General features: G+C 39.0%; 1 protein-coding gene and 3 pseudogenes across 1 annotated transcript; 2 read left to right on the top strand and 2 right to left on the bottom strand.

Annotated features, from left to right (window-relative positions):
• Positions 1-4,297: 4,297 nt before the first annotated feature.
• LOC124460993 lies at positions 4,298-6,889 on the bottom strand (annotated as a pseudogene).
• A 2,254-nt stretch (positions 6,890-9,143) lies between these two features.
• Positions 9,144-14,111, bottom strand: LOC6652723 (annotated as a pseudogene).
• Positions 14,112-42,224: 28,113 nt separating this feature from the next.
• Positions 42,225-43,250, top strand: LOC124460992. The gene has a single exon (XM_047012583.1). The coding sequence runs from the start codon at positions 42,225-42,227 to the stop codon at positions 43,248-43,250; it is 1,026 nt and encodes a 341-aa protein (XP_046868539.1).
• Positions 43,251-44,301: 1,051 nt separating this feature from the next.
• On the top strand, positions 44,302-63,812 carry LOC6652683 (annotated as a pseudogene).
• Positions 63,813-72,089: the final 8,277 nt, after the last annotated feature.

Below are 72,089 nucleotides of genomic sequence, written 5' to 3'. Positions count from 1 at the left end.
GTCTAAAGTGTTTTACTGCATTAACTACCGCGAGTGTTTCTAACTCATAAGACAAGTATTTCGATTCACACACACTAGTAGTTTTACTGAAATATTCAACCACATACGGTTTATTTTCCATTCGATGTAAAATTATGGCTCCATAGCCAATGGCAGTTGCATCTGTTCTATTTGGTATTTAGGATCAAATATTACCAAGACTGGTTTGCTTGTAAGGATATCAATAATCTGTTTGAGAACCTTCTCATGTTCATACGTCCAATCAAAATTAATTTTAATAGATGTAAGAGAGTAAAGATGTTTCAATAGCTGGGAGAATCCTGGTGAAAATTGGCGAAAATACGAAGCCAATCCTATAAATTGCCTCAAAGTTGTAATTGACCTGGGTGGTGGCAATTAATGCTTCAATTTTACGCAACTTTGGACGAATCTCACCCCTAAATAATGAACAGAATCCCTCAAAAATGAGTATTTTTGTACATTAAACGAAAAGCTTGCCTTAGTCAAAATATTCAAGACGATCTCTAATATTTCAATAGCTTCTTCCTTATTTGACGCCACGATCTTCATATCATCCATATAGACGATAACGTACGAAAATGCCAAATCGCCCATTGCTTTCATCACTGCTCTTTGAAAAACTGACGGTGCGTTCTTTAGACCAAACGGCATCGCTAAAAACTCAAATTGTCCGTCGGGAGTGACGAATGCAGTGTACTCAATGGAGTTCTCGTGTAATGGGACCTGATAATACCCGCAAGCCATGTCCATCTAGCTATCTGATCTGAAATTAATGTTACAGGAAACTTATCTGCAATGGTATTTCTATTTAATTCGCTATAATCGACACAGAGTCTTACAGATCCGTTTTTCTTTTTTACTAAAAGTGCTGGACTAGCATAAGGTGAACTGCTTGGCCTTATTACATTATAATCTATTAGCTCTTGAACTTTTGACCGGAGTAAATCTCTTTCACTGGGACTGAATCTGTAAGGGCGTCTTTGCACAGTCTTCGTGGGTTCTACTATTCGTATTGACATTACACCAGTAGTTACGTGAGTTAAACGAGTTCCGCGAATGAATGAATCTTAACAATTGATTTTTATCTTCTCCTTATGCTGCAGTTGCTAAATTATTAAAATAATTTTCGTAACTTTTTGCAGAACAAACGTTAACTGTTTTGTCTTTAATTATTTCCACACCTTCTGTTGATACTATAGCAGAGTATTCTTGTGCTAAAATTTCGCGGCCAATCACAATATTATTTTTCATATTATTATCTTGGACTACATGAAATACTACTTCGATACAATTTCCATTTATCATTACATTACTTGTGATTTGAATTGACGAAACTACACTAACATTACCAATTCCACTTAATGATATTACGTTATTTGTTCTTTTCACAGACAGTTTGTTTGCTATGGGCTCTTTGACTATCGAGCATTCTGCGCCTGAATCAAATGTAATCGGAATTGCTGTGATTGTTTTTGGTTCATCAACGACACATAGTTCAACCCTCTTATGCACACGTGATCTTGCGCCGCCATTCGAACTCTTGGGGCATTGAGTAGAGATGTGTCCCGGCTCGTGACATACATAGCATGACACGACTTTAGCACGCACTGACGAAGCTCGATGATCTTCTCCAGATGTCGAAGGTTTCTGCACTCTGCATTCCGACTTCCTGTGCCCAAGCTTCCCACACGAGTAACATTTGATTGGCAATGTTTTAGCACGCTCTGCAATCGAATAATCGTCTGAAGAGCTGGACCGCTTATTGTCAAAAAGACTTGTAACTCGGACTGTAATCTCGTCTGCTACGATTAGTCCGTTGTAATCTGCTGTACGCAGTTCGTTGTAATCTGCGGTCATAGTTTGCTTAATGACCAAGAACAACCGATGCAGAAATTTGCTCGTGGTTTATGCCACGCCATTTTGTTAAAAGTGACGTCATTTTTTTTTTTTTTTTAGCTGACGTTGACGAAACTATGCGCAGTACGTTCAAGTGGCCCAAGCAGATAGCTGCCCACCTCGCACCCGACCGACCGAGGGGTGCAGCCGTATAACGCACAGCACGAATCGCGTGGACAAATACACAATAGAAAAAACAGACAAAGAATTAATACTATAGCTATCTATTAACTAAATGGGATGGGATAATTGTTTTAAGCATATTAATGTAGAAAGGCTGAGCCCACTGGACCAGAATAAAATATACTCTTCACACCACTTTGCTTTTATGTATGTATCTTAGCTTATCATTTTTATTTAATTATTAACAAAAGAAAAAGAAACCATCTTATTGAACACTTTTTAATTTAACGAGACCAACACAACCTCTTCCTCCAGCAACTCAAGCATCTCTCTCCCTCTCCGATTGACCATCTATCGATATCTATCAAACTAAATCGTTATCGGTATTCTGATACCATTAGGGGTTCTCATGCAATCCTACATTAATAGAAAACTCTGAGCAACCGTGGTGGAAATATGAGTTGTCGCTCTCTCTCAGCCGATAGTTTGCCTTTAACAACCGCTGTCTTAAATTCAAACGCATCTCGCTCAAAAGTAATTCATTGGATGTTTTATTCTATAAAGATTAATATTAAGAGTATATGTGTAAGTATAATTAGGACCTATTCTTACCGCAGTGTGTCCTTCTCGGCTTACACAACAAGAGAGAAAGAGCACGCGGAAGCTAAACTTGAACTCCATATTTTCACAGTATGGCCCTATTCGTTAAGCGCCAAGTAACTTAAATATAAAATACTAGATACTAACGGCTATAGCTAGACGGTGACTGTCACTCCCGCTGCTAATTATTCAGTGATCAATTCCCGTCCCGCGGCCTCCCCGCCCCCGTGAAGTGACTGCATCACATCTAAGACCGCTAGCCTGGAGACGGGACGTTCTAATCAGTGAACCCTATTTCCATCAGCGACTCTTACAGCTGCTCGCTGAGGTATCTCATCTGCTCCGGTGTATACCTCCTCGACTATACCCTTGCTCCATTCTCGTCGTGGCGTTGCAGGGTCACAGATGTGGACGACATCATCTTTGCTGATCGGCTGGGTGCGCGCGCTCCTTTTCTCGCAACGCACGAGGGTCGGTAGGTATTCATGAACCAACCATTTCCAGAACCGATCCCTCAGTAGTCGTGCCATACGCCATTGTTTCCTGGTTTCACACGGTTTAGGCAACTCTTGACACTCCGTGGGCGTATCAGGAATGTTGGACGCCCCCTTCAGTAGGTAGTTGGGCGTCAAAGGTGCCTCTTGATCAATTGAAATTGGCATATGGGTCAGCGGCCTTGAGTTCACAATGTTCTCGGCCTCAATGAGCAAGCTTTGCATTACGTGTTCCTTCGGGGCCACCTCCTTTACTGTATGAGCCAAGACCCTTTTTACGCATTGGACCATCCTCTCCCAGACTCCTCGCTCCGCGGGGTGAGAGGGCAGTTAAAAATCCACTCCACACAACGGGTAGCAAGCTCATCCTGGATGTTGTCTGCTTCAAAAACGTCGGTAAACCGTTTGGCTTCTCTATCTGCGCCAATGAAGTTCTTCTCATTGTCACTACGTAGTTCAGTTACTGGTCCTCGTCGGCACATAAAATTCCTCATCGCAAGTATGCAGGAGTCTGTTGACAGGTCGTGGGCTAGATCCAGATGAATTGCTCTAGTTCTTAAACAAGTGACTAGAGCCACCCACCTCTTCTCTTGGCGTCGACCCACCGTCACAAGTAATGGTCCGAAATAGTCTAAACCAGTGCGATCTTCAGACAGCGGACCGATTAAAGGTGGAGTAGGGGTGGCACGCTGGAGTTTGCACACACCACAGTTCCAGATAACCCGGTGCAATACCCGGAGTGGTTTCGTTAGGGCCGCATCGATTCTCCCAGATGCACCTAGGATCACTAAGTCGTCAAGATAGGGTAGCAGTCCCTTCACTTCATTCGTCGGCTGGACTGGTCTGTTTGCAGCTAGGCGATGCAACTCGACTGGGAACGCTTCCCTTTGAGCAACACGAACCAAGACGAGTTCGGCTTCCGCACATTCGGCTGCAGTCAATCCATATTTTCCATGTTCACGCTGCTGACGACGGCATCGACACACGAATATGAGGACCCAAGTCATAGTCCTCAACAGTCGGTTGTACTCGGAGAATCTCTGAAATTGTATAAATTTGTCGTTAGCAACAACCAAGGCAAACTCAAACGGTGACTCTTCGACATCGGCCGCAACCTCGATGACTGTCAGATCGGTAGTTAATTGGGGCCACAAATCTTGTGGTTACTGTAAGAATTTAGGCCCGCACATCCATCGCGATTTCTGGCTAAAATCAGCTTGCCCTTGTGGTCTCGTCGCCTCATCCGCCACGTTGTCCGCGGTGGGGACCCATCTCTACTGGGAAGCATCTGTGGATTCTAAGATTTCTGTGACTCTGTTACCGACGAACTGCTTATAACGTCAATGAGTGCTGCATACCCAACGCAGCACCGTCTTGGCATCTGTCCATAAAATGACATCTTCCGCCTCCATGCAGTGTCCACTCTTCACAGCGTTCATTAAGCGCGTACCCAGCACCGCTGCCTGCAGCTCCAGTCCTGGAATTGACATGGTTCTCATCGGAGCGCATTTCGTTTTACCACTAACGAAGCTCACTCGTACATCCCCATTTTGGTAGATGGCCCTCCAGTACAGCCGCGTACGCCGACTCACTGGCGTAGTGTCGCGGGCATCGGAACAAACCCACTTATTCTAACTGATGGCGCCATTTCTGGAAGGCGCTGTTGAGTTCCTTTGGTAATGGTTCATCCCATAAAACATTCCTTCGCCAAATCTCGCGTAATAATAACATGATTAAACTGAGGAATTGCCTCTTGGTAGGAACATCCTCCTTGATCCTCTGGTACTTCACATTAAACCTAAATTCATCGGTCGCTGGCTGCCAATACAATCCAAGAATTTTCTCCTCTGCTTCAGCCCACCCAACTGTGTTGGTGGTTCCTTCATGACCTAAGGACTCCACAACCCTAGGTGAGTTGGATTGGAATCGGCGTAGCTCAAGTCCTCCAGTCTTGTGTATGTCTCTGACCCTGGTAGAGACTGCTATAGCTTCGCCCTCAGTGGCAAAACTGTCCACATAATCGTCCACATAGTGATAATCTATAATAGCTTTGACCGCACGTGGGTCCATTTGTTGATGACGCAGCGCATTAAGCGTCATGACATGATGTGCGGCACTTGAAGAATAGGCAGCTCCAAAGGTCATCAACTGCATCTCGTACACATCAGCTTCTCGTTGTCTATCTCCATCCCGCCACAGGAACCGTTGAGCACGTCGGTCCTGGGGCTGTACATAGACCTGGTGAAACATTTCTTTGATGTCTCCGGTGACCGCAACAGCTCCTTCTCTGAAATGGAATAGAACAGAAAGAAGCGGCCTATAGAGCTGTGGTCCCTTTAAAAGCTCTGAATTCAGTGACACGTTGCCCATTTTGGCAGCCGCGTCAAAGACTAGCCGAACTTTCCCTGGCTTATTCGGGTTCGTCACTGCGAAATGTGGCAAATACCATAGTTTGCTGCTGCCGACTGCAGTGTCTTCTTCTCGCTCTACACGTCGGGCGTATCCTTTACTTATGCTTATCCTTATCCTTTAGACTCTTGGGCAAACTGTTTGTCTCTTACTATTTTTCTTTCAACAGTTTCCAACCTATTTAATGCCATTTTATAACTGGAAGGTAGATTCACGTTGTCGCGTTTCCAGATTAATCCCGTCTGGTACCGCCCGCGTAATTCTACCGTCGTCTCGTTCAAAATCCTTTGTGCCCGTATGTCGTCTTCTGAAGGGGCTGGTGGAGTTGGCTTCACCCCCAGGTTCTCCAGTTCAAAGTATTCGCTGACCATCTTATGAACTTCATCGGTGTCCGTTGTGGTAAATAGACATGGCTTTGGTGCAGATCTATGTTGATGTTTGTGGAACGTCCCAGAAACATCCCATCCTAACCTAGTAACGGCCACGTACGGTCCTCGATTGGAGGTTTCCCAGGTGCTAGATGGCACGACAAGGTACTTGTGATCCAGGACTATTAGGATCCTAGGCACGGCGTTAGTATATGCCTCAACTGGGAAATGTGCTTGTGAATTGATTATTTGGAGGTAGTCCTGATTAAAGGTGTGTCCTAAGGCAGCTAGCGCATCCCTTATATCGGCTGGATCAGTTGAGTGGTGCAATCCCTTGATGACGATGCGGTATGCACGCTCGTCCTTTGGCTGAAATGTTTGAAAGAGCTTCGACTTTTCAATTAATAAGTTTTTGAGCTTAGTGAAGCTCTCTTTGTCAGGTGTATTAATCCTCACACATCCGTCTCTGCCCGACTTGTAGGTAAAGTTCTGCTTTCCAATGACCGCAGATACGTCCGATAGCATGTCCTTTATGTTAACAACACCCGGAACAAAGATTGGGGGGGGCTTTATTATCCGCACAGGTACTCTGGGGGCCTGCTCTTGGATTGCTTCTCCTCCTTCCATTTTATCGTCGTTGTCCTCCTCTTCCTCATCACTTGAGAGAATTTGGAACCTGTTGCTGCTACTTGAGGCCTCCTTGTTGCCAATATTCGGAGCATTGGTGATACCGGATTGTCGCTTTGTGTGCAATGGGGTTTTTCTTTTCATTTCCCCAGGCTCGGTGCTTGAGGAGCTATTGTCGCTTTCGCTCATATGGATGACTCTCTTGGCTTTGGGTTTGGTTTGTGAAACCTTAGCCTGTTTTGGCATTGATGCACCTCTTGCATGATTGGTCTGCACTGGCTTTGGCTTTGGGCTATACTGCCACGATGGTGATATTGGTATTGGTGCGTTGGTTGTGGATGGCGAGTCCATTATGCCTATTAAGGCCACCTCCGCCTACAAGTCTGTGATGATTATAAAATAATCTCTATGCCCGAAAGTATGCAACACTTTTCTGTCACCCTCTGATTCGCTAGCCAATCAGGTAATATGAGCTTAAGGCACCGTTACTTGGTGCAGTCTTTGCAAGTTTGTCAGAGAGAGAGAGAGAGAGTACGATTCCGATTTTTAATTGTCCGCGAACACGTCCGTCTGCTTCAACTGTCGACACAAGACTAATATTACATATGACTGACCATGCTCGACATCACACCACCTAAGTAGGTTTTTTGCCACATACTCTCTAAATCGACCATTTATGTTTGAAAGTACCACTCAATAATAAATTTACATTTTTTCCCCATACAAAAATGGGCGTTTTTAAGAAATCACCAAAGTATAAAACATTCGTATGTGATATGCATATTCCCATATGATATGGATGTTCCCATACGATAAATGGGCGATATTAATATTTTTACTTTTTAGTACATTTTTTCCATATATATGGTCGATATTAAATAAATCGCATACGTTATGATATATTTTCATATGATATGAGAAATTTTGAATGTTGAGTAAATTTTTTTTTTTTTCATATATATGGGCGATATTAAATAAATCCCATACGTTATGATATATTTTCATATGATATGAAAAATTTTAATGTTGAGTAAATTTTTTTTTTTTGGCAGATCTAACCCATCCACTGCATGCACATTCTTCAATTCCTACTTCTTGTTCTTATCATGTCCACTGATCTGTAAATATACCCTCTTTGTTGGCTTTTGGGTTGTCATATTTTTGAACCATTTGACTGCAAGTTGACTACGTTCTCCATTGAGGCCCAAATCCTTGAATACATTTGGTTATATCTTGCTTTATGCGCATCTCCTCTTCAAAATTCGTGTACAGTACTCGTCGTTTGCCTTCCCTGTAATCGGAGTCCACAATTGTGCATATCACGTTAGCTAGTTCATCTAACCAGACGCTAAAGTCGACGACAGTCGGGTAAGGCTTTATAGATGCGGCGCGTCTAGCCCAGTCCATTCTCTTGCGGCAATTTCGAGGTTAGTTCATCTAACAGGGTTGGATTAGCCAGGTGTTGGCTCTCGTTGATGAATTGTAAAAACGCAGCCAGGTTACTCACGCGCGTAGCAATTGGAATGATCTTTGCTAAATTGTGCTCTTGTATCGGCTGAACTTCACGTACGCTTTGTAGCTGACTGAGTACAAGCTGCTCCGGGCGCCCATAACGAAATCTTAGTTGGTTTATGACGGCTTTCGCATTTTTGGGGTGGATTAGCAGTGATTTAACAGTTTCACGTGCATCGCCCTTAAGAGCTTTAACCAAACGCTGATTGTTCTCAAAGTCCGTACATCCATATACACTATAATTCCGTCGCCGGGTGCGACGCTCAATAGTCCATCAAATAGGACTGCACATATAACCCACTGTGGTTATTCTTGGTGCCTTAGCTTTGACACCCACTGTGATGACACGCAGCTCCGTCGCCAGTTGCGACGTTCAATAGTCCATCCAATAGGACTGTACATATATCACCCACTGTGGTGATTCTTAGTTTTGTCGCCAGTTGCGACGCTCAATAGTCCATCCAACAGGACTGCACACATAACGCACTGTGGTTATTCTTAGTGCCTTCGCTTTGACACCCACTGTGGTGACAGGCAGCTCCGTCGCCAGTTGCAACGTTCTAAAGACCATTAAATAGGACTGCGAATAAAAAACGTCGCTCTCTCTCAGCCGATAGTTTGCCTTTAACAACCGCTGTCTTAAGTTCAAACGCATCTCGTTCAAAAGTAATTCATTGGATGTTTTATTCTATAAAGATTAATATTAAGAGTATATGTGTAAGTATAATTAGGACCTATTCTTACCGCAGTGTGCCCTTCTCGGCTTACACAACAAGAGACGCAAAGAGGCGCCAAATAACTTAAATACAAAATACTAGATACTAACGGCTATAGCTAGACGGTGACTATCACTCCCGCTGCTAATTATTCGGTGATCAATTCCCGTCCCGCGAAATGGGTGTTAAAATTTAAATGGTCCATAAGTACGCCCAAATCATTCATATTATTTAGACGTTCTAAAGGACTATTGTTTAGAAAATAAGTGACCAGTTGATTAATGTGAAAAGCAGAGGGCCAAGATGACTACCTTGAGGTACACCAGAAGTCACAGGAATGGAAACGGAAAAAGAAGACTTTTTTTTTTTTTTTTTTGTTATGCGAACAAGGATGGTGTTTTATTCGCCCAATATGCGAAAATCTCGTTCTCGCCATTGTTTTACAATACAAAATTTATCTTTAACTTATGATTAGGCCACGATTCTAATAATATTTCCAGGAGTCAATGGATTCTTGATTTTTTTGTTTGCTCTTACGCTCAATTAGACCGGCCAAATGCTCCGAACGCATGGACAGCGAGTTTTTCCACCAATTGTTGATAGGGACTCAAGGGTTGAGTGCCCATCACTACATGACCAAGTTTTGAATCAATTTTGGCATTGAGCCGGGCATTTCGAATCAAGTTGACTATCCAGCATTCGGCTTCGTTGGGCTTCATGTTCAGCTTATGCTAATGGTGATGCACTGGTGGATACGGCAGAAAGTTTCAAAAATCATTAGACGCGCGTCCTCGACGAACTCATTAAGGCAGGCCACAATGAAGAAATCGTTAAGAATGACTGTCTGGCATTCGTGCAACTTAAGACGAGCACCCTCAAAATCAAAATTCACATACAGGCACTCGAGGAATTCGGTAATGGGATCGCGGTATGTATACGACTCCTGTTGTATAACCTGCAATGCCGAAACCATTTGTGGGAGTGCCACCTAAAAAACACATTTTTGTTTCGAGACTTCTCCCTGATGCTACATCGGATGATGTCATGGCCCATATTCGGGCTAAACTGAATGTCTCCAATATATCAATAGAAAAGTTCAAATTTTCATATTCTAGAGAAATTTCATCTTTTAAAATCAGTGTTCCAATTGAGTTCTTTGACTGTATCTGCAGTTCTAGCTTCTGGCCGAAAAGCTTAATTGTGAAGGAGTTTACATCCAGAAAAAAGAAGACACGGGGCCAAACAAGGATTCCTTCACCATCTATTTCTCTTTCTTCCTCATCTATTCCCACTCCTTCCTTATCTATTCCTTCTTCTACTCTATCAAAAAACTAACAACTTCCTTCTCTGTCGGCTATCAGAATGTCAGAGGCCTTAATAGTAAACTTACTAAACTCTTTGTAGATGGTCTGTCTTTTGATTTTGACCTAATTGTCTTTACTGAGACTTGGTTAAAACCTGACGTTTTTGACGCCACAGTTCTACCCTCTAATTTCAATATTTTTAGACGTGATCGTACTAATCGTAGGGGTGGTGGAGTTCTTATTGCTGTAGATTCCGCCCTATCATAGGGTCTGATAACAATACCTGTCTCAAGTACTATCGAATTTATATGCGTTAAGGTATCTTTTACTCGTTTTTCCATTTTTGTTACCTGTTCTTACATTCCGCCCCAATCGGAATGGCCAACCTATTTACTACACTTAGATTCTATTAAATTTATAGTTGAACTACTTTCTGACAGAGACTTATTAATTGTCCTAGGGGACTTTAACCTGCCCACTATGACTTGGTCAACAGTTAATGGTAGCAAAACGTTGCTGCCCTCTGGGTGTCATGATTTTATTGATGGTCTGCTTGAGCTTTCGTTGGCCCAGCTGAATTCGATTTCTAATACGTCTGGCAGATTTCTGGATCTGATTTTTACTTCTGATCCTAGCTTTTGTGAAGTATCTAGAACTAGTCCAATGGTGTTACCAGAGGATAGTTATCATCCAACTTTAGAGTTATCTATTGAGTTTTCCAGCCGCGAGCCCATCTCGCAGTGTGATCCTACGGTAAGCACCCGATGTTTTCGGAAGACTGACTTTGTCGCACTAAACAATGCCTTTCTTAATACCGATTGGACTAATTTATACACTTGTACGGATATGAATTCCGCCATTTCTGTATTTTATACCACTGTTGACTCGATCTTTAATGACTGTGTACCCCTAGTGTCTTCTGTGGTGACGCAAAAATCACCTTGGTTTACGCGGGGGCTGTCAAAACTGAAGAATCTTAAGTCTAGGTATTACAAAAAATATAAAGTCACGGGTTTATCATCGGATCTGTCTCGTTACTTGGTTGCTAAATCGAATTTTATTGTTTCTAATTCTAAATGCTATAATAATTACTTACAACGTTGCTAGTTGCAATTCTCCGAAAATCCTAAAGAGTTCTATAGTTTCGTTAACTCAAAGCGAAATTCTAACTCCCTTCCATCGTTCGCAGTTTTTAATAATGATCCGGCCTCTTCTGATCAATCTATTTCTAATTTATTTGCTAACTTCTTCTCGACTACGTACATATCTACTAAGTACAACTCTAGCCAGATATATCCATATCCTATAACGAAATCCAATTGTATTCTTAATCCTATTATAACGCAAAGTTCGGTAGCTAAGGAACTAATGACGATTAAGCCGGTATACTCACCGGGCCCAGACGGTATTCCCGCTTGTGTCCTGAGGTTTTGTGCAGAGTCATTGTGCTCGCCTTTACTTAAGCTTTTTGAGTTGTCCGTTACACTGTCCGAGTTTCCAACTATATGGAAGGATTCGTTCATTTTACCTCTTCACAAATGTGGCAATAAATCCGACGTCACTAATTACAGAGGAATTTCTAAATTGTCAGCGATACCTAAACTGTTTGAGAAAATTATGACGTCTCAAATACAGCATTTATGTAAATCTATTTTTTCGCCATACCAGCATGGGTTTGTCAAGAATAGGTCTACCACAACTAACCTTTTACAGTTTACATCTTTTGTAATCCAAGGTTTTAAGAAACAAAAGCAAACTGATGTTATATATACGGATTTCAGTAAGGCTTTCGATTCGGTAAACCATGCCTTATTATTACATAAGCTGAATTTAGTTGGCTTTCCGGATGCTCTGCTTGCTTGGATTTCACAATATCTAAGCAATAGGAGGCAGAGGGTTCTTTTTAGGTCCTCTCTTTCTAAGATCATTTGTGTTGAATCGGGAGTCCCACAGGGCAGTCACCTTGGCCCATTATTATTTACCATTTTTATTAATGATCTCCCCACCGTTCTTTTAAATTCCAAAGTTCTTATGTATGCCGATGATGTAAAAATCGCTAATCGCATCGTAGACTCTCTCTCATGTCATACCTTGCAAGTTGACCTGAATGCTTTTCAGGGGTGGTGTAGGACTAACTTGTTATCTCTAAACTGTTCTAAGTGCAAAGTTATGTCTTTCTATAGAGGTTCTCCCCAATTAACGAGTTACTTTTTAAATAATTTCCCGTTAGAAAAAATTAATAATACTTCCTTGGTTGTAAAAGATTTGGGGATCTTAATCGACAACAAAATTAGTTTTAATCAGCATATATCGACTACTGTTAGTAGGGCTAAGAGTGTTCTTGGCTTTATAAAGCGCTGGTCGAAGGAGTTCAAGGATCCATATATTACCAAAATACTTTTTACTTCTTTAGTCCGGCCCATATTAGAATATGCATCTTGTGTTTGGTTTCCTCAATATGAGTTTTATCAAAACAAATTAGAATCTGTACAAAAACAGTTTTTACTCTTTGCCCTTCGTGATTTGCGCTGGGATCCAACTGTACAACTTCCATCTTATTCTAGTCGACTTCAGTTAATTAACCTTCCTTCTTTAACTAATCGTAGAACAATGCTTGGTGTAACTTTTCTTTACAAACTTTTGAATGGTGAGATTGACTCTTCCGAGCTGTTGAGCCAAATTAACATTTCTGTTCCATCTAGAATGACCCGCAATTTCACACCGCTTATACTTCCCACTTGCACAACTAACTATTCTCTGCATTAACCTTTTCGTATACTATGTAGTGACTACAACAGACTTTGGCACGTTAGCGGTTCCGAAACATCGCTTCCGGGTATAAAAACTGCGATCTTCTCATTCCTCGCTCGTAATTAGTTGTAATCATCTTTATTTAAACATATCCTGTTTTCTTTTTATATGTAACCTATTCTCTCATTACATTTAATATTTTCTATTTCTTTAGTTTAATTTATGTTTATATATGTAATACGCCTATGCCCTTAGGTCGGAGTGGGTAGAGGTTGTAACATTAACTTTACTTAGGGTCATTCGTAACAGGCCCGGGCCTGGTGTCATATGGGCCACTTGTTCGTACTGAGCGTTGTACGACTACGTCTATATATAACCTTTATCAAATCCTTTAGGGCATTGCGACGGGTACGGTTAATGACCACGGCGGTGGCCAAATAGCGCATTATGTGCGGGCATATGGTCTGAATGGCATTCAAATACAATGGCTTATACAGGAACATCTCGATAATCAGATCCCGGCCTTTCGGATGATTGAAGAAAACCAACACCGACCAGTGAATGAGCCAAGTCGGCTGCTGCAGGGCCTGAATGGTTGAAAAATTGGCACTATCAATGTAATCTCGCAGACGTGTCAGATCCTCCAAAGCCGTGTTCCAGTTCAATGTTAGAATTTCAGCCGCCAGTTTACCCCACAAAACATTCAGATAGTTCTTATCATTCGGAGCCATGACAATTAAACAAAAATACAAATATGAGGTGGACTCCCGATAGTTGCCGCACTCGTACAAATACTTGGCCAACTTGTAGGCGCTATATAAATGTTCCATTTTAAAATTGTAATCCTTTTGCAAGGCATTAACAAATGTTTTCGAATCCTTCATGCTCTCGCCGTTTTTCAGAATATCGGTGGCCTTCATGATGGGCGCCACTTCGTTCTGCAACTGCTTGAGCGTAGCCAGCACCTCGGCTTTTCGCTGCACTAGCTCTTCGGGCATCTCCTGGCTAAGATTCAATCGCTTCCATGTGTCCATAGTGTAATCAATCATGTTCGTCTTGTTTACGGTCTCCAGAATGTATTCCAATAGTTCTTGTTGGTTGTAGATCTCCTTGCCGCACAAAAATGCCAGAAGAGGTAATGTTAAATGCCTGTCCAGATATTGACAGTTGATACGTGTTAGATCGAATTGCGCCATAATTGAAGATGTTTTTCCACTATTTTCACAAAAAAATTTATAAATCAACTACAAGAAAAATACGCGTGCAAACCGCGCGCAGTGTGGCCAGAGATGAAAAGAGACTTAACCAGAGGGCCGGGGCTAACTTCGACCGCGTCAAAGTTTGTATACCCTTGCAATTTTTTTGGTAACTCTTTCCTTACCTATAGCCATCAAAGTGGAATAACGTTTAAGCTAAAAAGGCTAATGTTTCCGAAAGAACGGCCTACATAGGAAATAACGAAGATATTGATCAAAGTCACTGTTTTCCACCGATCGTTCCTATGGGAGCTATATGATATATATACCTGATCCTTACCAAATTTGGAACAGTCATTAACAGATATATTAAACTAACAAATGTTTAATTTGAAAGCAATCGCGTCAAAAGTAACGAAGTTATTGAGGAAAGTCACTGTTTTCGAAAGATCGTTCCTATGGGAGCTATATGATATAGTCACCCGATCTTGATCGAATTTGGCATAGTCGTTTATATGTGTAATTAACTCAACAATATTAAATTTCATGATCATAGCTCAGAAAATAACGAAGTTATTAAGAAAAGTCACTGTTCGTGACTTTGCCATTTGTATGGGAGCTATATGATATAGTGATACGATCCGGCTGAGTCCGAGATATACAACGCCTGCAGTATATACAAGCCTACATGCAAAATTTCAGCTCTGTAGCTCCAACGGTCGAGGAGGAGTTTGCGTTGATCCAGACGGACGGACGGACGGACGGACGGACGGACATGGCTATTTGAACTCGTCTCGTCGTGGTGATCAAGAATATATATACTTTATATGCTCGGAAATGCTTCCTTCTATGCGTTGCACACTTTTGACCAAAATTAATATACCCTTTTTGCAAGGGTATAAAAAGTACCTCCTGTTTTCTATTTGTTAAATATTCTCGAACCCAAGTAAAGAAAAGGTGTGGAAACCCAATGTCGTTCAGCTTAGAAAGTAATAGGGTATGATTTACAGAATCAAAGGAATTGCTGAAGTCAGTATATATGACATCAGTTTGTTTAGCATTTTTAAACCAATTGATAATTGGTTATAAAGATAGAGAGGTAAATTCTAAAAGGTTAGTGGTTGTAAATCTACGTTTCACAAACCCATGTTGGGATGGCGAAATAATAGAGCTGCAAAAATGTTGCAATTGCGAGGTTATAATTTTCTGAAAAGCTTTCGGGATAGCGGACAATTTTGAGATACCCCCTATAGTTAGAAGCTTCGGACTTACTGCCATTTTTATGCAGAGGAATGATATACGACTCCTTCCAAATAGATGTAAAAGAGGAAGATTCGACAAACAAGAAAAACAATTTTAAAATGGGTTTACACAATGCGTTAGCACAGAACCTGAGTACACATCCAGGAAGACCATCTGGCCCCGGAGAACACACATTTTTCAAATTGGATAACTCACGAGAGAACTAGGGCGGTTTGTTAAATATCAAAGAGTGAATTCAGAGTATCATAAAAAAAACGAACAGCTGAGTTCATATCTCTACAATTGTATAGATAGGACCAATCGGTAGTAATAATGTTTTCATTAAGGCTGGCAACATCAGTCTTACGAAACCACTTAGAGGTAACTCATTTGAAACAAGTAATGGTGAAAGCAAGGGCAGATCAATTTTTAAATTTAATGTAGGATGAAATTTGTCTTCGGGAAGAACAAATGGTTCGATCCTAGAAACATCACAATAAGAAGAATCCAATACAAAAATAAGATCTAATTATTTTCCATTAGAATTTATTAATTATTTTCCATTACATTCATCTGTTAGTGACCTTGCTAAAGCGGGTAAATTAAAATCACCTACAACTAAGAGCATGTCTTGACTAGAAACTAAAGAGGAGACAAACTGAATTGCCTCTAAATGATTTAAATATACCACCATGTCTTAGAATGGTGGAATATAGGAACAAGTAATAAAAGCATTAAAATCACCTACAACTATAAGCATGTCTTGACTGGTAACTAAAGAGGAGACAAACTGAATTGCCTCTAAATAATTTAAATATACAACTATGTCTGACAATGGTGGAATTTAGGAACAAGTAATAAAAGCATTAAAAGATTTCAATTTTACTTTAACACCGACAAACTCAATCTCCTGAGTACTAGAAAATTGAATCATTTCAGACGATAAAGCAACATCAACAGCTATCAGAACGCCACCGCCTATGCCAGAAATCCAGTCACGTCTGAATATAGAAAAGTTTGTGGAAAAAACCGATGCATCAGCAATATCAGGTCTTAGCCACGTCTCTGTAAAAGCTAGAATGTTATGCTTAAAAGAAAGACTATCTACATAGAGATTAGGAAGTTTAGATTTCAGTACTCTAACGTTCTGGTAACCCAGGTTAAGGGACGAAGCTAGTTTTTTGATACGCCAGCAGATGCCAATATGGCAGGAATAGTATTAGTTGTTGTTGTTGGCAGGCGAATCGGTTGCCGATTTTTCTTCTTTACAGTATACATATTCCTTAACTATTATATGTTTCGGCCATAAATCTTCTCGACATATAATGTCGAAGATATTGGCAGAAACACTTATTTTAAAGGACGAAATGTCCCGAAAATAGGAAAATCTAAACTTTTCCACCGCAATATTCGAGACGTTAACTTTCTTCCGAACATAGGCTATTACATCATCAGATGTGACAACAGGGTCTAGCCTAGAAACAAATATATGTCTCTTTGGTGGTACGCCAACGAGAGGCCGCGGTCCAGAATGTCAGCAGCAGCAGCAACGTTGGACAAGTCACCATCTGCAGCAGTCAACTTGATTACGGGGCCCTCAATACTTTTAGAACTATCGGGAATTTCCATTGGAATGGGTAATTGCCCGGACACATCGGACACTACAATAGGCATCGTTTTTAACAGATCATTCCCAGGTGATACCGGTAATTCCTTACTAATTGCATTCACAACTGGGCTTTTAAACGATATCAATTGCTGTACATTAGGAATGGACGGTGCATAAGACCGGTCGGGGACGATAAGAGACGCTGGCGGATCTACAGATACAGAAACACCCCTAGGACTGGTCATTTTACATCACATCCATATTTTAAGCCACCACCTTTAGCAATAGACTCCTTGATTCTGCCTGTGTAACCTGCACACTTAACGTGAACCGCATTGTCACACAACCAACAAAGAATATAATCATGGGAGACAACCGCACTAGTGGCAACTATGCAATTATTTTTTGAGCAGACAACCATTTTATCAAAAAGTTAAATTTATTTTAAAAATATACAAAAATATAAAAAATAAATTGTAAGGGCAAAAAATCTGTGTATAAGAATATACTGACCAGTTCTGACACAAGGGTTAATGTGCAGAGTAAGCCTTCACAACTAAAGAAATTAATAAGTAAGAATACATAAAAACAAAAACACGTATCACAGAGTCGCGGGTAGGCAGAAGACGAATGCGCAAATCAAACAAGAATAGGAAAGAGCGGGAGAGCGACTCAAATTGAACACATGCAACAACAATTTGTACGCAAGAGCGCGAGAGTTAGTTACAACGGTAAAGATACAAAAGCAAAAGAGATAAGCAAAACAACAACACCGCTAATGCAAGTATTGTTGTAAGTTTTGATTTACTTATATTTAAACGAAAACACAAAAGCGACTACAAGAATTCGTGAAATGAAAATAAAATTCGGATGTTGAAATTATTCTTAAACCGATAATGAATTTAAAAGTAATAGAGAAGTATTTAATCGCGAGAAAGAAATAAAATTTGATAAGCGAGAATTTGGGCGATTGTCCAATAAATTCAAAATAGTTGCGGCAAAATAGTTGCGGTGTCTCTGAGTTTTCGTATCTTTGCTCGAAAACCTGTCTAAATTGTTCCCACGTGAAGCCTGGTTAGCAGGCCGTCGTCAAGGCCAAAATTAACGCCTTGCAATGGTTTTTCTTTTAGAACGACACCACCGTAGCACACCATTGCGTGGCGTTGGCGCCAGCAGCGTCGGAGTTAAATTTCGGTAGAACAATTTCACCATCTTGTCGAGACTCACTAGGCGATGCTTGAAAATTTTTTCTAGCTCCCAGAAGTTTCGATTTTGTTGTTCTAATAAAATGCGAAACTGCTCCTCATTTATTGTTGGTCTTGAGTTAGATCACATTTCTGATATCGGCGAGTTGAGGATTTCAGGGATTCCTGAATCGTTGTTTCCATTATTGGCTACCATTTTTGTCACTTGGTTTGTACAGCGAGTCTCGACGTGCGTTCAGGTTGAATTCCAGAAGGAAAAGAGACTGAATTCCCTCAACCGCACACTGAGCCACACATGATGACAGCCTATACTGCCATCGCACATATCTAGTGTTAAACAGTTCTACATCAGTCATGTTATTCATTGCGCAACAATGTTCAATTCGCCTTAAAAGTAGGCACACAATTCAAATTATTACAAATGTCTAATTCAATCTCCGACATACATATATCATACATAAAATTAAGATTCACCAAATCAAAGTAATATTATCCCTAATTTGGCTTTTGGATGCCCGAAATGATCCAATTATTTAATTTGATAATAATAAGCGGTATATTATAAGAATCAGCGTTTTAGTTTACGCAACTCGGATTATGTCTCCGACTTATTGAAGTATTTTGGTATTCCGTAATGCTCGTGAATAAATATCATTTCTAATGTTTCAGTAAAAGTCGTGGAAGTCTTCCTTCTGGAAGAGCGGTGAGCTAAATTGTGTTGGAATTTTCCAGAATATTGCGACAGGTAAATCATTGGTTGGGAGAGCTTCCCTAGTCGTGTAACACTAATATACTCTTTTTCTGTATCTTTCTAGTTCATCTCTTTTATTTCACTAATTGTGTAATATTCGTGCTCTATGAATTTTGTTTTATTTTATGTACTACGGGTGTATTAAGTACTGCTGGTCCAAAGAAACCCCCAAATACTGTTTGCTAGCCGACAGCCAGAAGTCCCACCCGGACCAAACTTCTCGATACATTAAGCCCGTAGGTGTTGGCTTCGGCTTAATCTGCGGTACTCTTGCCCATCATAACATCTGGTGATTAGGGACTGCGAGAGAGACTACCTATATAGGCTGAACCTGACCTCTTCTTGGATCAAAGAAAATTGTTTGACTACATGATCTGGATTCATTTTGGGTTGTGTACGTTACATCATATAATGATTTTGCTCGCACTCAATCAATGAGCAGTTTTTTTCGATTTAGTTTTATCTGCTCATTCCCTGACCTTTTAACCTGAATGAAAATTCAAAAAGTCTTGTGAACTCTTTGTGAAGTTTCGATAGTTCTATGTGTCGCTGTGTGAATTTGTGGAGAGTAACATTAATTAAATTTGTGGCAAAATGGGACGTGAAACGAATAGAACAGTGCACCAATTTTTTAAGTATGATAATAAAGAAAAAAATCTACTTATAAAGTGAAGTTAGCAGGTCTACCAAACATGGTGAACAATTTAAGGAATGCATGTTCGAAAAGGAAAAAAAAATATCAAAGAAACTAACATCGGCTATGCCGAAGTTTATATACCCTTGCAGTCCTTGGTAATAATAATTTTACATGTTTGTTTTCTGCAACAATATTCATCAATATACAAACAAAACCATTTTACTCTCTATTTTACGATTTGTTCTTCCCTCATTCCCAAAGCAAAGCAACGCACGCATACACATACAGTTTATGTAGCTTTGCGTCTGCGTGTGTATGCATGTACTCTGTTGATGACGAAAGACGTAGTAGACAGCATGCAGCGCTGCCGGCAGAGCTGGAAGCAGAGCCAATTATTACTTTGATTGTAACTTGTGTTATATTGTTATATTTATCCGATCACATTCGAATTTTGGGATCTGGGGTTTTATATCCAATATTATCACATATGTGAATTTCATAGCATACTCCCATTTTTATAAAAATGTTTCTACTAGTTCTTCTAGAGCTATATGATATAGTGGTCTGATCCAGATGGTTTTCATACTTTATTTTTGCCGGGTAATAAAAAACACGAAAAAAAAATATCAGCCCGATAGCTCTTAAAACGGCTGAGTAAAACGCAAACGCACAGACGGACGGACGGACGGACGCACAGACGGACATGGCTATATCGACTCAGCTTCTCATGCTGATCAAGAATGGGGGGGAAACGTCGTTATGGGGTCGGAAACGTCTCCTTCTGTGCGTTACAAACATCTGACCAATTTTATAATACCCTCTGCAAGGGTATAAAAACCAAGAATGCTGCTCAGACTGAAATCGATTGTGTTTGATTTATTTGGTTGTTCTCGTAGGTATAGTTGAGAGAAAAAGCTTTCAACAGTTATTTGAGAGCTATGCCTATTCGATAAAAACACTTAATTATAAATAAAAACAAAACAAAAACTTAATTTCCAACCTGTTATACAAATTTGATCAAGATCGAATGACAGTAAAACAAAAGACTTCGTTACTTTCACGCAATTGCTTTTAGTTTAAATTGAACTTTTGTTAGTTTAATATACCTGTTAATGACTGTGCCAGATTTGATTAATATCGGGTGACTATATCATATAGCTCCCATGTAGTGTGATGGCGCTATCTTCAACAGTTGTATAGACGTTGACGCGTACAATGCGAAGTACGTACAAGTGGCCCATACGACACCACGACATAGCCTGTTTCGCGCGAGCCCAAGCAGAGAGCTACCACTTCCCGGCCGAACGACCGTGGGGCGCAGTCGCAGATAATTACTGTGATAAAATAGAGGTTTTTACTAGAGAAAGAGAGGATTCTGATCTGATTACGGGATAAAGAAGATTGTAATCAGAGCATAGGACTCGAAAAGGTTCATGCAAAGAAAAGTTAGAAATACAGTGGTTTATGGATAGAGGAATAAAATTTCTAGTAGGTCTACGGGGTACAGATAGGTTTAATTGGTTCATTAGCTCAGGAGAGTCTATTTCACCTATTAAAAGTTTGTGAATAAAGATAGCACCAAGCTAATAATTGATTAAAAAAGGAAGATTGATTAATAGAAGCCTACTGGAGTATGATGGCAAATTGATCTTGCGATCCCAATTCCGACCTCGATGAACAAAAAGCAGAAATTTCTTTTGAACAGATTCAATTTTACTTTTGTGCGTCTCACATTGACGTGACCATATGCAAAATCCGTACTCTAAGATAGGACGGATTACTTAAGTATACAGAATTTTAGTTGTGTACGGATCGTCAAACTCTTTTGACCATCGTTTCACAAAAAAAAAAGGTTTATATAAAAGGGTGAATAGCCCAAAAGGATGGTCTTAGAAAATGAAGACTTAATAGTTTATTAGTTGTCGATCTACGTTTCTTAACCCCATGTTCAGATACAGTTAATAAAATAGTACAATCCAGAAGTGGCGAAATTACCGATATCCCACACTTACACGAAACGTTACTAGCAAGAAATAGAATGCTAGTTACAGAAATTTAGGGCCTTATGCTTATTGTCACGCTTGCCAAAGAAGACTTAAAATCTATTTTTACCGAACAGTTTACAACGATCTCAATAGTCAGTTTAATGGGAGTGTCCCACATTAAAGTATTTCAGTCCGATAGCACCATCTACATACCTAGAATTAAACTTTTATATAAAAAGGTCATAATTTTCCCCGTGGCACATGGCTGCACCATACTACAGATACACGATAACGTAGTGGCAGAATACGACGACGGAGGTACTGCGGTCACAGAATGCGTTACCAACAATCACGTAACATTTTCAACAAGGTTCCTGGCATTCCTGCTTCCGCTTTGGTGCATATAACGAATATAGCGAATGAATAAAAGCAACCTAAACGCCATCCGGGAGCAGATATGACGTCCAACGGATCTGCAATACGGCACTTGGCCGTAATCACATTTTATAATCTTTAATATATTGCTGAGGCACAAGGACAGTAATCCAGATACTTAATTGTATCAGCGACTATCTCCAACAGGAACCAGTGGACGGACCCAACATCATAATTTATATAACAAATTTATTGTCTCCAGCTGTTATTGTTTTTAAGGAAATCAGTTTTATGCAATTTATGGGGATATAAAGTGGCGGTCAAAATTTAAGTTAACTCTACAGGAGTATGCGGAAGTTTCATCAATTTGTCATTGATTGCAACTCGTTTTTGGATTCGCCTATAAAGAATATAAGTATTTGTTGCCATATTAATACAATGGTAAAATTTGAGTAGCAGCATCGCTGGTTTTAGTGATGTGACAACGGCCAATAAGTGCATCCATGAGATCAAAGCCGCCCATATGTGCGTTATATATCCGAATAATTTGCGGGCAATCAATATCAAAATTTATAATATATTTTTACGGGGGCAAGGGAAAAAAAGGTCTCGATCAAGAGCTCGCAACTTGTTGGCAGAGGACTAATCACGGAAGAGGGGGAAATATAAAATATATCTCGAGCTATCAACTTATAGACAGCGATAGAGAGAGAGAGAGAGTAAGGCGTGTAAGGAAATCAGGGTTGTTTTTCTTGAGTGCTCGAGATCGCGACGCTTTTTCCCCCTTCCCCCGCGTATTTCGATTGTGGTCGACCTTTTGCATTCAAACCAGCGACGATGGTTTGCTCGACCCAAAAAAAGTCGTTTTGTCATAAAACTCGAGGCAAGTGACCGTTTTCTCTGCCCAGCCTCTGCCGGTAAACACCCACGGTAGCCAAATGAGCCACTAATTGCCTACCCGGATACTACAATAGGCATCGTTTTTAAGAGATCATTCCCAGGTGATACCGGTCATTCCTTACTAAACGCATTCACAACCGGGCTCTTAAACGATATCAATTGCTTTACATTAGGAGTGGACGGTGCATGAGACCAGTCGGGTACGATAAGAGACGCTGGCGGATCTACAGATATAGGAACACCCCAAGGACTGGTCCTTTTACGTTTCGGAGACTCATTCATAAGCGATAAACTTCTGAACTGAGTCTCCACCGCAGTAAACTCCGCTTGGAGTTTATTAAAACCTGACCATATAGTGTCAAAACTATCTCTAGTCCGCCTCATGAATGAGCGCATCTCATTCTCGACCTCTCGGCAAGCATCACATCCATATTTTAAGCCACCACCTTTAGCAATAGACTCCTTGATTCTGCCTGTGTAACCTGCACACTTAACGTGAACCGCATTGTCACACAACCAACAAAGAATATAATCATGGGAGACAACCGCACTAGTGGCAACTATGCAATTATTTTTTGAGCAGACAACCATTTTATCAAAACGTTAAATTTATTTTAAAAAAGGAATAAAAAAATATAAAAAATAAAAATTGTAAGGGCAAAAAATCTGTGTATAAGAATATACTGACCAGTTCTGACACAAGGGTTAATGTGCAGAGTAAGCCTTCACAACTAAAGAAATTAATAAGTAAGAATACATAAAAACAAAAACACGTATCACAGAGTCGCGGGTAGGCAGAAGACGAATGCGCAAATCAAACAAGATTAGGAAAGAGCGGGAGAGCGACTCAAATTGAACACATGCAACAACAATTTGTACGCAAGAGCGCGAGAGTTAGTTACAACGGTAAAGATACAAAAGCAAAAGAGATAAGCAAAACAACAACACCGCTAATGCAAGTATTGTTGTAAGTTTTGATTTACTTATATTTAAACGAAAACACAAAAGCGACTACAAGAATTCGTGAAATGAAAATAAAATTCGGATGTTGAAATTATTCTTAAACCGATAATGAATTTAAAAGTTATAGAGAAGTATTTAATCGCGAGAAAGAAATAAAATTTGATAAGCGAGAATTTGGGCGACTGTCCAGCAAATTCAAAATAGTTGCGGCAAAATAGTTGCGGTGTCTCTGAGTTTTCGTATCTTTGCTCGAAAACCTGTCTAAATTGTTCCCACGTGAAGCCTGGTTAGCAGGCCGTCGTCAAGGCCAAAATTAACGCCTTGCAATGGTTTTTCTTTTAGAACGACACCACCGTAGCACACCATTGCGTGGCGTTGGCGCCAGCAGCGTCGGAGTTAAATTTCGGTAGAACAATTTCACCATCTTGTCGAGACTCACTAGGCGATGCTTGAAAATTTTTTCTAGCTCCCAGAAGTTTCGATTTTGTTGTTCTAATAAAATGCGAAACTGCTCCTCATTTATTGTTGGTCTTGAGTTAGATCACATTTCTGATATCGGCGAGTTGAGGATTTCAGGGATTCCTGAATCGTTGTTTCCATTATTGGCTACCATTTTTGTCACTTGGTTTGTACAGCGAGTCTCGACGTGCGTTCAGGTTGAATTCCAGAAGGAAAAGAGACTGAATTCCCTCAACCGCACACTGAGCCACACATGATGACAGCCTATACTGCCATCGCACATATCTAGTGTTAAACAGTTCTACATCAGTCATGTTATTCATTGCGCAACAATGTTCAATTCGCCTTAAAAGTAGGCACACAATTCAAATTATTACAAATGTCTAATTCAATCTCCGACATACATATATCATACATAAAATTAAGATTCACCAAATCAAAGTAATATTATCCCTAATTTGGCTTTTGGATGCCCGAAATGATCCAATTATTTAATTTGATAATAATAAGCGGTATATTATAAGAATCAGCGTTTTAGTTTATTTGTGGAGAGTAACATTAATTAAATTTGTGGCAAAATGGGACGTGAAACGAATAGAACAGTGCACCAATTTTTTAAGTATGATAATAAAGAAAAAAATCTACTTATAAAGTGAAGTTAGCAGGTCTACCAAACATGGTGAACAATTTAAGGAATGCATGTTCGAAAAGGAAAAAAAAATATCAAAGAAACTAACATCGGCTATGCCGAAGTTTATATACCCTTGCAGTCCTTGGTAATAATAATTTTACATGTTTGTTTTCTGCAACAATATTCATCAATATACAAACAAAACCATTTTACTCTCTATTTTACGATTTGTTCTTCCCTCATTCCCAAAGCAAAGCAACGCACGCATACACATACAGTTTATGTAGCTTTGCGTCTGCGTGTGTATGCATGTACTCTGTTGATGACGAAAGACGTAGTAGACAGCATGCAGCGCTGCCGGCAGAGCTGGAAGCAGAGCCAATTATTACTTTGATTGTAACTTGTGTTATATTGTTATATTTATCCGATCACATTCGAATTTTGGGATCTGGGGTTTTATATCCAATATTATCACATATGTGAATTTTATAGCATACTCCCATTTTTATAAAAATGTTTCTACTAGTTCTTCTAGAGCTATATGATATAGTGGTCTGATCCAGATGGTTTTCATACTTTATTTTTGCCGGGTAATAAAAAACACGAAAAAAAAATTTCAGCCCGATAGCTCTTAAAACGGCTGAGTAAAACGCAAACGCACAGACGGACGGACGGACGGACGGACGGACGGACGGACAGACGGACATGGCTATATCGACTCAGCTTCTCATGCTGATCAAGAATGGGGGGAAACGTCGTTATGGGGTCGGAAACGTCTCCTTCTGTGCGTTACAAACATCTGACCAATTTTATAATACCCTCTGCAAGGGTATAAAAACCAAGAATGCTGCTCAGACTGAAATCGATTGTGTTTGATTTATTTGGTTGTTCTCGTAGGTATAGTTGAGAGAAAAAGCTTTCAACAGTTATTTGAGAGCTATGCCTATTCGATAAAAACACTTAATTATAAATAAAAACAAAACAAAAACTTAATTTCCAACCTGTTATACAAATTTGATCAAGATCGAATGACAGTAAAACAAAAGACTTCGTTACTTTCACGCAATTGCTTTTAGTTTAAATTGAACTTTTGTTAGTTTAATATACCTGTTAATGACTGTGCCAGATTTGATTAATATCGGGTGACTATATCATATAGCTCCCATGTAGTGTGATGGCGCTATCTTCAACAGTTGTATAGACGTTGACGCGTACAATGCGAAGTACGTACAAGTGGCCCATACGACACCACGACATAGCCTGTTTCGCGCGAGCCCAAGCAGAGAGCTACCACCTCCCGGCCGAACGACCGTGGGGCGCAGTCGCAGATAATTACTGTGATAAAATAGAGGTTTTTACTAGAGAAAGAGAGGATTCTGATCTGATTACGGGATAAAGAAGATTGTAATCAGAGCATAGGACTCGAAAAGGTTCATGCAAAGAAAAGTTAGAAATACAGTGGTTTATGGATAGAGGAATAAAATTTCTAGTAGGTCTACGGGGTACAGATAGGTTTAATTGGTTCATTAGCTCAGGAGAGTCTATTTCACCTATTAAAAGTTTGTGAATAAAGATAGCACCAAGCTAATAATTGATTAAAAAAGGAAGATTGATTAATAGAAGCCTACTGGAGTATGATGGCAAATTGATCTTGCGATCCCAATTCCGAACTCGATGAACAAAAAGCAGAAATTTCTTTTGAACAGATTCAATTTTACTTTTGTGCGTCTCACATTGACGTGACCATATGCAAAATCCGTACTCTAAGATAGGACGGATTACTTAAGTATACAGAATTTTAGTTGTGTACGGATCGTCAAACTCTTTTGACCATCGTTTCACAAAAAAAAAAGGTTTATATAAAAGGGTGAATAGCCCAAAAGGATGGTCTTAGAAAATGAAGACTTAATAGTTTATTAGTTGTCGATCTACGTTTCTTAACCCCATGTTCAGATACAGTTAATAAAATAGTACAATCCAGAAGTGGCGAAATTACCGATATCCCACACTTACACGAAACGTTACTAGCAAGAAATAGAATGCTAGTTACAGAAATTTAGGGCCTTATGCTTATTGTCACGCTTGCCAAAGAAGACTTAAAATCTATTTTTACCGAACAGTTTACAACGGTCTCAATAGTCAGTTTAATGGGAGTGTCCCACATTAAAGTATTTCAGTCCGATAGCACCATCTACATACCTAGAATTAAACTTTTATATAAAAAGGTCATAATTTTCCCCGTGGCACATGGCTGCACCATACTACAGATACACGATGACGTAGTGGCAGAATACGACGACGGAGGTACTGCGGTCACAGAATGCGTTACCAACAATCACGTAACATTTTCAACAAGGTTCCTGGCATTCCTGCTTCCGCTTTGGTGCATATAACGAATATAGCGAATGAATAAAAGCAACCTAAACGCCATCCGGGAGCAGATATGACGTCCAACGGATCTGCAATACGGCACTTGGCCGTAATCACATTTTATAATCTTTAATATATTGCTGAGGCACAAGGACAGTAATCCAGATACTTAATTGTATCAGCGGCTATCCCCAACAGGAACCAGTGGACGGACCCAACATCATAATTTATATAACAAATTTATTGTCTCCAGCTGTTATTGTTTTTAAGGAAATCAGTTTTATGCAATTTATGGGGATATAAAGTGGCGGTCAAAATTTAAGTTAACTCTACAGGAGTATGCGGAAGTTTCATCAATTTGTCATTGATTGCAACTCGTTTTTGGATTCGCCTATAAAGAATATAAGTATTTGTTGCCATATTAATACAATGGTAAAAAATTTGAGTAGCAGCATCGCTGGTTTTAGTGATGTGACAACGGCCAATAAGTGCATCCATGAGATCAAAGCCGCCCATATGTGCGTTATATATCCGAATAATTTGCGGGCAATCAATATCAAAATTTATAATATATTTTTACGGGGGCAAGGGAAAAAAAGGTCTCGATCAAGAGCTCGCAACTTGTTGGCAGAGGACTAATCACGGAAGAGGGGGAAATATAAAATATATCTCGAGCTATCAACTTATAGACAGCGATAGAGAGAGAGAGAGAGTAAGGCGTGTAAGGAAATCAGGGTTGTTTTTCTTGAGTGCTCGAGATCGCGACGCTTTTTCCCCCTTCCCCCGCGTATTTCGATTGTGGTCGACCTTTTGCATTCAAACCAGCGACGATGGTTTGCTCGACCCAAAAAAAGTCGTTTTGTCATAAAACTCGAGGCAAGTGACCGTTTTCTCTGCCCAGCCTCTGCCGGTAAACACCCACGGTAGCCAAATGAGCCACTAATTGCCTACCCGGACACTACAATAGGCATCGTTTTTAAGAGATCATTCCCAGGTGATACCGGTCATTCCTTACTAAACGCATTCACAACCGGGCTCTTAAACGATATCAATTGCTTTACATTAGGAGTGGACGGTGCATGAGACCAGTCGGGTACGATAAGAGACGCTGGCGGATCTACAGATATAGGAACACCCCAAGGACTGGTCCTTTTACGTTTCGGAGACTCATTCATAAGCGATAAACTTCTAAACTGAGTCTCCACCGCAGTAAACTCCGCTTGGAGTTTATTAAAACCTGACCATATAGTGTCAAAACTATCTCTAGTCCGCCTCATGAATGAGCGCATCTCATTCTCGACCTCTCGGCAAGCATCACATCCATATTTTAAGCCACCACCTTTAGCAATAGACTCCTTGATTCTGCCTGTGTAACCTGCACACTTAACGTGAACCGCATTGTCACACAACCAACAAAGAATATAATCATGGGAGACAACCGCACTAGTGGCAACTATGTAATTATTTTTTGAGCAGACAACCATTTTATCAAAACGTTAAATTTATTTTAAAAAGGAATAAAAAAATATAAAAAATAAAAATTGTAAGGGCAAAAAATCTGTGTATAAGAATATACTGACCAGTTCTGACACAAGGGTTAATGTGCAGAGTAAGCCTTCACAACTAAAGAAATTAATAAGTAAGAATACATAAAAGCAAAAACACGTATCACAGAGTCGCGGGTAGGCAAAAGACGAATGCGCAAATCAAACAAGAGTAGGAAAGAGCGGGAGAGCGAGTCAAATTAAACACATGCAACAACAATTTGTACGCAAGAGCGCGAGAGTTAGTTACAACGGTAAAGATACAAAAGCAAAAGAGATAAGCAAAACAACAACACCGCTAATGCAAGTATTGTTGTAAGTTTTGATTTATTTATATTTAAACAAAAACACAAAAGCGACTAACTGATCAATTCGCCTTAAAAGTAGGCACACTTATTAGAAATGCCTAATTCAATCTCCGACATACATATATCATTCTTAAAATTAAGATTCACCAAAGCAAAGTAATATTATCCCTAATTTGGCTTTTGGATGCCCGAAAGGATCCAATTATTTAATTTGATAAAAATAAACGGTATATTATAAGAATCAGCGTTTTAACTAAGTTAACTCGGATTATGTCTCCGACAGTTTAAGTTGGTTCTTCGTGGAGTAAAGACGTGTCAATAGTCATCACTGCCTATAGTACCATTACAAAAACAATTAACTATCATGTTTCGGAAGCAAAGAAACAAGTGCACAAGAAAGTCGAAAAAATAATTTCATTTTGTTCCCAAAAAACAAAAACAAAATACATACTCCCTTCCCTTAGACGCGGAGCACAGCGGCCTACGATTTGTCACAGTGGGACAAGCGCACAACTCTCGAGCCGAAATTTATTGTGATCTGCAGAAGCGACAACAACAACTTTGAAAAAGTCTCACCTTTCGTCATAAAGAAAGTAATAGACAACGCTTGTAACGGAGAAGTAGAATCATGCAATAAAACAAGATATGGAAGTTTACTGGTCAAAACGAAGCGCGTAGCCCAGGCGCTGAAACTGTTGAAGCTAACGATGTTTCATGACTTCCCAGTGTGCGCAAGCGAACACAAGTCACTGAACTCCACAAGAGGTGTCATTTACTCTAACGACCTTCGCAATGTCGAAGACAACGAAATTCTAAGTGAGTTAAGTCCACAGAAAGTTACCAAAGTAGACAAGATTAGGAAAATGGTAAACGGAGAATTAAAAGAGACTGGACTTGTCATGTTAACCTTCGCCACGATGTTTCTCCCTGAAACGTTGATGATTGGTTATGAAAGAGTAAAAGTTAGACCCTACATCCCATTACCACTCAAATGCAAGAAATGCTTCAGACTTGGTCCCACAACAAAAAACTGCAACAAGGAAAATCAACACTGCCACAACTGCTCCACGGACCTGCACCTTGAAAATGTACAAAGTGAAAAACCGAAGTTTTGTATTAATTGCAAGTACGACATCAATGAGCAATTTAACCACAGCTCCATAGACAAAAACTGTCCAGCTTTTGTTAAGCAAAAAGAACTTCTCGCCATTAAAATAATAGAAAGAGTAGACCACAAAACTACCTCAAGAATATACCACACTCGTCACACACATCAACCCACGCCGTACTCAAAAATCATACCAACCCAGCAGACTCCCAATCCTGAAACAAAAGAAAAAACCAACAATAGCAACAACAACACAACAGCTTTCGTCAACCAGAGCAAAAGCCAACCTAGAAGACTCTGTCCCAAAACCTGGACCACACCAACACATTCTGGAGAAAGACGATGACGAAATGGAGATAGGCTCGATCTCAACACCGAGCTCTAGCCAGATGAAGAACTTCATACCAGAATCGGACCGGAAACTCAGAAGTCAGACCAAAGCAAGTGGTCTCGCGAAAACTCTGAAAGCAAAAACTGATAAGTCCACAGCCAATCCTAAAAACCTAACCAACAAATTAGTTATTTAGTAAGCTCTACTAATAATGTTTAAGTGAACTCTCTCTTCTTTTTCTTTTCACTGTTATGTTATCTATTATTCAATGGAACTGTAATGGTTATTTCAACAATTACATACAACTCCAATTAATTATTAAATCTGTCAGTACAAAAATATTATGTTTGCAAGAAACCCATCTAGACTCCCACCTCAACATCCCTACTTCTCTTAATTATACACTCTTACACAAAAACTCAGCAAGCAACTCTCATGGTGGTGTTGCTATTCTAATCCACAACTCCATTCAATTCGACTCCCTCTCTACAAACAATGATTTTGATGCAATCACAGTCATGCTACATTCTAAAATGAAAATTCGTTTAATTAACACATACTTTCCACCAGACAAAAGATTCAATTTACATATTTTAGTAAATATGTTTGGTTGTACCCACAACAATACGGTTATAATCGGAGACTTTACCAGCTGGCACCAAAGCTCGGGATCCCCAAGAAATAATCTTAGAGGTATAACTATCTTCAAATTCATTAATCGATCAAACCTCATCACCGTTAACGACGGGTCTCCAACCCACTACTCAACACATCATTCTTTAACCTATATAGACCTTATTTTTGCCCTCCCAAACCTAAGGACACACATTAAATGGAAAACAGATTGTGACCTCCATGGAAGCGATCACTTTCCCATACACATTACCCTTTTTGACGAAGTAAAAATTGAAGAGCAAACTAGATCACCTAAATTTAAATTAGACCTCACCAATTGGTCAGAATTTACAGCCCTGACAGAAAAGTACCCCTCAGAGAGAACAGTCAGCAACGGACCCAATAGGGAAGCAGCTAACATAATCAAAATTATTAGACAGAGCGCAAACATAGCCATCTCCCAATCCAACCCTAATTTCAATCATAAATACACCGTGGTGGAGTAAGAAGCTACAAGATCTCAAAAGTGCAAAAAATAGAGCATGGAACCAACTAAGAAGAAGCATCAGCACTGAAAACGTAATACAGTTCAGGAAAGCTAAGGCAATTTTTAGAAAGGATTTTAAAGAGGCTAAGCGTATCTAGCTGCAGAAATTCACAGCTGAAATTAACCCTAGTTCTACTCCCTCCAGAATTTGGAACAATATTAACTTATTTTGTGGTAGAAAAACTTCGCGTGAAATACACTGCCTAACATCCCCATCCGACCCATCAGAAAGTATAACCAATAAAACCGATATCGCTCAGGCATTTGCCTTCCAGTGGTGAGAAGCATCTGCCGATCACAATTTCAGCACGTCTTTTTGTGTACACAAAGACATATCAAAATCATTTCAACCCAACCTCAAAGCATCCACAGAAGCCCAAGTGTTGGAATGTGACATAAAACGTATGGAATTCATCTGAAGGGGAAGACTCCAGGTCTTGACCGAATCTCGAATGTTAAAAAACCTCTCTCCAGGCATCTCTCATCGCCTTATTAATCTGTACAACAACATCCTAAACAAGTACATCCCAAAAAACTTCAACAATAGCCTCGTAGTCCCCATCCATAAGCCCAACACCCCCAAAATATAAATCAACTCTTATAGACCTATTTCACTAAACTCTTGTATCTCAAAAGTCCTTGACAAGATCATTTCAAATCGACTTTGGTGGCTTGCTACAAATAGCAAGCTGCTAGATAGTCGGCAACTTGGTTTTCGAAAGGGTATATCGGTATCTGAATGTCTAGCTATGCTAGACTATCCTGACTATTCCTGACAAACCGCCGAATTAAGGTGCAAATTAATAACCACTCATCAGAGTTTAAGCCCCTCTACAACGGCGTACCGCAGGGTTCTCCCCTGTCAGTGATCCTTTTTCTAATAGCCTACAACAGACTATGTCGTACCAACTCTGTCCACAAATGCTTTGATTTTTTCTCTTATGCCGACGGCTTTACAATAATTAAAAAAATTTAAAAGAACTTAAATGTACTAAACATTAATCCTTTAATCACTGATATCTTAAACTGGTGCAAGTATTCGGGAGCGAAACTCTCAGTACATAAATGCAAAGATATGCATGTCTGCCGTAAAACCAGATGCCGTAAAACCAGATGCAATTTCCAATTATCCTCCCAGACCTACAGACTAACGCCAAGCAAAAGTATAAGAATCCTAGGATTAACAATCTCTGAGATATACAAGTGGAAAGAGCATATAGACATGCTAACAGTGCAAATGGCACAAAGATTGAACATAATAAAGTGTCTCTCTAATCAAAATTATAATTGCGACACTAGATCTCTTATCAATACTATAAACGCGTTGATTATGTCAAAGATAGATTATAGCCTACATTTCTATGGAAATTGCTCCTCAGCTTCTAAGAATAAGCTAAAATCATTGAACCATTCCGCACTAAGAAAAGCATTTGCAGCATTTCGTTCAACCCCTATCAAGCAGAGATATTGCCTTTTGAATCGAGATTCAAACTATCAATAATGTAGCAAAAATGTACAAATCTTTGATGCTAGTATCGAACACTCCTTTACAGAAAATTCTAAACAGGATTAAGAATGCGAAGAAAACTCCCAGAATCCCATCTTCCTTGCATACAGCAATAAACTTCTGCATAGAAAATGGTTTAATGTTTACGCCACCAAGACCAAGAATACAAAAAAATCCCCCATGGCTCTTTATTAAGAAAACCCTAAACCTTTCTTTACACTACACAACCAAGTCATCAACTTCGTCCATAAAATACCAAAAGAAGTTTCTCAGCCTTAAAGAAGATCTGACGGATTACAAGTTCATATACACAGACGGGTCAAAATCCAACCTAGGAGTGTCCTATAGCATAACAACAGAGACCGAGATTATTAAAACCGCCATATTACCACTCCACTCCTCGAACTACACGGCAGAAGCAGCAGCGATTTTAGCTGCCTGCACTTACGCCCAAAGCTTGAACCACCCGAGTGCAACATGCTCGGACTCTCTGTCAGCCATCCAAGCAGTAGTTCAAACAAGTAATCAAAACCCGTATACAACAACGACCCGCGATATTCTGACACACCAATACCCAAAAATAATCCTAGTATGGGTCCCGGGCCACACAGGTATTCAGGGAAACGAAACAGCGGACATGGCCACCAAACAAGCTCACCAATTCCCAAATATAATAGAGTCCAATATGTATTGCAAAGATGAAATAAACTACATTAATAGTACTTTCAAAGGATACAGTAGGGATTTATGGCTAAAAACATCAGACCATTACAGGAGAGTCAACCTAAGTCAAACCACAGCGAAGGACTCACAAATAAAAATAGAAAACCCCATCACTAGGGTCGACTTCGTCAAATTCCAAAGACTCCCGTTTGGACATACACGCCTCACCCATGAGTTTCTCTTTAAGAAAGAACTTCCACCACAGTGTGCTGAATGCAACAGACACAACACAGTCCTCCATATAATCATAGATTGTACCAAATACAATCCAATAAGAAAGAAATACCTTTCCTCTAATCATCTCGACTCCCTTAACAACTCCAACGTCCCTTTCATTAAACAATTCCTCCAAGAAGCAAACCTATCCCATCTTATATAATCATCTGGATCAAAGTTACCAAAATATCAACTTTCTACAATACAAATTAGACTTTGTACATATACACATATACATCTATAATCCTGTAAATATATTTCTAACTAATTAGCACAATTTTATCTTAAGGCCTAGTAGCTACAGCTAGATTCAAGAATTGTCCGTTATTTGCAATTACGGTTTCAATTCAGACTATAAATAAATAAATAAATATGTCTCCGACTTATTGAAGTATTTTGGTATTCCATAATGCTCGTGAATAAATATCATTTATAATGTTTCAGTAAAAGTCGTGGAAGTCTTCCTTCTGGAAGAGCGGTGAGCTAAATTGTGTTGGAATTTTCCAGAATATTGCGACAGGTAAATCATTGGTTGGGAGAGCTTCCCTAGTCGTGTAACACTAATATACTCTTTTTCTGTATCTTTCTAGTTCATCTCTTTTGTTTCACTAATTGTGTAATATTCGTGCTCTATGAATTTTGTTTTATTTTATGTACTACGGGTGTATTAAGTACTGCTGGTCCAAAGAAACCCCCAAATACTGTTTGCTAGCCGACAGCCAGAAGTCCCACCCGGACCAAACTTCTCGATACATTAAGCCCGTAGGTGTTGGCTTCGGCTTAATCTGCGGTACTCTTGCCCATCATAACATCTGGTGATTAGGGATTGCGAGAGAGACTACCTATATAGGCTGAACCTGACCTCTTCTTGGATCAAAGAAAATTCTTTGACTACATGATCTGGATTCATTTTGGGTTGTGTACATTACATCATATAATGATTTTGCTCGCACTCAATCAATGAGCAGTTTTTTTCGATTTAGTTTTATCTGCTCATTCCCTGACCTTTTAACCTGAATGAAAATTCAAAAAGTCTTGTGATGTCTTTGTGAAGTTTCGATAGTTCTATGTGTCGCTGTGTGAATTTGTGGAGAGTAAGATTAATTAAATTTGTGGCAAAATGGGACGTGAAACGAATAAAACAGTGCACCAATTTTTTAAGTATGATACTAAAGAAAAAAATCTACTTATAAAGTGAAGTTAGCAGGTATTCACTCCACTTATTTAGAACGCCATTTGTCTACCAAACATGGTGAACAATTTAAGGAATGCATGTTCGAAAAGGAAAAAAAAAACCAAGAATGCTGCTTAGAACGAAATCGATTGTGTTTGATTTATTTGGTTGTTCTCGTAGGTATAGTTTAGGGAAAAAAACTTTCAACAGTTATTTGAGAGCTATGCCTATTCTATAAAAATACTTAATTCAACAATATAAATAAAAACAAAACAAAAACTTAATTTCGAAGCTGTTATACAAATTTGATCAAGATCGAATGACAGTAAAACAAAAGACTTTGTTACTTTGACGCAATTGCTTGTAGTTTAAATTGAACTTTTGTTAGTTGAATATACCTGTTAATGACTGTGCCAGATTTGATTAATATCGTGTGACTATATAATATAGCTCCCATAGGATGTAGTGTGATGGCGCTATCTTAAACGTCTATACGTTGATGCGTACAATCAAAAAAAAAAAGTTTCTGCTCTCTGATCGTGTTTTTGCATAGCTCCTGAGTTTTTATTAATATTTATTGTTTTCTCTCAGGTTTTAATTGTGCTTAGTTTGTTTACGCTTTCCCTGGTGTTGTTTGCTTGACACCCTCGTGTTTTATTTCCACAATTCGCCAAATTAAATAGCTTAAACAGTTTTTCTGTTTCGTGATTAGTGTTTGGTGCATTTAATTTTTTTCTTTTTATTTTTTTCTCTCTCGTCATTGCTTCTGCAGTTGCTCCCCTCATCGCCCCCATCTTACCATCAGTGCTAGTGGCTTTGTAGTTCTATCTGCTTTGTGCTTGTGCTCAGCTTCTCTCCCGCGTAATCACTTTTGTAAGGCCGCCTCTCAAAGCTCGGCTTATAACTGTTCTTGCACTCTCTCTTGTGCTGTGCACTCTAGCTGTTCTCTTTGTTTTATTTGTAATTATTGATTTCTTATCGATAATTATCTTTGTGCTGTGTATTTAAATTTTTCTATATATTCTTATATATATAAATTTATTTATTATTTTTTTTTTTTTTTGCCTTGTGTTTCTTTTGGCTTTATAATGGCTTGTTGTCTACCTACTTGCAAGCATTCTGATCGTTTTGATGATCAGTATAGAGCAATATCTTGTTGGCTTTGCGATAATCTTATTCACTTAAAATGTGCTGGCCTCAATGGCCGCGACTACGACAAATTTTCTGGTTTGTCTGTGTCTAAGCCTGAGCTTGGCTTAATGCGCTGGACTTGCCCATCTTGTGCCAGCCAGCAGCTTGATTTTAGCCGTATGTATAGAGATATTCGTTTAAAGTTTCTTTAAACAAACTGGCCAAACAGCTGTCTAACGAGTGTGACTCTAGCGTACATTTATTGTCGCAATTCAAGTTTGTTCTACCTTCTGAGAAGTCGCCCAAGAAATGTACCCTTGAGCTGCCTCGCAAGCAGTCGCCAGCACTCTCTATTACATCGTCTCCCATTTTTGTTTCGCCTACACCATCTTCTTGTCCCTCTTTATGCTCTTCTTTTCAGATTGAAGTACCCATTACAAGCCCTGGTGTACCTCAATCTATCCCTCACGGGAACTCTGATCAATCACAGGATCATGCTGGCTCTCAATCACTTGCGGATCCCAATGCTCCTCCGCTTCCACTAACTGTAGTGCCTCATCGCAAACAATTATTTATTTTTAGGCTTGCTCCTGATACTTCTGAGTCGTCTGTGGCAGCTTACATTAGTAATATATTCCCTGCTAAAGTTTTAATTCAAAAGTTTATGTTTTCTAGGCCTCGCGAAATCTCCTCTTTTAAAATTACAGTACCCAATGTGTATTTCTCAGCTATGGTTGACACTAATTTCTGGCCAGAGGGCCTTGTTGTACACGAGTTTGCGCCCAATAAGCGCTCCCGTCCGTTGCCTGTCCACCTTCCTAATTTATCTTCTGCTTCAAAAAACTAATAACGTCTAGTCTTTGCATTCATTATCAAAATGTAAGAGGACTTCTTACCAAGCTCTCGAATCTGTTCTGTGATAGCCAAACCTTTTCGGCTGACATATTAGCTTTCTCTGAAACTTGGCTTAACTCCTCTGTTTTGGATAATGAAATTCTTTCTAATAACTTTATTTCTAATAGGCTTGATGGTGTTGGTCGTCGTGGCGGTGGAGTACTCATTGCTGTTAACTCGAATCTGTGTTCAAGTGTTGTGCCGATTGATCTGCCCTTAGGTGTTGAGTTTATTTGCGTCGAAATTACATGTTCCAACTTTAGCTAATATATTTCTTGTTCATATATTCCTCCAGCTACTGATATAATGACCTATATGCACCATGCTGATGCTTTGCAAACTATTTTTAATCGTCTTAAAGATCGCGATTTCCTTATAGTTTTTGGTGATTTTAACTTGCCTTATATTTCTTGGCTTGTTGATGATAATCTGTTTTTCTTAATTCCTTCATCTCAACATGTTTTTCTTGATAGCCTACTTGAATGTCCGCTATATCAGTTGAATTCTCTCCTTAACTCTTCTAAAAGAATCCTTGATCTTGTTTTTGTCTCTGATCCCACTGTTAGTGCTGTATCTCGAACACAGCCCCTGGTGAAACCTGAAGATCCTTATCACCCTACCATTGAAGATGTTATTATTTAATAACATCGCAAATTCTCGTCGTAGATGTTTTCGTAAAACAAATTTCAATCTTCTTAATAGCCTTATTTTATATACTTTTAAACACTCAATGCTACAATAATTATATCGTTCGCTGTAGGGTTGAATTTTAACAAGGTTTTAAGGTTGAAAGATTTTACAACTTTGTTAATTCCAAAAGACGCTCTAATGTACTACCCTCCACCTTCAGACTTAATGACCAGACTGCTAATAATGATTCAGATATTGCAGATCTGTTTGCTAAATTTTTTCAGCCGACTTATTCTACTACTGTTTCGGAACCCACACCCTATCCCTTTTCAATCCCACATTTAAATTGTATGTTTTTTCCTAGTATTACTGAAGACTGTATTATCTCTAGCTTGTCATCTATGACGTCTTCCTTCGTTCCCGGTCCTGATAATATACATAGTTGCATCCTTAAAATGTGTTCGAATTCCCTATCTAAGCCTTTATCTCGGTTATTCTTTATATCGAGTGAGACTTGTACCTTTCCCGATATTTGGAAGGAGTCTTTTATTATTCCGCTTTTTTAAAAGGGTAGCAAATCGGATGTTTCTAACTACCGTGGCATTGCCAAACTTTCGGCAATACCAATTATTACGTCTTCCCTTCAACACCTATCCAGATCCACTATTTCTCCTTGTCAGCATGGCTTCATGAAAGGTCGTTCGTCGCTTACTAACCTTTTAAAATTGACTACCCTTGTACCATGGCTTCCATAAAAAGTGTTTAGTAAGGCTTCCGGGACGGTTGATCATTCTATGCTTCTCGCGAAACTTAACATCATGGGTTTTTCCCCAAAACTATTGGCTTGGTTAAAGTAGTATCTTATTGGCAGAACCCAAAAGGTGTCTTTTCGTTCCTCGATATCTAAAACTGTTCGAGTTACGTCAGGTGTACCCCAAGGCAGTCATCTGGGCCCACTGTTATTTACACTGTTTATAATTGATTTGCCTTTGGCCTTGGCTCATTCACGCGTGCTCATGTTTGCAGATGACGTCAAGATTTGTTATTCCTATAATGATCCTTCTTTCCAATAGTACTTGCAATCAGATCGCGATCTGTGATGGGTGCCACGTTAATAAATTACACCTTAATGCCTCTAAGTGTTCTTTTATGACTTTCAGTCGTTTGTCTCCGTTCCTAGCTCATTACTCTATTAAGTCTGTTCTGTTAGATTGTGTACCATCGTTCAAGTACATAAGCGTTATGTTTGACCCAAAACTTTCATTTAATGTTCATATTTCTTCTATTGTCAATAGAGCATGCAGCCTTCTTGGCTTCATTAAACGTTGGTCCAAAGAATTTGATGATCCCTATGTAACAAAGGTTTTATACACTTCGTTAGTTCGCCCTACTCTAGAATATTGCTCGCCATTGTGGAATCCGCAATATGATGTTCACCAGCGTTGTATTGAATCGGTACAGAAGCAATTCCTTAAGTTTGCGTTACGCGGTCTTAATTGGGACCCGAGTCTTCGCCTACCTTCTTATTCTAGCAGACTTCTTCTTATTAATCTTCCTTCACTTTACAACCGTAGGCTCGTTTTTGGCATTCTCTTTCTCCATAAACTAGTCAACGGCGAAGTCATTTCTACAAATTTACTAGTTACGCTATATTTTTGTGTTCCCTCACGTCGGACCAGAAACTTTTTTCCTATTCACCTTAGTAGATGTCTGACTAACTACTCTCTTCATGAACCTTTTCGTGTTCTTTGCCAATCTTTTAACAACCTTTCTCACCTAATTTCTCCTCATCTTTCTGTCACTTCTCTTCGCGCTATACTTTTTAATCATCTACAGCGAAACCAATGATAATATTCTGGACTTGGATTGGCTGCAACTCATCCCTGACCACATTGGCTGTGACTCGGGGCATAGCTGGCACCTTATGCAAATAAAACTCCTTTACCGGGTCGGGGATGTTTAGTTGTGTATATAGCTAAGCCATCTTTTTCAATTAATTACTATCTGTCTTTAGCTTAGCTTTTTCGTCGACTGCTGTGTTAGTTGACGTAAATAAATAAATAAATAAATAAATGCGAAGTACGTTCAAGTGGCTCATACGACACCAGGACATAGCCTGGTGTCACCCCACGGTCGTTCGCGCAGTCGCAGATAATTACGAGCTGTGATAAAATAGAGGTTTTTACTAGAGAAAGAGGGGATTCTGATCTGATTACGGGAAAAAGAAGATTGTAATCAGAGCATAGGACTCGAAAAGGTTCATGCAAAGAATAGTTAGAAATACAGTGGTTTATGGATAGAGGAATAAAATTTCTAGTAGGTCTACGGGGTACAGATAGGTTTAGTTGGTTCATTAGCTCAGGAGAAACTATTTCACCTATTAAAAGTTTGTGAATAAAGATAGCACCAAGCATTACTCTACGATTAATTAAAAAAGGGAGATTGATTAATAAAAGCCTACTGGAGTATGATGGCATATTGATCTTGCGATCCCAATTCCGACCTCGATGAACAAAAAGCAGAAATTTCTTTTGAACAGATTCAATTTTACTTCAATTTTTACTCTAATATAGGACGGATTAATGTGGTATACAGAATTTTTGGTTGTGTACAGATCGTCAAACTCTTTTGACCATCGATTCACAAACCCAAGAACGTTTCTGGTCCATAAGAACACCTAAGTCATTGATAATATCTGACCGCTCTATGGCAGTGTCGTGAAGATAATAAGTTGCTTAATATGGAGGGCCTCTTTGAAATGACACAACTATACATATAGAGCCGTTGAGGTTTAATAGGTTGCGTTTCTGAATGAAATGCATTATTATTGTTAGCATGTAAGAAAATTGAATTGTATTCCATATTGTGAGTGCAGTAAGATAATTATCGAATTGCAGTGTCATACTACCATGAAATTGTTATCGAGTTCGCTATTATCGATATGTAATCGATATCAGATAAAAGCTTAAGCAAAAGAAAAACATTGCATTGACCGTTTGTAATATTATACAAATTGCAAATATATTGAACAATAAATCAAATAGGCGGTATCGCCTTAAACAGTCTTTCTAGGCAGTTGGTTTCCGAACATATAAATATTTGGTCCTTCGAGCCGGATACTAGCTGCTGATTTATTTTGCACGTTGTGTAAAGTTAGACGGTACTATAGTTGGAAGAGACCGTGTCTTACCTGATTCGCAATGCAGACAGTTGTGCAACAATGTGGATACTGCAAATGCCAAATCACGCGGGCTTACCAGAATGCAAATACATTCATCGAGAAAACCCACGCAGGGGCAAATTATGACACACGATTGCAACAACTGCAAGAAAACTACATGCGTTTTCTACAACTCACCGAGGAGTTGAACACCTATGAAGACACTTCGGACTGGGAAGATTCAGACGTGCGGGAGGAGCTGCAATTGGAGTCTGCCAGATCGCTCAACAGTCGCCTTTTTGTAATAGAGGCACGTGAAGGTCGTATCAACCACGTTAACTTGCACTATGAACGGATCAAACTACCAACATTCTCTGGCAATTATGAGGACTGGCAACATTTTTCGGATATGTTTCTTGGTTCTATCGGCGTCGATTCGCATCTCACCAGCTGTCAGAAGTTTCACTATCTGAAATCTTATTTGTCTGGCGTAGCGTTCTCGTTAATTAAACACATTGCCGTGACTAACGATAACTATAGTTAGACTCTGGACAGCGTTACAATAAGAGACATGTAATCATTCGTTCCTTCATTGACAGTTTTTTAAATCTCCCAACGGCATCTGTACTCAACCCTGTCGCGATTCGCAAGCTGGCTGACGGAGCCGATGAAGTAATTCGCGGACTAAGAGCATTAGAGTGTGAGAATCGAGATCCTTGGTTAATTCATGTGCTACTGGCAAAGGTGGACAACAACACTCGTCAAGCATGGGCAGAGCGCAGTAAATATGAGGATTACATCAGCTCTCCCAGCTCAAAACGTGGACATGAGCTCAACGCAATGAACGGAAATTTTGAAGTTACCCTTAGCTGATCCATCATTCGGCACAGTTGGTGCGGTAGATGTCATTTTTGGATCAGATCAGCTCTGGAATACGATCGCACTAAATACAATTTTTGGTTGGACTCTTGCAGGTCCATATAGTACATTCGGTGAAAACCAACCTCTGGCAATCTCTCATCATGTTCACCTGGACCTCGATTCGTAGGTGCGATCGTTTATGGAGATAGATAGCATTCCATCGAAAACATCGACATTGGAGATATTTGATCCAACTGAGCAACACTTTATCACCACTCACACCCGTTCCCAAACTAGCACGTATGTAGTAGAGTACCCATTCAAAACCCCGATGCGACCAATTGGCGAAACCCTCCTACAAGCTATTAGCCGGTTGCAGTCACTAGAACGCAAGTTTAGTCGCGACCCAAGTCTCAAGAGAGAGTATATCGCTTTCATGGACGAGTACCTGAAGAGCGGTCATATGGAAGTACTCAACACGCAGCAGATCGACGAGCAGCCCGACGGTTGTTTCAATCTGCCGCATCACACCGTCTTGAAACCGGAAAGCACCACTACCAAATGCCGAGTGGTGTTTGATGGATCTGGAAAAGATAGTAGCGGAGTGTCACTCAATGAGAGTCTTCACATTGGGCCTCCCATTCAACGTGATCTATTTGGTGTCTGCCTTCGATTCAGACAACATCGTTATGTTTGCTGTTCGGATATAGAAAAGATGTTTCGCAAAATAGAGGTTGCTTCCCATCATACAAACTATCAACGGATTATCTGGCGCAGTTCCACAATGGACCCTATGCAGCATTATCGATTGCGTACTGTTACCTACGGATTGGCGCCTTCACCCTTCTTGGCTGTATGGGTTTTGAAACAATTGGCCATAGATTATGAAGCGAAATATCCACTAGCCGCGCGAGTCCTAGCGCGCGATGCGTACGTGGATGACATTTCAACTGGATGCAATTCAGTTGGCGAACTAATCGAATTAAAATATCAACTGATTTCTTTACTAGATGAAGGAAATTTCAAGTTGAGAAAATGGAGTTCGAATAGCTGGAGTTTCTTGAAGTCAATACCGAAAGAAGATTGTTTACATGGACATGCGTCGATCGAGGACAACGTTAAAGTATTGGGCATTCCTTGGAATCCTGGTCGAGATGAGCTATTGGTTAATACACCGATGATTGCAACCAAACATGCCCCTAGCAAACGGGCGCTATTATCGGATCTGTCAAAAGTCTTCGACCCACTGGTCTTTGATGCGCCTACCACTGTGTTGTTAAAGCTAATATTCCAACAATGCTGGTTCAGCGCTATTAGCTGGGATGACCCAATACCGGAAACTCTTCGAAGGCGATAGCAAGCAATCGTAAAGGAATTACACGTACTATCTCACTGCCGAATTTCACGATACATGGCCGATTCATCGAACTTTGAACTTTGTGGTTTCGCGGATGCATCCACTCAAGCCTATGGCGCTGTAATTTATAGTCGCGTTGGAATACCTATGTTTGTCATTGAGTTGCTGAAATTCTGGAGGAATACCCACGCAGCTGCTGGAACCACGTTCGCTCTGAAGAGAATCCTGCTGACTGCTCATCACGAGGTCTAAGTCCATCTCAGTTGTTGAATCATGAGATATGGTGGAACGGACCTTCATGGATTACCAAACCACAATCGGAATGGCCACTATCTGAACCACAAGGCCAATGCTTTACTGACATGGCGACTGAGGAACGACGGCAGCCAATTTCTGTGCTTCATGAAATGCTTGAGGAGAGCATTCCCGAGTTATTAATCAACAAGTTATCATCCAGGAGCCATCTCTTAAGGGTAACCAGCTTCTGTACCGATTCATTCAGCGACTTAGGTGCAAAGGTACACTCTCCGATAAAACATTCCTTACATATGTTGAGTTACAATCAGCACGATTCCTACTTCTGCAACACGTACAACGAAAGAGCCTTTCCAAGGACTATGAGAAGCTTAATAAACAACAGCCGTTATCAGTTAAATCTTGATTGATTTTGTAGAGCCCATTCCTTGACGAGAGAGGAATTGTACGTGTCGGAGGCCGAATCGAAAGATCATCTCTACACTACAATATAAAGCACCCCATTCTACTGCCCAAGGAGTCACCGATCAGCTTGTTATTAATTCGACACACTCATCAAACACATTTTCACACTGGAGTCGATGCCACATTTACTATTCTTCTGCAACAATATTGGATTTTGGGTGCACGTAATCTAGTAACAACAGAGGCAATACACCTGGAGGTCGTAAGTGATTTGACAACTAACGCTTTCATTGCAGCATTTAAACGATTTATTCCTCGCCGAACGAGACCCTCTGATCTCTACTCGGAAAATGGTACCACCTTTCACGGAAGTAGACGTGCGCTAGACGAGATGAGACGATTGCCCATCGATCACATGAAGGAACTTGCTAGTTTTGTCGCGGGTGAAGGCATCACATGGCATTTTATACCGCCGTCTGCACCACACTTTGACGGCATATGGGAATATGGAGTGCGATCCGTGAAACTACACCTCCGTCGGGTCATTGGCGCTAAATCCTTTGAGCAGTTGTCTACTGTGTTAGCGCAAATAGAAGCTGTATTAAACTCAAGACCACTCTGCGCAAACGGTGACAGCTCTCTGGACCCACTGCGCTACTTGAGCCCTGTTATTTGAACACGACATTCAAACGTGTGGAGAGATGGAATCAAGTTCAAGCTATGGTACAGGGGTTCTGGAAGCGCTGGTATATGGAATATCTCACGTCATTGTAAGACCGAACCAAATGGTCATCAAAAGAGAACAACCTTTGTATTGGAAATCTTGTGGTGCTCAAGGAGCCACATCTACCACCCACCAAATCGATATTGGGACGAGTCTCTGCGGTCCATCTTGGAGACGATGGATTAATTCGGGTAGTTACTGTAGCTACTGCCCATAGATCTTACAAACGCGCTATCACCAAGTTAACTGCCTTCCCTATGTGCTGAACTAATAGTTCAGGGGGCGCCGGTATGTTTCTGAACGAAATGCATTATTATTGTTAGCATATAAGAAATTTGAATTGTATTCCATATTGTTAGAGCAGTAAGATAATTATCGAATTGCAGTGTCATACTACCATGAAATTGTTATCGAGTTCGCTAGTATCGATATGTAATCGATATCGGGTAAAAGCTTAAGCAAAAGAAAAACATTGTATTGACCGGTTGTAATATTATACAAAATATTGAACAATAAATCAAATAGGCGGTATCGCCTTAAACAGTTTAACTAGGCAGTTGGTTTCCTAACAGGTTGGTTTCACACCATCTCTGAAGATCATTAAGATCGGATTGAAACAGGCAAGAAGACGATAGGTGTTTAAAACCGAGGTAAATCTTAACATCGTCCGCGTACATAAGCACACGAGAATGTGTCACTACCAATGGAAGATCATTTATAATAGGAGTGAATAGCAATGAACCCAAATGACTACCCTGAGGTACTCCAGAGGTCACTTGGATGGTCTTAAAAAATGAAGACTCAAAAAGGACCTTTTGTGTACGCTTAGAAAGATATTGAAGAATCCAATCAAGCAAAAGGCAGGGGATGCCAAGAGCGTTTACTTTATATAAAAGCCCAGTACGATTATCAGAGTCGAAGGCCTTGCTGAAGTCAGTATAAATGACGTCTGTTTGCACGGCAGTCTTGAATTCATTGATTGAGTAAGATGTTAATTCTAATAGGTTAGTAGATGTAGATCTACGTTTTTTAAACCCATGTTAAGATGACAAAATAATTAAGCTACAAAAATGCTGCAATTGAGCTGTTATTATTTTCTCAAATGCTTTGCAACTTAGAACTACCCCTATAATTGGAGGCTTCGGGCTTTTTACTCTTTTTATGAAGAGGATTAATATACGATTTCTTTCAGATAAACGGGAAGGCGGAAGATGCGACTTAAGTAATGGCTTACATAGGGCCTCTGCGCAAAACCCTAATACTAATACAGCCTAGTATTCCGTCAGGGTCAGGTGCATATATTGGTTTGACGGAACTGAGTGATGAGGATAAGGAGGATTTGCTTAATAAATCGGAATAAGTTGTTTTGAAAAAAATCAGCAAACATATCGGCAATTGCCTTATCAGTGTCAGCTTTATTGTTTTCGAAAGATAAGTGAGTTATAAAATTGCTTAAGATTACAAGAGTAAACCTGAGTTTACATCGCTGAAGATGATCCTCAGGCATTGTGAAATCAGCACCATAAATATTGATCGAGCAACTACATTAAGGAAAAAATCCGATGCTTTACCCGATCTTTTATAGCATCTTGATTTTACGCTCTTCAAGTTAATTAACTCACGTGAGAACCAAGGAGGTCTATCAGCAATATCAGGCTTCAGCCAAATGTCAAAAAAAGCAAGAATATGAAAGTCAAAAGCTTAACTATCAACATAGAGTCTAGAGAGTTTAGACTTTAGTCCTCGTACATTCTGATAGGCCAGAGTTAGGGACAAAATTAGTTTTTTGCTCGCCAACAGGTGCAGATAAGCCGGAAGGAACGTTATTTACAGATGCAGGTAGCAGGCTAATCGGAGGCCTATTCTTCTTTTTTATTGTATATTCTTTTGTAATAAGGTGTTCCAGCCAAAAATTTTTATGACATATTTGGACAAAAAGGTCTGGATAGACTTATTTTTGTAGGACGAAACGTCCCGAGTATATGAAAATTGGAACTTTTCCACCGCAATGTTAGTGGCTTGAACTTTGCCCTGGATGTTGGCTATGACTTCTTCAGAAGTAGTATTGGAATCAAGCCTCGAAATAAAAAATTTCTCTTTAGGTGGAAATACAACAAGGGAACTAGAAGTACCAGGCACAGAAGTAGCTGCAACAGCAGATGCAGTAGTAGCTGAAGCAGCCAACTTTTTAGTGCTCCTCTTGTAACTACCTTATTGGCAATATTCCAGGAAACGGATTTTTGCCCGAACGGTTCGTAAACTACAACAGATATCATGTTAGTAGGTAGGATACTGTCTCCAGGGGAAATGGGAAGAGACTCCACACCTGCCAAAGCCGGACTCCTAAATGATATTAGCTGCTGAACATTTGATGACATAGGGTCATTGTCGGAAGCCGGAACTGGTAGAGATCGATGTGCCAACGGACTGATGGGCGCCAAAGTTGACCCTTGGACATCTTGTCACCTTGCGAAACACATCGATACCTATCGCCAAGCATCTGTGAATGTAGGCGCCAAATCCAAGACCCATAAGCATTGGCCGGCTCATTAAACCAAGTGATCGTGGCCACTGCCAATATTGCAGTTGCATCCGCTAGTGCCTCCTGTCCATGTTAACTTATACACACCAAAGCTAAAGCTAACTGCAATGTGCAAGTGAAAAAGAGAAAGAAAAAAACAACAAAAACTTGTCACAAGCTAAACACTGACAATTGAGAGCGCGTATGGGAGCAAAAAACTGAAACAAATCAAAACCTAAGCAGCGCAAAAACAACATAATATGTGCGTTTGTGAAAGTTTTGATATTAATAAGAATGTAAATTTAACTTTAAACTTCGCGATGAATATAGCGTTGAATAAAATTGGTTGAATCAATTTAATATGAAAAAAATCCCAACTTATTTTTATACCCTTGCAAAAAGGGTATATTAATTTTGGTCAGAAGTGTGCAACGCATAGAAGTTAGCATTTCCGACCATATAAAGTATATATATTCTTGTTCAGCATGACCAGACGAGCTTATATAGCCATGTCTGTCCGTCCGTCTGGATCAACGCAAACTCCTCCTAGACCGTTAGAACTACAGAGCTGAAATTTTGCATGTAGGCTTGTATATACTGCAGGCGTTGTATATCTCGGATTCAGCCGTATCGGATCACTATATCATATAGCTCCCATACAATTGGCAAAGTCACGAACAGTGACTTTTCTTAATAACTTCGTTATTTTCTGAGCTTTTGTCGTGAAATTTAATATTAATTACACATATAAACGACTACGTTAAATTTGATCAAGATCGGGTGATTATATCATATAGCTCCCATAGGAACGATCGGTTGAAAACAGTGACTTTTGTCAATAGCTTCGTTACTATTAATGTGATTGCTTTCAAATTAAACATTTGTTAGTTTAATATATTTGTTAATGGCTGTGCCGAATTTGATAAAGATCAGGTAACTATATCATATAGCTCCCATAGGAACGATCGGTGGAAAACAGTGACTTGGATCAATATCTTCGTTATTTCTTATGCAAAGATTGTTGGCCATTCTTTCGCAAACATTAGCCTTTTCTTTGTTTTAAACCTCACGGAGCCCGAGACCTTTCCAACAAATGCAAATCCGTGGAAATCGGTTCGTGCATTCTGGAGTTATAGTTATATCGTTAGTAACTTTTCGTTTGTAACTGAAACAGTAATGAATGAATTTTCTACCACGTGGCGAAGACATGTAACTGCCCCCGCCTACTGTGGTCGATTCACGAAAAACCGTTATAAAACCCATTTTATTCACGCTGGCGAAGAAAATATTGGAAGTTTTCGTTGATATAAACGGAGCCCGAGACCTTTCAACAAATGCAAAACCGTGGAAATCGGTTTGTGCGTTATCCTTTTTAGCCAAACCTAGATAAGTCAGCTGATTGAAGAAAAGGAAGATAATCTTGCAAGCCGGACAGACAAGAAGTGTGAGACGACACACAAGAAATAAAAATACGGAAAGTTTAAGACAAAAAACCGTAAGAGTAAGACGACAAAAGAGTTAATGACGAAAGACATTAAATACAATTGATTTAAGTCTACTATTATCTAACAATTAATACTTATCCTAATATTAAATAAAATAACTATAAAACTTGTTAAAATAGTACAGGAACTTTTCAGAGCAATGCACACATGTATTCTATCGGCATATGTATATGAACATATACATTTATATATCTCTTTTGTATTGAAATTCTGCGCTTTCCCAACTGAATTATTGGCACGCGCATTATGTTAGTCTCCAATAAAGTTCTGAGCTGTGCGGACTAGAGGTGGAGAAATATCGATAGTGGACGCCATCGATAGTCGATGATAGTTTTTTCGAAACCATCCATAGTGACGATCGTACTATTGATAGTGGATCGATGGTGGATCGATAGTCAAAAAAAAAAACAGTGCAACAGTTGTTTGATTTGATATACGTATTTTCAAGAACATATAGTCATATATCCAACGTCAATACCCAAAACCTTATAAATTTTTCTTGCTAGGACTGAAAGTTGACTGCCCAAAGCACGGATACGGGAACACGAATAGTGGAAATACTTCAAGGAGATTCTTTGAAAATGTTGAGATTACCACTTTAATAACAGGTGTTAGTCAAGACATCATTAAAAGGTTAGCTGTTATCTTGAATGTTATAAGTTGCAAGGAAATGGACAATGGTGAAAAATTTGTCGAATATACTTAAAAAACTGCTTAACTTTTGATTGAATTGTATCCGCAAAATAAACTTTCCTTAACGGTACATAGGATTTTGGCTCACGGAAAGGATTTAATAGAATTTCAGTGTTTACCAATTGGAGAGCTATCCGAAGAAGCACAGGAATGTAAAAACAAGGACTACAAAAGGTTCAGATACACTAATACATTAAAAACTTTTCGTGTTAGACAAAATGAAGACCTTTTTAACATGCTGGCAGTCTCTTCGGACCACTTATTGCATCACTGAGACACGTGCGATCACGAAAGGATTTGGAAAATCGCAAGTATAGTCCCGAAATGTTGAGTTGATTAGATATTAATGCAAATATTTAAAATTATTTTGAAAAAAATCAGCCATCAATAGCAAATTTTCGAAATTAACCTAAAAAAGTAAACATTTTTTATTTTTTCCTTGTTGTAATTATGTTAGAAAATCAAAATAAAACATTAAAAACTATTACATAGTCGTTTAAAATAATGAAAAATTCCGCAAAAACCGGGTTTCGATTAATTTTTAAGGGAAAAACATGCTTGGAAATATTTTCTGACTTTAACTTTGAATATTACAGCACCACAAACACCCAGCACTCTTGACAAACATTCATTTTGAAGCTTAAGGTATTCTTTATCATAAGCTTTTTAAATTTTTATAGTTAAATCGCTTTATCGGTTTAGAAGCTATGATTTTTGCAATCTAAAATGCCAAAAGGCCCCACTGTGTGACGCCACAAATAAATGCGGCAAATTGTATTGCAGTGATGTGAAACCAAACTATCGATGGCACTATCGGCATTATCGGTAATGCAGCGCCATCGATAGTATGACAGCTCGATAGTGCCAAACCATCGATTCTGACGATAGTGCCATCGATAGTTCTCCACCTCTAGTGCTGTCGTGTTACTGTTCTTTTGTTCTGCCTGCGTTATTCGGGTTGTGCGTTCCCCTCCCCACTTAACAGGTTATGGGCCCAGAGCACGACCGGTGCGGAAGGTATCGCTGTACAATAAGTTGCTAAGCTTACGTACCACAGAACGTCAAGAAATGGCCAGTTATCTAAATCGTTTCTCTGAAGTGTTAGATCAGCTTGGAGGCGAAGGTGTACAGATAAATGACGAGTTACGAACTATCATTTTGTTATCTAGTCTACCACCAGTGTATGAGAATTTTGCGGAACGAAAAAGTCTAACTGTAACGAAAGAGAATGGGCAAGAGGTATTTGTCGTTACGCAGAACAGAAGCAGAAATCAAAATACACGTACACAGAGAAATCGTTCGCAAATTACTTGTTACAAACGCGACAGGCAAGAGCATGTCAAAGCACAGTGCGGCAAAGAGAGAGTCGATAAAAAAGAGAGTGAGTACAAGTACACTGAGAAAATGGAAAACAAGCAATGTAGCTTGATAAATGCTTTGGAAGCAAGGACAATGAAAAGAGAGAAATGTGCTGCGATAAAAGTATGGTGTAAGTGTCTTAACACCAGACCGGATATATTGCATTCAGTTGCAAAGTCTGCTCAGCGGAATCAAGATCCGCATTGAGAGCATGAAGCAGGTGTGAAGCACATCCTGTGGTATTTGGTGTCAACGATGAATAAAAAGCTACACTATAAAAGGACCGGCCAAGCTTTTTCTGAAAATGTAGATGCCGACTGGGGTGGAGTGAAGCTGAGTATATAGCTTTGTCGACCGCATGCAAAGAAGCTATCGTTTTGCGATTTAATCATTGAACTTGGTTGTGGAAATGACCCTAACAGTTGTATATGGATACAACTTGAGCAGTTGGCGAAGAATCCAGTTCATCATTCTGGGACACAACAATTAGATATAAGATATACTTTTGTACGACTAACTGTATTTGAAGGTTTTGTTGAGTTAAAGTGTGTTTCGACAGATTTAATGATAGCGGATATATTAACTAAGAAATTGCCAAAGAAAAAGCATATTGACTTTAAGAATATATTAAATTTGAATTAACTTTGTAAGAATTGGTTGCATTAAAGAAGGGTATTAAAATAGTACTGTACAAGAACTTTTCATTATTCGGGTTGTTCCTTCCGCTCGAGCGCTCTCCCCAACTCAACAAAACTATAGCCGAGACTGTGTTTGTTCATCAACCAATACCCCATCCCCACACATTTTGGGGTCAACCCAAAACGAAGTAAAAGTGTAAAAGAGTTAAAAGTGTTAAAGAAGTAGTCCACACATTTGGAGACTGAACCTTAAAAGAATTATAAATGGACAATAAGTGAACGCAACCTAAAAAAGAAGTAAATGTGAAAAAGAGATAGCCCACACATTTTGAGGTTCTATGTAAGAACTTTAAGATAGCACACTTATTTTGTGAACTCAACCTGAACGAGCGTATACAGGAAAATAAAGTTTCATAAAAGTTAAAAAAATACGACAGATTTGAAAGAAATACTCCTAAAACTAAGAGTTACTCACTCTTACGTAAAAGTTTAATAAAAATAATGGAAAATGCTATAAGTTGAGTAAAAGTAGAATCGGTATAACAGAAAAAATGAATTTTCCAATTTCTTGGAAATTGCAGCAGCAAAAAAAAATGAAGTAAGTAAGTCGTCTCGCCGACTTGGGTATACCATACACCAGGTGAAACAAATATTTAAAATTTCGAAAACCAAATGTATGTCTATTAAATTGTTTTAACATGCCCTCATACCATATGCTATCTCGCTCACTCTACAAACACACGAGCACTCTAGCGCCGCCGCTAGCCAACGGCCAATTCTGCCCTTATGGATCGCGTAGCAAAATACGTTCATACGTATATTTTGCATGTTTCTAGTCCGATTTCAATCAAATTTGGTAGTTTGATAGAAATAGATAAGATTAATTAGTCTGCCAAATTTGATCGCGATGGTCAAAAAATTGCAAGAGCCAATCGGTTTTTTCTAAATTATGGAGGCGAAAGGGCGTGGCAACATATTAAAATATATGTATTCTGCGCGCATAGTAAGCCAATATACATACTAAATTTGGTGACTTTAGCTTTGTTAGTTTTCGAGAAAATCTGTTTTGTTTAATTTTCGGGGGCGGAAATGGGCGTGGCAAAATTTTAAAATAGTCAATATCTGCGCGTCTATTAGGCTAGCTTACATACCAAATTTAATGTTGGTAGCTTTCATAGTTTTTAAGAAAATCAGAGTTATGTAAATTCCGGGGGCGGAAGGGGGCGTGGCAAAAAGTTGGAACAATTATTTTCTGCGCGCTAACTAAACAAGTATATAACCCAAATTTGATGTCCCTATCTGCCATACTTTTTAAGAAAAACAGTTTTATGTAAATTCCGGGGGCGGAAGGGGGCGTGGCAAAAATTTGAAACAAACTCGATAAGCGTACATACTACACGAGACTGCATACCAAATTTGGTGGCTCTAGCTCTTATAGTCTCCGAGATCTAGGTGTTCATACGGACATGGCTAGATCGACTCGGTTTAAATCCTGATCAAGAATATAAATCCAAGCAGTGGTCAAAATCCAAGCAGTTTTTCTGAAGTTCCGAGGTTCGCTTCAAATTTTCGCGATATATAAGACTCAATACGTTTGTGTTTAGTGGCGAAGACAATCTATCTATGGAAGTATGGATCTAAGATTTTGAAGATATTGCAACAGGTATGTGTTGGAACGAGTTACCAACATTTTGTTTGGCAAACGATCCACAAAGGTCCAGCCGAAAATCAAAAAATTTAACCAAAAATTTGTGTAAAAAAAGTGGCAATCTATATCAAAATAAATGGAATTTTTTTAACGTGCTTTTCGTTTTGCTTTATGCCTGTCCGCTTAAAAAATATGTGGTAAAATCAGAGCATGAAATTTTGTTTTTTCAAGGCGCGCAAAACTTGCAATTTCAAACACGTTTTTAAATAATATTGCTGGTACAATGGAAGACTTAAAAATATTAAAGAAAGGTATTAACTATAATTTAAAATAATTAACAAGGTCTAAGACTGTTTTGTTTATTTTTAATTTTTATTGTAACTTAAGCTCTATTCTAATATTAATGCGAGTGTAATCGAAGTTAACAATCTAACTTATTTTAATATATATATTAATATACAATTTAAGTTGCACCTTTTTATTTTCCGTGTAGGTTTTTTTTAATGCGAATTTAGCCGAAGATTGATAATTAATACATGGTGTTTCGAGCCCAGTACAAAATGCAATCAAAATGAAAAACCTATTTAATTTTATGAAATTGGAAATTGAGAGTCGTGGCCATATAGTAGAAAATCAGTATTTGTATTGAAGAAGCATTTTGATTAGTTTCGGACAAAGGAATCGTTATTTATAAATTATCTTACTGAAACACACTGAAACAAACCAAATGTTGAACGTATTCGTTCCAAGCTAGATTCCTTGCGTCTTGCAACTGTCACATCAAATATCAAAAAAATCGTATCTGCGAGCATTACTCAAGTTATTTCACTAATTAAGGAAGCAAATTTAATGAAGCATCAATTCTGCTGAGCTTTTTTGTTTTTTATAATAGAATTGTAAATGAAAAAAAAAGTTATCCAGACAACATAACTGTTACCGAAAAGCAAAGAAGAGCTACAAAGTTTAGTTGCAGAACCACATAATAAATACTGTTTTAAGTGATCCTGTCAACAACCTCAAGCTAATAGACAAATGGGGTTTCGACGGAAGTTCAGGGCATAGTGAATATAAACAGAAAATGGACAAGAAGAATTTGGATGACAGGCACATGTTTGTCACATCATGTGTAACTCTTTCTTTTATTAAAGAAAATCCAAAAAAAAAACTTGGAAAAATCCTCGACCCTCTCCAACACGCTGTTGTCGCCCCATCCGATTTCAATTCATAAAGGAATCCACTGAATGCAGCATCGAAGAAGAAAAATTTTATGAAAATAAATTAGAAAAGCTTATTCCAACAAAAGTACCCGTTGGCAATATTATATTACACAAACACAAACGTCTTTTTTAATAATATAGAGAAAAGTTTGCAAATGGAAGCTCGAAAGGATCGATTTGAATTTGGATTGTCACCAGTTCATGCGTACATGTAAGCTTCTGCTCTCTGACGTGACGGTCGTGTTTTTGCATAGCTACTGAGTTTTTATTAATATTTATTGTTTTCTCTCAGTTTTTAATTGTGCTTAGTTTGTTTACGCTTTCACTGGTGTTGTTTGCTTGACACCCTTGTGTTTTATTTCCATAATTCGCCAAATTAAATAGTTTAAACAGTTTTTCTGTTTCGTGATTAGTGTTTGGTGCATTTAATTTTTTTTCTTTTTATTTTTTCTCTCGTCATTGCTTCTGCAGTTGCACCCCTCATCGCATCCATCATACCGTCAGTGCTAGTGGCTTAGTTGTTCTATCTGCTTTGTGCTTGTGCTCAGCTTCTCTCCCGCGTAATCACTTTTGTAAGGCCGCCTCTCAAAGCTCGGCTTATAACTGTTCTTGCACTCTCTCTTGTGCTGTGCACTCTAGCTGTTCTCTTTGTTTTATTTGTAATTATTGATTTCTTATCGATAATTATCTTTGTGCTGTGTATTTAAATTTTTCTATATATTCTTATATATATAAATTTATTTATTATTTTTTTTTTTTGCCTTGTGTTTCTTTTGGCTTTATAATGGCTTGTTGTCTACCTACTTGCAAGCATTCTGATCGTTTTGATGATCAGTATAGAGCAATATCTTGTTGGCTTTGCGATAATCTTATTCACTTAAAATGTGCTGGCCTCAATGGCCGCGACTACGACAAATTTTCTGGTTGGTCTGTGTCTAAGCCTGAGCTTGGCTTAATGCGCTGGACTTGCCCATCTTGTGCCAGCCAGCAGCTTGATTTTAGCCGTATGTATAGGGATATTCGTTTAAAGTTTCTTTCCTTAAACAAACTGGCCAAACAGCTGTCTAACGAGTGTGACTCTAGCGTACATTTATTGTCGCAATTCAAGTTTGTTCCACCTTCTGAGAAGTCGCCCAAGAAATGTACCCTTGAGTTGCCTCGCAAGCAGTTGCCAGCACTCTTTATTACATCGTCTCCCATTTTTGTTTCGCCTACACCATCTTCTTGTCCCTCTTTATGCTCTTCTTTTCAGATTGAAGTACCCATTACAAGCCCTGGTGTACCTCAATCTATCCCTCACGGGAACTCTGATCAATCACAGGATCATGCTGGCTCTCAATCACTTGCGGATCCCAATGCTCCTCCGCTTCCACTAACTGTAGTGCCTCATCGCAAACAATTATTTATTTTTAGGCTTGCTCCTGATACTTCTGAGTCGTCTGTGGCAGCTTACATTAGTAATATATTCCCTGCTAAAGTTTTAATTCAAAAGTTTATGTTTTCTAGGCCTCGCGAAATCTCCTCTTTTAAAATTACAGTACCCAATGTGTATTTCTCAGCTATGGTTGACACTAATTTCTGGCCAGAGGGCCTTGTTGTACACGAGTTTGCGCCCAATAAGCGCTCCCGTCCGTTGCCTGTCCACCTTCCTAATTTATCTTCTGCTTCAAAAAACTAATAACGTCTAGTCTTTGCATTCATTATCAAAATGTAAGAGGACTTCTTACCAAGCTCTCGAATCTGTTCTGTGATAGCCAAACCTTTTCGGCTGACATATTAGCTTTCTCTGAAACTTGGCTTAACTCCTCTGTTTTGGATAATGAAATTCTTTCTAATAATTTTATTTCTAATAGGCTTGATGGTGTTGGTCGTCGTGGCGGTGGAGTACTCATTGCTGTTAACTCGAATCTGTGTTCAAGTGTTGTGCCGATTGATCTGCCCTTAGGTGTTGAGTTTATTTGCGTCGAAATTACATGTTCCAACTTTAGCTAATATATTTCTTGTTCATATATTCCTCCAGCTTCTGATATCATATAAGAACCCCAAAAGATTTTATAACTTTGTTAATTCCAAAAGACGCTCTAATGTACTACCCTCCACCTTCAGATTTAATAACCAGACTGCTAATAATGATTCAGATATTGCAGATCTGTTTGCTAAATTGTTTCAGTCGACTTATTCTACTACTGTTTCGGAACCCACACCCTATCCCTTTTCAATCGCACATTTAAATTGTATGTTTTTTCCTAGTATTACTGAAGACTGTATTATCTCTAGCTTGTCATCTATGACGTCTTCCTTCGTTCCCGGTCCTGATAATATACCTAGTTGCATCGTTAAAATGTGTTCGAATTCCCTATCTAAGCCTTTATCTCGGTTATTCTTTATATTGAGTGAGACTTGTACCTTTCCCGATATTTGGAAGGAGTCTTTTATTATTCCGCTTTTTAAAAAAGGTAGCAAATCGGATGTTTCTAACTACCGTGGCATTGCCAAACTTTCGGCAATACTAAAGCTGTTTGAGAAAATTATTACGTCTTCCCTTCAACACCTATCCAGATCCACTATTTTTCCTTGTGAGCATGGCTTTATGAAAGGTCGTTCGTCGCTTACTAACCTTTTAGAATTGACTACCCTTGTACACCATGGCTTCCGTAAAAAGCGTCAAACTGATGTTATTTATACAGACTTTAGTAAGGCTTTCGATACGGTTGATCATTCTATGCTTCTCGCGAAACTTAACATAATGGGTTTTTCCCCAAAACTGTTGGCTTGGTTAAAGTCGTATCTTATTGGCAGAACCCAAAAGGTGTCTTTTCGTTCGTCGATATCTAAAACTGTTCGAGTTACGTCAGGTCTACCCCAAGGCAGTCATCTGGGCCCCCTGTTATTTACATTGTTTATAAATGATTTGCCTTTGGCCTTGGCTCATGCACGCGTGCTCATGTTTGCGGATGACGTCAAGATTTGTTATTCCTATAATGATAGTTCTTTCCAACAGTACTTGCAATCAGATCTCGATGCGTTCTGTGATTGGTGCCACGTTAATAAATTACACCTTAATGCCTCTAAGTGTTCTTTTATGACTTTCAGTCGTTTGTCTCCGTTCCTAGCTCATTACTCTGTTAAGTCTGTTCTGCTAGATTGTGTACCATCATTTAAAGACTTAGGCGTGATGTTTGACCCAAAACTTTCATTTAATGTTCATATTTCTTCTATTGTCAATAGAGCATGCAGCCTTCTTGGCTTCATTAAACGTTGGGCCAAAGAATTTGATGATCCCTATGTAACAAAGGTTTTATACACTTCGTTAGTTCGCCCTACTCTAGAATATTGCTCGCCAGTGTGGAATCAGCAATATGATGTTCACCAGCATAGTATTGAATCGGTACAGAAGCAATTCTTTAAGTTTGCGTTACGCGGTCTTAATTGGGACCCGAGTCTTCGCCTACCTTCTTATTCTAGCAGACTTCTTCTTATTAATCTTCCTTCACTTTACAACCGTAGGCTCGTTTTTGGCATTCTCTTTCTCCATAAACTAGTCAACGGCGAAGTCATTTCTACTAATTTACTAGATACGCTATATTTTTGTGTTCCCTCACGTCGGACCAGAAACTTTTTTCCTATTCACCTTAGTAGATGTCTGACTAACTACTCTCTTCATGAACCTTTTCGTGTTCTTTGCCAATCTTTTAACAACCTTTCTCACCTAATTTCTCCTCATCTTTCTGTCACTTCTCTTCGCGCTATACTTTTTAATCATCTACAGCGAAACCAATAATAATATTCTGGACTTGGATTGGCTGCAACTCATCCCTGACCACATTGGCTGTGAACCGGGGCATAGCTGGCACCTTATGCAAATAAAACACCTCTACCGGGTCGGGGATGTTTAGTTGTGTATTAAGCTAAGCTATCTTCTTCAATTAATTACTATCTGTCTTTAGATTAAGCTTTTTCGTCGACTGCTGTGTTAGTTGACGTAAATAAATAAATAACTAAAATAATAAAATTAATAAAACATACGATTTTTATACCCTTGCAAAAAGGTATATTAATTTTGTTGAGAAGTGTGCAACGCATAGAAGGAAGCATCTCCTACCATATAAAGTATATATATTCTTGATCAGCATGACGAGACGAGTTCATATAGCCATGTCCGTCCGTCCGTCCGTCTGTCCGTCCGTCTGGATCAACGCAAACTCCTCTTAGACCGTTAGAGCTACAGAGTTGAAATTTTGCATGTTGGCTTGTATATACTGCAGGGGTTGTATATCTCGGATTCAGCCGGATCAGACCACTATATTATATAGCTCCCATACAAACCGCAAAGTCACGAACAGTGACTTTTCTCAATTACTTCGTTATTTTTTAAACTATTGTCGTGAAAATATTGGTGAGTTTATAATACATATAAACGAGTATGCCAAATTTGATCAAGATCGGGTTACTATATCATATAGCTCCCATAGGAACGATCTTTCGAAAACAGTGACTTTTGTCAATAACTTCGTTACTTTTGACGCGATTGCTTTCAAATTAAACATTTGTTAGTTTAATATATCTGTTAATGACTGTGCCAAATTTGATAAAGATCGGGTTACTATATCATATAGCTCCCAAAGGAACGATCGGTGGAAAACAGTGACTTTGATCAATATCTTCGTTATTTGCCTATGCTAAGATTGTAGGCCGTTCTTTCGGACACATTAGCCCTTTTAGCTTAAACGTTTTTCCACTTTGATGGCTATAGGTAAGGAAAAACTTACCAAAAAAGTTGCAAGGGTATACAAACTTTGACGCGGTCGAAGTTAGCCCCGACCCTCTGGTTTGAATTCACGTAGCTTACAGACTTGGTGTACAAGTTTGGCAAGTCAGTTCGCCTGATAAAAAACTCAAAGTCAGGGAAAGGAAAATTAAAATTCAAGCAGAATTTCGATCAAAAATGTGGTTGATTGTCGACAAGCCGAAAAGTTGTGGTAGTGGAACATCGAACGATGGAAATACGGCCAGAGAATTGTTTAACAATTCTGATTTGTTCGGTTACATTGCAAGCGCTCTCTTCAGGATATCCCATAAATACTTAAATATTTACAAACTTTGCACTCGACTTAGCGCAGAAGCTTTTTTAAAAATATGCCTGGTACTACCTACCACCTACCGTTCATAAAGTTTTAATAGACGGACCTGCGGTTATTGAAAATGCTTTGATGTCGATTGGAGAGTTACCTGAGGAAGCCACAGAATCGAGAAATAAGGATATTAAAAAATTTCGAAATCAGTATACCCGAAAAATTTATCGTGTGGCGACAAACACAGATTTGTTCAAATTATTTCTAACAGGACAACAAAATTTACCACCAAAGTGCAAATCAGTTTAAAAAATCTGGGTTTGAGCTATTACAATACATAATATATATTTTATTTTATTTATCTTAAGTAATGAGTTACTTTTTTTTAAGAATCTTTTTTTTTTTTGTGGGAAAAGGATGTGTGTAATGGGGAAGGGGAAGTTTACGACTCATTGAGGTATGTGATATTACTCTTTAAATTTTTTATAGAATTTTGGACAAAATTTCACATTGATATCTGCACTAGCAGTATTTTCGGCCACTCGTCTCAGACAAGCTAAACCACTGTTAAACGTTAAGAGAGAGTGAATTTAAATCAACAAAAAATAGCGCACAGTTACATAAGTCAATGTCTGAAAGAAAAATAAAAAAAAAACTAAAGGCTGCAGGAGTATTTTTTGTGCATGAAAGAAATGTCATCCCGCGGAAATATTGAAGACTGTTGCTAATACAATATTTCATTGGCATAGACGATACGGCGAATAACAAATCAATTTTATACGTCCTTAATAATATACAAGAATTCAAGCAGAAGCTAAAGTTTTTGAAGTTATGCGCGAGTTATCGAAAAATGAAAATCGAAAAAATTAAATCGATAATATTAATTATTACTTAAATATTATTAATAGCAAGTACAACTTAATATCTGAAGCAATGCTGGAAAAGCTAACGAGCACAATAACACAAGGTTTGGAATACGAAGTAAGTGAAAATCAATGTGGATGACTCCAGTGAACATCAGGCCGACATAGATCCAGCAGCAACCAAAAGGGGCAAAGAAGCAGTTCAAAATATGATACAGAATTGTCATCCGGTACGCGAAAAGTCATCAAATATTCAGATGCGACTTTAAATAATTATAAGTCGATATACTCACGACGTTGACGATATTCATATACCGTAAGATGCATCATTGATAATCAAACCAATTAATGGGTAAAGTATCGCCCAGTCGTTCTTGTGAAAAAACGGGACGGAATTCATCGACTAAGCATCGTTTAAATACGAATTAATAAAGAAATCATAAGAGATCACTTCCCACATTCACGGAAAAAAGATCAGTTAGACAGACTTCAAAATGTGCGCATTTTCAGTTTCAAAGATTTTATAAATGGCTTTTATTATGTTGGCGTTAAAGAAGTGAGCCCCAAGTATACTTCTTTCATAACACATAACCGACAATTCCAGTTTCTTCGAGTTCCTTTTTGTCTTTCGAACTTTCCTAGCGTTTTCATGTTAAAGAGATATCCCTCTCTTTTGCCAGCCTTTGCGTTAACAACAATACACTCCACACAACTATGTACCACACGAATAACCTTATCTCTCAATTCGGGAATATAGTATGAATTCTCGATCAAATCTTGCGTTTTTTTGACGGAAAAATGACCCTGGTTATGTGCAAGTCTAATAATCTCATGTTCCAATGCCGAAGGCACTGCAATCAACTCACAATTAGGGTATAGAGAATCTCGTTCTCTATACAGAAGTCTTTATAGCTTTTTTTTCGACTAGTGCTGGTCCTACTACTGCCTTGGTCCACTCAACTTGCAACTGAGCTTTTCTTAATCCATGTTTAATAGTGTCCTCAACAAGCATGAAACATGCAAAACGACTCAACGCATCGACGTGCCTTATTTGAGTAATTGATCGATGTACAATAACATAAATCTTGAAGATATATAGCCCAACGAGCAACACTCAACGGAACATCATTCTTTTTCATGGTCGAATGCGTTACAATCAGTAACTATGGTGAATCGAGATCCTAGGACATAAACACGCCATTTGGTTAATGCTCCAATTATAAGAATGATACTTTTCTTCGCACAATTTTACAATACGACTCATATATTGAATGGGATGTTTTTGTAACCGAGCTGCCCCAAATCCGTATTTTGAAGCGTCCGAATGTATTTCAGTTTGCAATTTTGGGTTAAACAATTTAGTGATTGTTCTTTGGGTTCTTTGGTCAACGAAGCTCTAAGTTCTTCGAAAGCGAGTTTGTGTATATCTTTGAATACAAACTTCGAATCCTTACGCATTAAATCAAACAACGGTTTCGCGATTACTGCGATTTGCATTTCTTTTTGGTTGCTAGTTTCGCTAATTTCTCTACTTCCCCTTGTATCAAATGATTCAAATGCGAAACATTTACATAAGTCTAGACTCTTTTCCCCTCTCTTCAATATTTGTGAGAGATCGCACCGGAAAAGCAGAGCCATACCATAAGTTGACGATATAATAATACCAACAAAAACTGAAGAAGAAGCTGTAGCTAATTTAAAGAAAGTAGTCAACCAATGCGAAGAATATGGGCTTGTGATTAATTTGAATAAATGTCAGTTCCTTAAAACGAAAATTGAGTATTCAGGGCGCGTAATTGAAAACCAAAGTAGCGTCAAGCAGTGTCATCGTTTTCTATCCCGTCTAATCGAAAACAATTACGCAGTTTCTTAGGACTAGTAGGATATTTTCGAAAGCTTATAAATTTTTTCCTAATTGCAAAGTCTCTAACAAATATGACAAAACACGATGCCATGATTATTTTTGGTGAGAAAGATCTGGCTGGGTTTAACGAATTAAAGATACGTATTACAGAAAAGCCATTCATCCCAAATAATATCGGAACAAAGGATCTGCTTTTACGTCGGAGGAGTTTGATTTGTATTTGAAAGGACAAGTAAAGAGGCTAAATTCTACAATCATCGCATTCCTTTCTTAACTCTCAAGCGAAGAATATGGTACAAATTTGTCAATAATGTCAAGCAAGTCATTAATTCAACTTTTAGTATAAGTATAAAAACAACTCCTTTTGAGCTACTTGCGGAAACAAAGATGCGTTAAAAGTCTGATATTAAAATCAAACAAATGATGGAAGGCAAAATGATTCAATACTTTTATGATGAATGATATAAACAACGTAAAGAAGCAAAACAACGTATTCTACAATTTTAAGATGAAATGTAATAAGTCTTCTCCCTTTTGATGTCCAGAAAGAAGTCATTCTTATATTTCGGTTAATGTAATGCATTTACAACACTATCACGTCGTATGTGTATGTGTGTGTGTGTCACACACACTCTTAACAATATAGCGACAGAAGAAAAAATTAAAAGTAAATAATTATTTATTTCGTGGACACGTCTATTAGTATATCATCTCGTAGTTAAGTGGATAAGTGGATTAAGATATAGTATTTAAAAACGATGCGCACGTCAACGCTGGGAACAGTCTCGTTGGCGCAAGTTCTACACTGTTGTTTGGCCGCCGGAAAATCTGACCCCGAAATAGTTGAAATAAAAGTTAATGAAGTTCTACCAAATGTCAGAGAACAGCGTCCTCTGTTGGCCAAAACAAGAATTTTTATACAAATTCTCGATTAAAATTCCACGGATGCGGATTTAGACATCAATTTCTACTTACCGAGCATCCCTGCTTCTACGATGAGCACATGCTTCAGATAATCAATGGGAAATGCAATTGGATTGGCCACTCTAACACCTGACATCGCGGATACGCATCCAAATAGAAAGCATCCACTTTCGCCAACGAGTATTCCCAAAGTTACTGTCGTAGAGAATGGCATTTACGAGCTGGAATTGACAATCGTGTCGGAGCCAAAATTTTCGGCTACAGTGCAATTGAGTTTCTTATCCCTAATGGCGGTTTTATATCGGCCATTGATTGGGCATTTCTACCGTTCTATTTAATTATGTGCATCGTTTATGTAATTTTTGGTATTATCTGACTTTTTGTATCGTTCTCGCAATGGCGAGATTTGTTGCGTATTCAATTTTGGATTGGTGGCGTTATATTACTTGGCATGCTGGAGAACCCCATCTTCTATGCCGAATATCAAACAGTGAATAGCACAGGAGCCGCTGTTGAACATGCTGAATTGGTTTTATCCCGTGCAAAGAGAACATTGGTACAGTAAATAATAATCAACCCTATGCCTTTACCACGCTCCTCGATAATCCCGAAGATGAGGATGAAGAGGAAGAAGAGGATCAGTTTGTGGCTGATGCTTATGGCATTAAAATGCGTGGCCAGAATGGTCACGTGAAGAGCACACCAAATTCTAGAGCAACAACTACCAAAGAGGACGATTTACGTTGGGTCGAGGAGAATATTCCCTCATCACTGTCAGATCCAACTTTACCCGTACTTGTTTCGGAGGAGAAATTGTCAATACTAAATTTGAAGTTTCCAAAATGCAATAAGCTGTGAATTACGCTGGACTTAAGAGACCTCTTTTAATCATATATACATACATATATACATATATTTTTTGTTTGTTAAACATTCATACTAACCATTGTTAAATTACTTTTTGGAATTCTTTTCTCTCTCTTCGCCTCCATCAACACCACTTTAAATGAATCCTAAATTATTGATAATCATTAAGTTTAAGTTTAAGTTGTAGATATTTATAAACTTTGTAAATACATTATACAAATTTTAAGGAATATAACATTGGACTCGAAATATAACATAAAAAACAAACTGAATTCAAACAACGCATAAATAACACATACATTTGTGACGATGAACAATTAATTTCGTTTGACGTGGTATCATTATTTCCAAGCATACCAACGGATTTAGCATTAGACACAATCAGGAACAAATGGACTAAAATACAGGAATACACAAAGATACCAAAAGCTTTATTTATGGAAATAGTAAAATTCTGCGACCAAGAGAATAGATATTTTACCTACAAGGACCAAACATTTATACAATTAAAAGGAATGCCGATGGGATCTCCGGCCGCACCTGTGATTGCGGACATCGTTATGGAAAATCTTCTGGACACTACAATGGATAAACTAACCAGACCACCAAGATTATTGACGAAATATGTAGATGATATTTTTATACCATACACCCATAGGGTGAAATGGTATATTAAAGTCGCCAAAATGTATGTAACAGGCAGAAGGAAGCATCTCCGACCCCACAAAGTATATATATTCTTGATCAGGATCAACAACCGAGTCGATCTAGCCATGTCCGTCTGTCCGTCTGTCCGTCCGTCCGTCCGTATGAACACCTAGATCTCGGAGACTGTAAGAGCTAGAGCCACCAAATTTGGTATGTAGACTCGTGTAGTATGTAGAGTGATCAAGTTTATTTCAAATTTTTGCCACGCCCCTTTCCGCCCCCGCAATTTAAAAAAAGCGTTTATCTCAAAAACTATTCCATCTAGAGACACCATATTTGGTATGTATATTCGCTTAGTAAATGCACACATTTTGTATGTATAAAAATTTTGACACGCCCTTTTCCGCCCCCGTAATTTAAAAAACTTGATTATCTCCCGTTTTTTTTTACCTTATGCAATCAAATTTGGCACACTTAAATTTAATACTAATATCTAGCAAAATACAAAATTTTATCAAAATCGGAAAAAAGTCGAGTTATGCATATAAACGTTTTTCCATAAGGCCGGAGTTGGCCGTTGGCTGGTGGGGGCGCTAGGGTGCTCGTATGATTGAGTGAGCGAGATACTGAGAAATGCTTGTAAGAAGCATGTAAAAATGCATTTGTTTAATAAAGTTGAAATATTTGATTTACTGGTGTATGGTATACCTAAGTCGGCGAGACGACTTACTTACTTCATTTCAATTATACACCAAGATGACATCGATAAACACTGGACACCCTAAATTCATTTGACAGGAATATAAAATTCACTATGGAGCTGGAAGACAATGGAAAACTGGCGTATTTGGACTCTATGGTCATCAGACGAGGAAACGAATTAAAACTAAAATGGTACAGGAAGCCAACAGCATCAGGACGAATCATCAATTTCAACTCAAAACACCCTAAGACGATGATAATAAATACAGCAAGGAGCTGTAACCAACGGATGATGAACATTTCGGATAAAATATACCATGAAGAAACGAAGATGGAAATAATACATATTTTAAAGGACAACGATTTTCCGGATAACGTAATCAGGACATTATTTAAAAAGCATTAATCCACCATTGACAAAACTAAGAATGAAAAAACATATATATCGGTCACTTATGTACCCAAATTATCGGAAAGACTATCACATTCGGATTGTTATGACAAAGATGGAAAAAAAATAGCACATAAACCGGACAATACCCTCAAACATGTATTCAACAAAACAAAATCCAAGATAGAGATGACTAATAGAAGCAATGTGATATACAAAATCCCATGCAATGGACAAGGAAATATACCGTGCAATAAGATATACATATGGACGACAAAATCAAAATTAAAAACTAGGATTTCCCAACACAAATCTGACTATAAAATGAGACATTACTCAGACACACCAAAAACAGCACTAATGACACACTGTGCAACTAGTGGCCATGCACCGAATTTCGAAGAGACCAAAATATTAGATGAAGAGCGGCACTACAACAAAAGGTTTACCATGGAGATGCTACATATCATCAATACACCGAGCGCCACACGACTTAACTTTAAGACTGATACTGACAACTGCGCTCACATGTACAGACATTTACTTGACAAGAATTAGTTCGTAACTCCACGTCAAACGGTGCTGACGTGTTAAATAATGTGTGTTACAAAATTTGTTAAATGTCACATAATTGCTAAATGTTCTTGTATTTTATTGTAGTTGCCCTGAAGACGGTTGCCGCTGCGCAACCGAAATATATCGGAAAAGAAATAAATTTAAAAAAAAATTTTATTTTTATTTGAAAAAATGACCTAAAACCTGATAGAATTTTATATAACAACACAAAGGTCGCAAAAACTACCACAATGTAGATATTTATGTGAAACGAGAAAAACGAAAAGCTAACTTTCAATAATCTTAAACAAATAATATAAAAAATCTTAATAATCTAAGTTAACGATGACGTCTCTTCAAACATACTCCCCCATTGAAGGATGAAGTACAACTCCATCAGATAGATAAGAAAGTTTTGAATCATTCATTATCGGCTCGCTCGGATTGAACATCCGATCAATAAGTGGGCTGGTTCAGGGCCTCCCCATCATTGGGATCATCGCTGTGAATGGATTCAATTGCAATCGATTGAAGCTCTTCGTTACGTTAAATGGGAAACGGTCACATTTTTGATGAGCAAAGTCTTCATTGACTTCAGTGCAACTACCTATAAGCCTCAAAAATGGGGAGCGCGCGGTGGAATAATTTTGAACTCATACCCGGCATTTCGGCTAAATTCCTACCGTGTGAAGGTTTCGCAAGTGAATATCTTCAATATATATATAAGTGAAAGAATATCCACTTTCGCTCGTTGCAAACAGCAGGGGACTATAACGCCAAATATACGCACTGGGGATCTCGCAACAAAAAAAAAAACTAACCCACTCAATAAGATGGATTGCGTCTCACCGGGTAGGCCTACTTATTGGCCTACTTATTGCCTGACTTGATTGATTTCGCAGTAACCAAGAGGATTCCGCGTAATCGGATCACTGCGGATACACTGCTAGATTTAACTTCCGATCACTCTCCAGTGCTATTCACACTATTATCAAGATCTCAAGTACTTGATCGCCCATATAGGCTTACAAACAACAAAACAAATTGGGTAACATTTAAATTGTACATGAGTGCCCACATTGACTGTTCGCCGAAAATGGATGCTGCAGAGGACATAGACATGTGCGTCTCTGCACTTGAGTCGATGATGGGAGCTGCAGCAAGAGTATTTCGGAACTCCAATAGAACGAGATCACTGCACTTATTAAAAACCTCATAAAGCCGAAAAAAGCCCCTGGCCATGACCTAATCTTACCGAAAATGATCCTAGAACTCCCTATCATCGCCATACAATGCATCTGCAAACTGTTGAACGCTATAATAAGAATTGGCTACTTCCCAAGAGAATGGAAAAGGTTCACTATCATCATGATTCCTAAAGTGGGAAAGGACACTAGTAAAACATGGTACAATTGAACAAGTCAATCGCATAACATCCGAAATACGAACAGCATTCGAACTAAAAGAATACTGTGCGGCTGTCTTTTTCAACGTTGCTCAGGCTTTCGATAGAGGCTAGAGGGTCTGATGTTCAAAATCCGGCAAAAACTGCCACAGTAAACCCACAAACTCATGGAATCCTACGTTTACAATAGGAAATTCGCTGTAAGATGTAATGGCTCCGTCTCGGCGATTTTGAAATCAAAGCTGGTGTACCGCAAGGCAGTGTACTCGGCCCATTGCTCTACCTGCTCTACACTGCAGACTTACCAACGAGTTTAGGACTTACTACGTCCACTTTTGCCGATGACACGGCAATCCTCAGCAGATCCAAATGCCCAATACAAGCCTCTGCAAAATTAGAGGAACACCTCAAGGTAGTAGAGGAATGGCTAGCAACCTGGCGTATCCGGGTCAACGAGCAGAAATGCAAACATGTTACATTTACGCTTAGCAGAAGAAACTGTCTAGCTCTAATGCTAAACAACGTACCAGTTCCTCAAGCCGTGGATGTCACTTACCTTGGCATCCACCTAGACAGAAGACTAACTTGGCGCAAGCACATCGAAGCAAATAAGTCACAGCTTAAACTGAAAGCGAGTAGCCTACATTGGATCATCAATGCTCGGTCCCCTCTTCGTCTGGAGTATAAAGTCCTCCTATACAACTCCGTACTGAAACCCATCTGGACTTACGGAGCCGTACTATGGGGAAATGCAAGTACCAGCAATGTCGATATTATACAAAGAGCGCAGTCGAAGATTTTAAGATCCATCACGGGGGCCACGTGGTATATACGAAACGACAACATTCAAAATGATCTAAATATACCTAGCGTAAAATCTGAAATAGGTAGTCAACAACTAAAGTATTCTGCGAAACTGGATGCACACCCACATGTTCTTGCCAATTCCCTTACGCGAAGTAATAATAGAACTCGTCTTAAAAGAAATGACAGACCAACCCAATAACAAGTGATTAGGGCCGCCTATAAATATACCCATTAAAAAAAAAAAAAAATTGCTTCAAGCTGGACCATATGGCAAAAAATGTATCTTGGAGGGGATGCTTCAAATGCGATAAAAAACATAACGCAATGTTGCATTTGGAAACAGGCAACCAAATAGCTACATCTGCTTCTGCAGCTTCTGCATATGGAATTGGCAGAAAATACACTCTGTTACTCTGTAATACGTTTAAACGTATTAAACCGTCGGTTTAAACCGACTTGATTTTTCTACTTATTTTACCGACGACTTCACTCGCAGACAACTTTTCACCGATGATGCTACTTCTCGACTCACGCCAACATCTTACATAAATGAAGTGGGTGGTCAACTACAGATAAGCCACACATAATAGGTCACCAACCCACAGAACACATAATGCAGAAAGTCACATTAGCAGACAACATTCGGTTAGCGGACCCAACATTTGATAAACCAGGGAAAATTGATGTGCTGTTGGGAGCTGATGATCACTATGCTATACTGCTACTAGAAAGACGACGGGCCAATCGAAACCGTCCAACATTACAAAATTCAGAATTTTGATAGATTGTTGGTAGCAGAATTAATAAGTCAACGTCAGCTTCAATCACATGTATGGTAGGCGTTACCAATCCAGAGGAATCTCTAGAACGATTCTGGCAGCTAGACACACTAGAGCCAAAGAAAAGGTACAGGAGATTGATGGTGACATGCCGCAGTATTTGTAGAAGCAATGGCAAGCCTACCCAGAGGCTGTACAGGCATTAAACCACATGAAAATTCCAAGGCATATTTTTGATGGTAAGGTCACGGCTACAAAGGAAGTGCATACATTTGTTGATGCATCAGAAAAGGCGTATGGAGCGGCAATTTATATCCGATCAACCTATAAGAATGGCCAAATTTCGGCCAGATTGTTGTGCGTCAAGTCGAGAGTGGCTCCCCTTGAAAAATAGACACTGCCCCGGCTGGAACTATGTGCAGCTGTACTTGGAGCTGAACTCACGGATAGACTTCGACAGGATCTCCAATTAGAATCAGAAAGTGCTGAATCATTTCTCTGGTCAGAATCAACAGTAGTGCTCTCTTCGATTAATTTACGGACATCACATTTCCACACGTTTGGGGCTAATCGGTTGACCAAAATACATGCAGTATTACATCCAAGGCAATGGCGTCATGTGTCATCAGCGCTCAACGCAGCTGATGATCTGTCTCAAGGCATATTAGCAGCCCAGGTTACCACAAATACATTATGATTTTATTGACCACTATTTTTGCATGGACCACAACGTGGCTGGCCAGCACCATTTAAGCCTACAGAGCACACGACGGATACCGCTGAGAAGAAAACCAAGGTATTCAGCATGGTCACTGCCACTGCAAACAACACGAATGAATGGATATATACGGTGGATCACGGAAATTCATTTTACAAGCTACAGCGAATAGTGGCGTATGTGCTACGGTTTTGTCACAAACAGATCAGGAAACCAACGACTCAGTTAGAGTTGGAAGAGTTGGATAAAGTACGAAGAATAACAATCAAGCAAATTCAAGAAACAGATTTTGCATATGTATTACGGCACTGAAAGAAACGACCTGATCAACCGTTGGATCGCAAAAGCACGGTGGCAACATTGCCACTAATACTGGATGAACATTCAGTTATACGAATAGCTACTCGGGTACAACAAGCACCAGTATCAACGGAAACAAGGAATCCATATCACTTGCCGTATAATGATCCGGTGGTAAAAATGATACTACGGAAACTTCATAAAAAGAATCTTCATTGTGGACATGAGGCACTACGCGGAATAGCTTGGCACTGTTGCCTGTGGTACTGTTACCACATCACTAAGGTTGAAAAATCATAAGAGTTTTTATGATTAGTTATTTAACACATACATATGTGTATAACTGGACAGGAAGGTGAGAAAATGTAAATAAGTGCCTCAAGGCACGCTTGGGGCTTTGAGGGTAAAAAAGTAGTTTCCAAATAAATTGAATTTTTTTTTAATTTTTGTTTTATTTTATTTGATTAAATAATTTTATTTGTTGCTATGATACTCAGCAAAACAATTTATGTTGGCCGAGCAGTATAAATGCAGTTTGCATTTTGTGCAAATGCGTTTGGGAAGTTTTGCAGTGCTTGCAGCTTCTTTATCCCGTAGGATGTAGGCGTTTGTTGTTGCCACATCTACTAAATGGTAGAAAATTCGGGTTGCAGCATCCTGAGTTTTACTTCTTATATGGTAGCCGATACCATAAGCCCATCCATCAGAACCACGCCTCCCATATGAGCGTTATATTCCCATATAACTTGTGGGCAGTCAATTTCTACATTGCGCTTCGACTTTCTGTCGTAATGAGCTGCCTTTGGTGTTCCTCCTTGAGTATTGGAACTTATAAACGGCTTAACGCCCACATAGGTCGATAATAAGCGAACGGCCTTGTTGTCTTTCCACAGTACGTTACTAACCTCCACTCCATATGAGGAACCCACGTACTCAATTGAAAAACCTCTTGGCTTTTCCTTGATGGCACAATCGTTTGGGAGCTTGCAGTTTGGTATCCGATTTACCCGAACCGTTCCCAAGCTATAAATCCCATTTGATGATAAGGTACACAATCAAAGGCAGCGATGTGAAAAAATTCTCAAAATATATTATATGATGTTTGAAACTTTCAACAGTTTTCGTCAAGCGTACAACTATGTTGGCTGACGCACCGATATCAGAGTAACCAGGTAATATCGCATTATCGCCTGCGCCGCTATATAGCGGTATATACTTCAAATCGGTAGGCATAGCCAAAAGAATCACAAATAATTTAATACCCCACTTGTGTGGTTTATTCGGCATGAATTGCCGCAAATGGTGCTTCAACGTAGCCAGGCTCACCCTTTTTGATTCGCTTACTCTCGTCACATAATGAGAAGTATTTCTTAATTGCTTCAAATTTGCTACGGGTCATACAGGTTTGTATGGGTGCAAATGCGTTTTGCTCCCAGTAACTTTTCAAATCAGGGTAGCGATATATAGACATGTAAATTAAAATTCCTATATAGTGATGAATATCTTCCGTTGTTATCTAAAACTTGTTGGCAATATTGTCCTTTAAGGCTGCGCGCGATGTTTCCTCGACGATCATACTTATAATGTCCGAGTTTGAAAAATAACAAAATAGTTGAAACGGAGTTTTCAGATCAGTTATTTTGGATGGCAACGAAGAGTCGCCTTGAAAAGCAACATTGTTTATGTGCAATTGCATAGATTGCTGTCGCCACATAACTTTACTAGGTTTCTTTATAATTGATTCGATACCTATTCATTAAATAAATTAATGAGTTGTATCACAACTCAAAGTAATGATTTGCTTACCAAGCCCATTAAAGCCATAAACGGTAAAGATACAGGTGTTGCTCCTTCAATAACTGGCAATGGTGATCGAGGCCTCTTACGAGTTTTTCGGGAAGGCTCATGGCTCTGCACAGTATTTTCATTGTTTTCAATATTACTGCACATTAAGGATACAGTAGAGACATTTTCTAATG

The sequence above is a fragment of the Drosophila willistoni genome, unplaced genomic scaffold (assembly GCF_018902025.1).
Source record: "Drosophila willistoni isolate 14030-0811.24 unplaced genomic scaffold, UCI_dwil_1.1 Seg169, whole genome shotgun sequence".
Lineage (NCBI taxonomy): Eukaryota > Metazoa > Arthropoda > Insecta > Diptera > Drosophilidae > Drosophila > Drosophila willistoni.
Note: the sequence above shows the minus strand (reverse complement) of the source record. Positions and strands in the feature narration are given on the sequence as shown.

Coding starts and splice junctions, on each gene's coding strand:
- LOC124460992 (XM_047012583.1), top strand. CDS start 42,225: ATGCGACCAATTGGCGAAACCCTCCTACAAGCTATTAGCCGGTTGCAG.